The sequence below is a fragment of the Borostomias antarcticus genome (assembly GCF_949987555.1).
Source record: "Borostomias antarcticus genome assembly, chromosome: 17".
Classification (NCBI taxonomy): domain Eukaryota; kingdom Metazoa; phylum Chordata; class Actinopteri; order Stomiiformes; family Stomiidae; genus Borostomias; species Borostomias antarcticus.
The window spans coordinates 18,569,954-18,636,536 of record NC_140250.1 but is presented as its reverse complement, the minus strand read 5'-3'; the positions used below and the strand labels follow the sequence as shown (position 1 = coordinate 18,636,536).

The window sequence follows — 66,583 nt, the reverse complement described above, 5'->3', positions numbered from 1 at the left end:
TCCCTTGAGCGACTAACTACGATGCTCGCGGCAGTGAAGCAACACGGGATGTGGGAGGACCGGAGGACGAGAAGACCCAGCAGCAGCACCATCATGTGACCACTACAGGCCTTGCAACTTGTGACAGCTGGACCCAGCCTAGCATATATCTTTAATATATCTTTATGACACTACTTTCTATTTCCAACCAGTTAGGCGTTGACAAAATTGCAAGTTCGTGGTCTTTTTAGCCCTAGTTCCTGACCTGGCCAATTAGCTAACTAGATAGCTAGCACAGCTAAGTTGGCCAGCTAGCTAGCACTAGCTGGTGGGCCAAAATGTCGACCTTGGTGTGTAGAGGGAGCTCGGCTGCAAACGTTTCAGATGCGTGCTAGTTATGACGTTAGCTCAGCACAATCTAGCTTTACAATTTATTTGAAGACAGGGATGGTAACATAACATACCAATCGCATCAGACCGACCGCCAACAACATCAGCTAGTAGCTAGTCTACACTGTGTAGCTGTGTCTAGACTAGCTACACAGCTACCTAGACCCATAGAAGGAGTCTAGACTAGCTAGATAGCATAGCCAGCGGCAGTCGGCTAATAGCTAGCTAGCTATGTAGCTAGCCTAACATTACCTAGTGCTAATGCTGGCCTGTTGCAGCTGAGGAATATGGAAAAGTAAACACACATTTCATATGGACCTAACGCTAAAATGTATAATTCACCTGTGTGTTTCTCTTCGTTGTCATCACTGTATCAATCACTTTAATAAAACACGCCCGGAGTCAGATCTGTTTGCATGAAACAGGGGCATCGGCAGTACTCACAGACAGAACAAGTAGAGAACAGCTACATCGAACTGTTGTGATCACAAGACAGAGGCAGCATGCATCTATTACCTAATACCACGATCGTGCCCACATCCAGCGCACAGGGGCAAAAAGCGTAGGTAGCCTACTGTAGATAAATCTAAAGTTAGTGTTTTATCACAGACACGTTATGCTTTTATCTAACCCAGCACGTTCAGAAAACGTTCAAACATATATTCCAATTTCTCTATGAATACGTTTTTTTTTTGGACAAGGCTCTTTTTAAGTTTAGTTGTTTCCATTAATTATTTCCTACTTTATCGTCGACACATAGCCTACCTGAATATTCTGCTGCTGCCCAGAACCCATGACCGCACAGAATCCATCATTCTTAGAGACTGATAAATAAATAAATAGTCTCGTGCAACCTCCTCTCAAGATCAATTATTCCATAAGTCACGAGTGTTTTATGAGAGAGGATCATGTGGAAGTGCATCATGATACACGACTCATGAGTTGGGGTTATTGTTTCCTCATGCAGCTCTACTGCCGTGAGTAGCCTAGATGTTTTTTGTGCCCTTGATCGAAAATGTTCTAATTTTGCAACCGATTAATTTCCCCATGATCTTCAACACAGCCGTTAATTAAACGTTTAAAGTTTGGCTTTCAGTCGGTTCGGCAAGATCGTAGCCTCTATAGCCTAAACTATTAGATTATAGCCTACATTGTATTTCTGAATTCCTTACAGGCACACCACTGAGATCATCAAAAGCTGACTGTTTAAAAAAAGGTGATCAAGCTTTTTCTGAGAGCGCCGGGACAGTCTTAGACTAGCCAATTCTTTATTCTCATTTAGATATCTTCTCCTCTTCTTTATAAACTAGGATTGAATTAGGGTCACCATTTTCCGTGTTTTGTAGCCTTTTAAAAAAAATAATATTATTATTATTATTATTATTTTTTTGACTAACTTACTAACTTTTGTAGGCCTATTTTCAGAATCAGAAAACGTTTATTATTAAGTTACTTTGATTTCTGTCTTAATGAACCTCACAGTTGTTATCGTGTGATTTTATCTAAATTGTATAATCTTGTCTACATGTATTTTTGTTGTGTAAACACTTTTACTGAGTTGTTTAAATAAAATAATTATTCTATACTCTGGGCTCCTTAGGGCCCCGCAGTCCCTGGTGCCCTGATGCACCCACTAGCCTCGTGAGACCATCCTGATGTCGCGATAGGTTAGCTAGCCACGGTGATTGGCTACATGTAGTCCAGGGAACGCCTCCGAATTGAAACGGCGGTGTTTTGTTTGCATTTGAAGCTGAAACCAGTGTAACCTACCCGGCTTTCCTGAAACACACTTTAACTGTTAGATGACGGGAAGCATTGTTTGTCACCGATTATTCCGACCCCCGTTTCAAATACTTTAGCTAGGTAACTCATAATGAGTGTGTTGTAATCCGAAATGTACGCAAAAAGCCAGTATTGTTTTATGTACGGTGGTAAGTAGCTAGCTAACGTTAGCTAGCTAAGTTATGTGAGGCTATGTGCCAGACAGCCGATCGTTGCGGTTGGCTAACGTTAGCTTTTAGTTAACGTTATTTATCGTAGCAAGTTGGATATCTAGCAAGGTCATGCATTCACGCAAGTGGGGTTTGTTAGCTAACGTTAGCAATATAGCTATATATATATATATAAAGTGTCTGCCTTAACATAGCTTTCTTGTAGCTTACTACTCAGTCAGTGGTCAGATTAGGCTCATATGTGACATCAGACTGATCTAATTTGACCACGGCCGGAGTCAGACCAGATAATGGTCAAATCAGATTATAGGACACACATGCCATGGGGTGATTTTGCGAGTGATATGCTGATGGTTGTAATGACATTTACAGTTTCTCAGACATGATGCATCCATCCATTGAGGGCATGATACCTGGGAAGAAAAGTATGTCCCTCAAGGCCTCCAAGCAGACCTCAGTAGTGGCATCTAAGATCAAGAATAAGATACTCAGTAAGTACATCATGATGCCTTACAACATGATGCCTTGAAAGTAAAACATTTTTTGTATGACATGCCGATGTGCTTCATGCTATATTTTGTGTTTAATCTCCAGACACATCCTCATTCTTCAAGGTCTCTCTGAAGAACAACAACAAGGCCCTGGCCATGGCCTTGTCGGCTGAGAAGGAGAAAAGCAGGCAGCTTGAAGTGGAGAACGTGAATCTACTGAAGCAGGTTAAAGCTCTTGACTTTGACCTAGCAATTTGGCGACACAAGCACAAGCAACTGGTGGGTGCCTCTCTTTCTCTCTCACTCACGTACAAACCCTTTTTTTTTTACGCTGACCTGAGTCGAGCACTAACAGTAGTTGAGACTTATGCCACTCATGTCTGATGTGTTCTTTTACAGATCCTTATCTTGAAGAATGTCCATAGCAACACTATGGATAGCCTGGAAAGGGCTTTGGACCTTTTCTCTGGCGATAATGTTAGTATTCCCATCAGTTGTTTTCCCAGTCTTACACAGTGCGTTTTTCTGTAGTTTTGGATATCTTTGCATTTAAAAAGGCAGACCTGTAGACCGCCAGACAGACCCCATCCTGCTGCTTTACACACATTACCGGTGATCTCAAACAGGTGGTGGCCTGGTCAAACACAGCGTAGAATCACAAAGATGAGGGGAATTACCATCTAGGACAAAGACATGAAGTCTTAAATCACCGTCTACCTGGAGAATATCTACCTTGGGTTGCAATATACAACATAATGATTACTATTAATGAATATAACCATTATACTGTATATGTGTGTGTGTGTGTGTATGTATAGAAAGTTCTATACAAATGAAGTTTAATATTATTAAATCAGAGCAGAATTCGTTCAAGCTAAGAGATGGCTCACAAATGCTCAAACAGCCGTTTCACAACCGTAGTGTGCAGAAGTACACCTTGTTGAATCCATGCCACAAAGAATTATGTTCTGTTGGAGGCAAAAAGGGGTCCTACCCAGTACTAGATGGCTGTACCTAATAAAGTGGCCAGTGTAAATATACTCGTGTGTGTGTGTGTGTGTATATACTGTATATATATACGTTTTGTCTCAAATAGGATCTCCCTGAACAATCTGATGACCTTAGTAAGGAGTGCCCTGGCAAGGAAGATGACAATATTCAGTTGGAGAGGTAATTCTAAAGTTAGCCCAGTATTTGGGTAAATAATATACTCTTGCTTGATATGGCTTTCAACTAATATCAGAGATCTATACATCTAGCCTACAGTATTGATTATAGCATACGCATTATGTATTTTGTTATTATCACACAAAAAGCTGATCTAGAGGTTAGAAATGAACAGAGTTCACTGTAGCAACATTAAGAGCCCACTCTTCCCTTTATATCTCTGTAGAGAAGCAGCTCAGATTGTTCCCAGACCTCAGTTGGCGTTTCCCTCCAAACGGACCAGCATGCACCAGGAGTTCACTGTCAGGGACAGCACCGTGTTCTCAAACCCCACGAGGACACAACCAAGACCCACAGAGTCAAATGCCAGTAAAGGTAAACTGGAGGGGAATGAATGAATGAATGTTTATTTTTGTGTCTGGTCATACACATGACCATTCCCACATGTGATTATTAAGACACCTTAATTTATACATAACAGAAAATACATTTCCTTCCAGCGCGTTAATAGTATCATTGTATTGTTTTCAACTGACCAATACTTTTGTGCCATGCATGAAAATGTCAGCTGGCTTTAGTGCATTTTGTGTTAATTTAAAGCTTGGTTGGGCCAAAGCACTTTTAACGGGCTATATTGTTCATCTTCTGTTTGTTCCAATAGGAAGAACAGATGATAAGGATAGGCATGTGGACGGTTTGAAATCTACCCAAGGAGGATCGTTGCGTCAGTCCAGTAGCCTAATGGTCGCGGTTGAAAGGTGGTCGCAGATCTACTCTGAGCCCGGCCTGGAGTCTAACCCAGGAGTCCGCCCGGAGATCCACTTGCCCTCGGCTGTATGCACATCCGACAAACCACGGCCTCTTGCCACTGCCGAGACCGTGGTTCCTCTGCATGGGCCTAGCTCAACGGTGGAGACCGGACCACCAGAACCTGATACCGTAGGAGAGAAGACCACCCTTGGCGCAGAAATGGAGATGACTATGATCGACAGCCAGGCTGCGATCATCGCCGTCGAGACCAAGCCCAAAGCGAAAGCAAGCAAAGACGGCAGCTCGAACGGAACGAGGAAGAAGAGGATAAAACGGACGGAGGACCCCGAGGCCGTTCGGGAGGCCGGGATCGGGAGCGACGTTCCGGCGCGCGGAGGAGAGAATCCGGAAGCGGGGGGGCGTTTCAGCTCAGAGCCGGCCCGGACGCGGCACTCACCTCCCGGGGATCCGCAGCCTGCGGACGGCCTCGCAGACGGGGACGTGGACGAGCAGAGCCACGCGCCGACGGCGGCCTCAGCCGATGAGACGCAGCCGGGCACCGCCCGCAGCCAGAATCACTTCACCTCTCGCATCCCCAAGTACTGCCGGCCTGCTCCTGGCGCTCCCAAAACCAAACAGAAGGAGATAAAACCATTCGAACCCAGGAAAACATTTGTAGTCTCGGCCCCAACTGAGTCCCACAGCAATGTCTCACCTGAAGATGATTATTTCATGGACCTTGAGGGTCAGACCTCTGAAATCAAAGATGGGGCAACCTCACTGGATGAAGGAACCACGGATAAAGTCTCAAAAACTAAACGCGGCAAGACTTGCATATTGTCTCAGGCAGACAGACCTTTGAGAAGGGAGACCTTCGTAGTGTCCACGGAGGAGCTGCCCAGAAAAGGCAGGAAGACGGAGAGACAGAACGGGAGAACCAGGAGAACCAAAATCCCGCCTGTTGAAACGGACCGCGCGTGGGAGATGGAGACGGAGATGGGAGACGATGCGTGTTTAGAGCTACTCAAAGCCTCCGTGGATGAAGACGGTCCTCCGGTCGAATCCTCAGACGCGCGCTGCTCTTCCTCTTCCAGGGCCACCAAGCCACAGACGAGCAGACAGAGGAGCAAGACCCCCGCGGACCCCGGCTCCAAGGCTGATCAGAACCACGTAGTCAGACACAGAGGGACATTCTTGATCTCAGTTACTAACGGGTCCATATCAGATACCTGTGCCGATGAGCAGGAGGGTACGTTCAGTACAGGGTACAGCGAATCAGTAACAGTCAGGGATGTGAGTGTAGCGGATCGTCGTCACGCCGGTGCGGACGCCGACCTCGACCGCTCTCAAGACGCGGGGTTTCGTGTCACGTCCGTTGGGAACGGAGAGTCCGCAGACCAAGTGACGCAAGCGTCTGGTAAGCGTCCGTGGAGGGCCACCCAGGAACCGGCAGATGTGAAGCGCGAGCATTGCACCGAGGAGGACGTGTCCCCGTGGGACCTCGGCGGAGCCGGTTCTGACACGGCGGTACAAAAACCCAAGAAGGCCCGGAAAGAGATGACAGGCAAATCGAGGAAGAAGAAGGTTACGGAGAAAGACAACTCCGTGAAGGAGAGGAAGAAGGCGAAGAGAAGTAGCAGCGCTCGGGGATCGGCGTCCCGGCACGCCGGTTACGATCCGCTCAGCGAGACTCTGGATTACCAGGACCGTGCCGAATGTCCAGTCTCCACAGTACCACACATTGACCCAGTCAGCTGTACGCCTGTAGAGGAAGACCCGGACATTTTGCCGGCGCACTCCGGCACCGCCGGTGTGGAGGGCGGAAGAAGAACCGAGGAGCGTTTGTTTTCAGCCGACGCCCAGTCTGGCCCGGGCGCGGAGAGCAGCAGAGCCTGCAGCTTGAAAGCCCAGACCAACCAGAGGCAAACCCTGAGAGACACTTTCATCATCCCCTGCAGAAATAACAACTCCAAAAAGCACAACAGAAACACTTACGTGGCCCCCGTCCGTGGGAGCGAATACAACGGACGGGAGGAGGAGTCAGATGGCGCCGGGGTCGGTGGGGGGGCGGCGCGACAGAGCCTGAGGGAGCTGCTGATGGACGAGCCCCTTCCGTGGGACGCGCTGGACGCCAGCTTCTCCCCCACCCAGCTGGACCGCTGGGTCTCCAGCCCCGCCTCTCGCAGGATCACCGTGTATGAAGAAGAGTCTGAAATCAGAGCAGAACCCTCTCCAGGTACGTTGTGTTCATGTAGATGGGGTAGCTGCGTGCACATTGAATTGAATTTCCCCAAGGGGATTAATAAAGTATCCATCCATCCATCCATCCCTCCCTCCCTCCCGGCTCCGCCTGTCCACATGTCGAAGTGTCCTAGGCAAGGCTCCGAACCGGTTCAAGGAACGGAAACGAAAACCGAAAACGAACGGTATTTTACGAGGAACAGAAACAGGAACGAAAACGAAATGCTTTAATTGATCCAGAACAGAAACGTTAATTTGAAATCTTTAAAACCGGTTAATTACGTTATTTTTTCGTTCTTTGTAGTAGGCCTATATAACTTTAAAAATGTTTTAAAAAAGAAGAAAGCTGAGCCTTTTATGGCCGAATAGGCTAAATTAAATGTATTAAATTTGTAGCCTACATCTTGTCCTGTTTTTGTAATGTAGCCTAGGCCCCTATATCTGTTATTTCACAGTCAGGATATTAAATGCTTGCTTAGCGAAATGAAGAGATTTAGATATTACAACAACATAGTCTAGTTCAGACTCGATGTTTCTCAAACTCTGCAAGCTAAGATGCATGACTATTCTTGATGTTTCCCAACCACTCAGCGGCAGCCAATTAGCACGCGTTGCGCAGGGCTGTCACACTCTCCTTTGTTTGCCAGTGCAAAACAGTAGTTCAGCCTGTCCGTACAGCTTATTACTTAGCAAGGATATCAATGTGATTTATTTTGTTTAATTGAATAGGAGTAGGCTAGCCTATAGCCTGTAATGTTTCAGTAGGCTAAAACTAGATTTCACATAAAGACCGCGGATGTCAGAGTGGGCAATAACGTTCGAAGGCAAATTTATTCCAACATTGGTCCACAAAGAATGATGCAAATAATAAAGTGAAAGAAATAATAGCCTACTGTGCAAATATAATGTTTTATATGGACCTGCGTGTCTGCAATAAAGTTCCTCCAGCGGAAGCCAATCGTTGCGCATCCCGCTCCAAGTATGGTTTGGCTATTTAAAACACGGAGTACTTTGTGACAGTTGCTTGGATGTATACTAGTATCTATACTAGGATGCATAAACCTATGTTTTGCGAATTTAATGGTCTGCCTCCTTCAGAGTTCAACTCGGCAATTAGGCTGTGAAGGCGAGCGCGCCTCTTGGAATCTAGTCATAGCCTATTGTTGCACAGATTTCCGTCACGTCTTGACTTTCACAAACCAAATGATTAGGCTACATTAATTAATATGAGCACACTTTAGTGACAATGTGCCGTGCAACCCTGATCATTGAATAGCATAAGTTAAATTACTATAATATTAAAGACCGCGGATGCCAGGCGATAGGCTACTTACGTATTACGCGTATAGGCGCCAAATCCGGAGCTCCCATACAAAAGGAACGCAGCATAAACAATAGGGATTGCGCAGATGAATGAATGAGGTGACTAATTATTTATAAATAACATAAAACATAAAACAAACAATAGGCCTACAGGCGCAGAATAAAATAGCTTGCAGCAACAGTACAAGAAAATATTTTAAAAAGGATGATGAGCTATGATGATGACTTAAGATAGACCTGTGCATAGTTTACGGTGTGGATTAAGGGCATAGGAATAGGACTAATGTTGCGTATTTCTTGTAAAATAATCAACAAGGCTACACTACAGCACACATCACCAAGGCTAATATTGTTGGCAAGGCCACCACAACCCTAGACTTGTTAATTTGGTTATAGCCTACCTTTCAAGAAATACTGTAGTCCTATAGAGTCTTAATAGGCTAACACCCCCGGAACGGTGAACGGAACGTTATTTTTCGTTCTTAACCGGTTCAGGAACGCTATGTTGGTGGCGGAACACGAGAACGGAAACGTTAAATATGCTGGTTCTGCTCGGAGCGAACCGATTGAAAAATTATTTCGTTTTTAAGCCCTGGTCCTAGGGCAATGACACTGAACCCTTAATTGCACCCAATGAGCAGGCTAGCACCTTGCACGGCAGCTGCTGCCATCGGTGTGTGAATGGCTGAACGAGAGGCCAGGAGTACAGTCCATCCATCCATTTAATGTTTATTATTTTGTAGCAGGGAAGGTCCTGACGTCCCTGAACAGCTCAGACTGGATGGAGGACAACGCTGGAAGGACGAGGCGACGAGGGTCGGCCATTAGCTACAAAGAGCCGTCCATCAACTGGTGAGGCCTCGTCTGAACCACTAATTAAACTCCAGGACAGAATCATGATACCAGACAGGTGACTGGTCTTCAATTGATCTTCCTGTCTTTTCTTTCACAGCAAAATGAGACGCGGAGATAAATTCTCGGATACAAAGTTCTTGAGTTCTCCCATATACAAAGAGCAAAGGAAGAAAATCAGAAGAAAAAAATAACCCATCTTGTATTTAATTAGGGTCACATTTTTCATGCTTCGTATTTGTTTTACTTATCTTTTAGTTCATTGTTATGTAAACACTTTTTACTGAATTGTTTCAATAAAATTATTATTCTTATTATTGCACATAGTCCTCCATGGGAGTAGTGGAAGCAAGCGCCAGGGGAATGCTTGCGCAATGTCCAAGCCATGGCAATGGAAAGATATTCAAATTGCGATACATTTCACAGGAGAGTGAGAGCCTGCAAGAACAACAGCAGCTAGTTCAATACTTGAACGATCAGTGAAATTATGGTCTCTGTTTCATGTTCATGGTAGACAGACCACAAACATACACCAAAATAACACACTACCCCTTTTTTTTGAGTGTGACAATTTTCTGGTTAAACATTAATCAATGGATTGAAACCAAACAATCGCTAGTGTCATTTTTTATTATGGTAAATTCTGACCGCACAAGCTCTGAGGAACAGGAATGCATCTACACTGCCTCAGTCCTACATAACGCGTCTCTCCTACTTCTCAGCTAGTTTGCTTGGTGGTCGTTAGGGTGGTTGACAGGTGGCTTCTGGGTAAATAATTCAGGGGGATAGTACGGCTGCTCACCTGAGAGGAGTGTATCTGGTCCTCTGCCTCCACACACTCAGACCCGTAGGAGAACAGAGGCTATCTGGGTTTGAGCTGTATGTTTGAAATATATCTGGGGTTGTTGTTGTTTGAAGTGCAGGAAGGTACTGTGGTTTCCTGTTCTTGGAGGTGAGCTGCAGCTGATTTCCTAGCGTTGCTCGGTGAGTACAGATAGCTTGATATAACGACGTGTAACAGCCAGCCAGTATAATGCAGCCATTTAAAAGTCTTGCGTGTAAATGGTAGGATTTACATAACGGCTACAATACAATAAGTACTGTGAGTGAGCATTACTCTGAACTGGAGCAACTTTTTATTTAAAAAAATCATGGCTTTACTTGGAAATATTGTCTGTAAAACATTTATACTGGGGACCTTTTCAGGCCTAGGTGATAAAAAGCCCTATAATAGGCTATAGTGTTGAAAAAGTATGTTTCAGCATAGGCTGCTCCTAACTATGTGCAGCACTGTGAGTTTACATAATTGCCTTAGCAGCACAGTTCTGTATATCACATTTCCTGGCCTCGCATTGTGTGGGTTAGGTGTCATGTTCAAGACTGCCCGGTCTCCTTAGTAAACACCCTGGTTTCGGTCAACAATGGTAATGCAACCTTTTGCTGTTACCTCTTACGTTCTTTTTATTTTAAATTGGTTTGACATCCTCTTTCTCTCCAGTTGGTAATCATTCTCATACCAAGTAATGTTGTTGTTGTCGTTGTCGTTGTTGTTGTCGTTGTTGTTGTGTGTACAGGACTAGGAAGAGACTTCTCCGGATGTGTAGCACCTCCTCAGGGAGATGGAGACCAGGCGCCTGAGAAAAGACATTCAAGCTCTTCTGTGAGTGGTTGTGTAGATTAGAGCTAATGTTGTTTTCTGAAGGGTTTGAGTGTTTTCAGAAAGCTCACCAGAACTTCCAAGGTTTTCTGAAGGGTCTGTGTTCTCTCTCCTGAATAGGGGTGAATACGTTGGACAGAGAATCAGAGAGAACGGCTTTGACCCCAAGGGGAAAGGACGCTCCACCCTGCTTGACGACCTGGTAGGAGTTTACCACAACAGGCCTTCAGGGGTTTGAGCTGTCTTCTTTATTTAATTATGTAACCCAAACCATGTTTTGGTGTGCCTTGTTGGTTCGTTTGATGTTTGTGTGTCTGGTTCGTTTAGTTTGGAGAGCAGTTGGAGAATGTTTTTTGAAATGGAATCGAACCACATCCACTTGGGGAGGTGGTCTCGGCGCAATTGGTTTGGATGCTGCTGCTTGTGTGGAGAGTTATTTTACTGCCTGCATGTGCGCGCTTCATCCTCCAGGCTCATTATGACTTGGCCATAAGTGTGGCTCTCTGGTGGCTGGACAGAGAGAAAGGACAGGATCTGCTGGACAGAGACATCATGTGAGTACTGGAATAAACCACAACCGCCCAGAAAGGGGGAACCAGCTGGATTCGATTATTATGGTAAATCGGTATCGGTAAAATTTATCCAAAGCGCTTTACAATGGCCTCTCATTCACACACCAATGGCTGCAGCTGCCATGCAAGGTGCTAACCTGCTCATTGGGAGCAATTTGGGGTTCAGTGTCTCGCCCAAGGACACTTCATTACATTTACATTACATTACAGTCATTTAGCAGACGCTTTTATCCAAAGCGACTAACAATAATTGCATTTAACGTAGGAAGAGCCAATGTACTACTACTTGCCAGAACTCACAAGTGCATTTTCTTTCTAAAACAAACAAGTGACTAAGAGCATAATCTAGTGCTGAAGGCAAAGTGCAAGAATCACAATCTAAAGTACAGTGCAATATAATATAATAAGTGCTTAGGTGGGAGGATTGTTGTAGTACTTCTTGAAGAGATGAGTTTTGAGCCTGCGACGAAAGATGGGCAGCGACTCTGCTGTCCTGACATCAGTGGGCAGCTCATTCCACCACTGCGGGGCCAGGACAGAGAAGAGCCGTGACCGTGTCGATCGACCGCAGGAGCCTCGGAGTGACGGGGCAACCAGTCGCCCTGAGGTAGCAGAGCGTAGTGGTCGGGAGGGGATGTAGGGTTTGACCATGGCCTGGAGGTAGGAGGGGGCTGTTCCTTTCATTGCCCTGTAGGTTAGCGCCAGAGTTTTAAACTGGATGCGAGCCGCTACAGGGAGCCAGTGTAGGGAACGGAGGAGGGAAGTTGTGTGGGAGAATTTGGGGTGGTTGAACACCAGGCGAGCAGCAGCTTTCTGGACAAGTTCCAGAGGTTTAATGGCTGACGCCGGTGCCCCCGCGAGGAGGGAGTTGCAGTATTCCAGGCGGGAGATGACCAGGGCCTGGATGAGTACCTGCGCCGTTTCATTAGTGAGGAAAGGGCGAATCCTCCTGATGTTGTAGAGCATGAATCTGCAGGAACGTGTGACGGATGTGACATGTGAGGAAAATGACAGTTGGTCATCCAGGGTCACACCCAGATTCCTCGCAGTCCGAGTCGGGGTCACCACTGTGTCTTCAATGATGATGGCCAGGTCCCGGTGCGGACAGCACTTCCCCGGGAGGAACAGCAGCTCAGTCTTGTCCAGATTGAGCTTGAGGTGATGTGTCGTCATCCACTCCGAAATGTCAGCCAAGCACCCAGCTATGCGTGTCTCCACTTCTGTATCAGAAGGGGGAAATGACAGAACCAGTTGGGTGTCATCGGCATAGCAGTGATAGGAGAAGCCATGCGAGCGAATGACAGCACCCAGAGATGTAGTGTAGAGGGAAAACAGGAGAGGACCCAGGACAGACCCTTGTGGAACCCCCGTAGTCAGACTACGAGGTTCCGACGTCGACCCTCTCCATGTCACCTGGTAGGAGCGGCCCGTCAGGTAGGATGCAAACAGGGAGTGTGCAGAGCCATCGATGCCTTTCTCCTCGAGGGTGGAGAGGAGGATCTGGTGGTCTACCGTATCAAATGCTGCTGACAGGTCTAGGAGTATCAGGACAGAGGAGAGAGAGTTCGCTCTAGCGGCATGGAGTGACTCTGTTACTGCAAGGAGGGCGGTCTCTGTCGAGTGGCCAGCCTTGAACCCGGATTGGTGGGGATCTAGGAGGTCGTTCTGGTGGAGGTACGAAGACAGTTGGTTAAAGATAGCACGTTCAAGTGTTTTGGATAGAAAGGATAGAAGGGAAACCGGTCTGTAGTTTTTGACATCAGAGGGGTCGAGAGATGGTTTCTTTAGGAGGGGGGTGACTCTGGCAGTCTTGAAAGCAGAGGGAAAACATCCTGAAACAAGAGATGCATTGATGAGGTGGGTTAGGAAGGGAAGGAGTTCGGGTGCAACAGACTGAACTTCGACATGTGGACAGGAGGAGGCGGGATTTGAACCGCCGACCCTACGATCATTGGATGTCCCTGCTCCCCAATTCAATTCTAAGTATTTATTCACACATTAATCCCATTGCAACTATCCCCACCCAACAAGAAGCCTGGGACTAAGCATACTAAGCAATGTATACAGTACTTTATTTTTTATTTTTTTTAAAAGAACTGCATATCAACTAAAGAAATACACCCACATGAAAACCAAAGGAAACAACTGGCCAGACACACACAATTAAAGGTTCCCAACAAAACGTGAATCAAAACAAACCGTTCTTTGTTTATTTTTGAAATTCCTTGATTATATGGTTCCTTGTAGTCTAATAAACATGCTGAATCACTTGAATTTCTTCACAAAATGATATTTAGCTAATGTTTTGAAAACAACAAACTATTATGTGCTCCGTGTATTGACGCAATGACGTAGTACGCGATTTTCAGGGACCACCTTCTCAAATTTGCTCTAGAGCGCATACTACCGACACGGCCCACACTCACATGTACATATATGGGGTTGGGGAGGGTTTCTCAAAGTTTCAACATGAGGGGAGAAACCAGACCACTGTGCAGCCTCACAATCAGAAGGGGGTGGGGGTGGGGGTGGGGGGGTACTATTTCACCATTTACTACTACTACTACTAATAATAACAACAATAAAATAATAAAAACAACAACAATAATAATAATAATCAATTTTATTTGTATAGTACCTTTTATACAAATAAATGCAGCTCAAAGTGCTTCACAACAGAGTGTGCATGCACAGAGTGCTTCACATAAAAATACACATAAAATAAACCAAAAACAGGAAAATACAATGGAAGATAAAACACAATAAAAGATAAGAAATCAAGTAAAATTGAGTGTAAAAATGACAATTTATTAAAATGTTGTACTGTACAACTAACCATTAACTAACTTACACCCAGGTTAGGTTTACCACAGTGGGCTGTGTGTATTAGACTCAGGATAATCGGCCTCATATCCATCTGTATCGTCCTAAGTGAACCATGCCCAGAGCTGCAGGTGGTGTTTGTCTCTCCCTCTAGTGGATCGAGCAGCTCGGGGGGAGAGAGGTACCCCAGCCATCTGGAGAGACAAGCCATGATCCTCTCCTCCTTCGCTGGGATGATCCTGGTAAGCTTGTCGGACACCGAGGCCAAGACCAGGACACAGTGTTTATGACCTCTGTGAAGCGCAGTAAGGCCGACCACACACACACACACACACACACACACACACACACACACTGACCTCTGACCTCTGCTCTCAATCAGAACGGCCTGCCGGTGGAGGACATCGTAGCCATGTACAGCTGCAAACCGTCCGCCTCCCACCCCAACCAGCATTACAAGGTAGAGACTTTCGAGAGAACAACACACACCGTGATGTTCCCCTCACCGTGAGGCAGTGCTTGACTTAGGCAGGAGATCACCAGAGCGGAGAGCTGCCACCTTAAATGCTCTGCCGCTCAAGCTCCTGCACCCAATTGAATATCATCTCAAAAGTATTGAGTTTGTGCACCTGAATGTACAGTAAACAGCGCTGGTGAGTCAAGCACTGTAAGAGGGAACAAACAGTCCACACTTCTCTCATATCCGTCTCCGACGCACGGTTAACCATCGCCTTCAGCGTGAGCGTCCGTCTCCTTCTTTCTCCACAGACCTCCATCGTTCACCCTTTCACCTTGTCCTACCACCCGTTCGCCATGCTGGGCTCCTACAAGGCCGTAGACCACTCCAAGAAACACAGTACGTTTCGGTGTGTGTGTGTGTGTGTGTGTGTGTGTGTGGATGTTTTCCTTCACTCCTACAGCCCATCCCTGTCACCCTCCCTCTCGTCCAGCTCAGAAGCTGAGGCGGTGGCTCTCTGAGAAGGCCAAGGCGGAAGGCCGTTTGGGGAGGAGTGCCTCTGCGCCCTCTTCCTCCTCCTCCTCCACGTCTCACTCCTTTTTAAGTGTGAGTGGCGACACACCCGTGCTCTCATTTTCACCTGGAGGCTTACAACGTCCCTACACATTTGTCAGTACAACTGTGGTTGTGAGGACTCTACTGCCACCTTGTGTTTTGAAGGCAGAGTACCTATTTACATGTCTCTCTCTCTCTCTCTCTCTCTCTCTCTCTCTCCCCCCCCCCCCCTAACAGGACAGTGGTGAGTCCCTGAAGGAGCGAACGGAGCATTATGAAGGATCACAGGAGTCCCTGCAGGACTGAAGACAGCGGTGCACTCCTGGGTTCTAACACCGTTATTACACCGTATAGACATTTATTATTACACCTATATTATACTGGCAGCCCTTAGAGGTCATCATGAACCTGTTATAAGCTGCTGTACTTTCATGGGAATCCGGGGCTTTGTATGTATGTACCTTGGTATCTGTTGAAAATGCTGTAGTATAGTTGGATGTGGTGTACATGGATATGCCAGGTAAATAATAGTCAAAACAGTTCCTCATGTGAGAAATATTGTGCTCAGTGCAGCCTCCAAATAAAAGTATAATATACATATTTCCCCCTTGTTGCTTTGTGATGGCCCCCAACATTCTGTGTGTTAAACATTAATGTCATGTTTGATGGATTAGTGGATGAAGAGGTTGTATCAATCCAGAGGGCAGTGGGGGTCAGTAATGTGCCTGCTAGGAAGGTTGTATCAACCCAAAGGGCAGAGAGGGTCAGCAATGTGCATGCTGGGAGTTTTCTGCTGATGAATCAGGGATTTTACAGCACCTCTATGCCCAGGATCAAGACTTTTGGCAGCTGGGCCTGGGTGGCAAATCCCAGTTCATTAGAATAACAAATAAAATGGGATTTGCCCAACTTTGATTGAGGTTTATATAGTGGGCATTAGGCGTGGTTTGTGAGACCACCACTTCTGCCGAGGACTGGGTCAGGCGCACTCTTCAGGATGAGTAGTAAGGTAAGACCCCGAATAAACGTGGTGTTTCTGCATCTCGGAGGGCTGAAGACTAGATCCTAGATTCCCTCGCAGCCTTCTGCAAGACCTCACCCTCTATTTTAGATTAGCGTTAGCTAAACTACAACACCACTCATGTATCAGGATATCTAGCATTTGAGATTAATGGTGGTTGTGAACATGGTGTTTTTGAGTCAACCCTGATTTAAGATGATGCTAAAGGCAAATGGGTTTGAGGAAGGCCTACACTAATGATATTGGTGCTCAACATCTACTTGCCTGCTTATAGTGGTTGTGGTCAATGGCCACAGATGGTTAATTAATGTGTTTATCGTGTGCTTCTGAGTTAATGCTTTTGCTTGCAGGACAATAAGGGTTTGGGTTAGAGATCCATGCGGATTCACTTGTCGTTTACTTCCATTCCGGGGCTCAGCGAGGCGCTGTCTCCAGTCACTAACAAGCTCCTTCTCCTCCTCCTCCTCCTCCTCCTCCTTCCTCGGGCTGCAGATCATCTTTTACGAGGACAGGAACTTCCAGGGGCGCTCCTATGAGTGCGACACGGACTGTCCCGACATGCACCCCCACTTCAGCCGCTGCAACTCCGCCAGGGTGGAGAGCGGCTGCTGGGTTCTGTACGAGCGGCCCAACTACGCCGGCTACCAGTACGTCCTGACCCGGGGGGAGTATCCAGAGTACCAGCGCTGGATGGGCTACAACGACAGCATCCTCTCCTGCCGTACCTTCAACTACGTGAGCATGCCGCCCGGCCTGTCTCTAACCCCGAATAACACAACCCCTACTGTCCCCTTCCTTCCTCGGACCCTTGAGTAGATCTGTGAGAATTAGACGGGTAGAAGCAATATGGCAGCTAAGCCACTATCAGACTTTCTGGCTTGGTCCAAAACCTATCCAATCCTCTCAGATCTACTCCTTTCCAGGAATGGGATAGTAGAGTAAGTGTTAATGGAGAGTGTTTAACACCGTTGAGTGGCATGACCGTTAAACACCGTGACATCTTGGTTAAGTCGTAAAGTTCTAATTCTACAGACTGACAGCTGTTGGAGGGGTAGGGAGGGGGGTGTTAGGGTGGAGAGGGAGTGTCAAGGGGGGTAGATCCCCCAGAAGACACACTGTAATCTTGTCCGTATTCCCATCTCCCCCCCTACAGACCAGCGGGGGGCCCTACCGCGTGCGCATCTACGAGCGTCCCAACTTCCAGGGCCAGATGCTGGAGTTCACCGACGACTGCGAGTCCGTCCAGGAGCACTGGCGCGGCCGCGACATCTACTCCGCCAACGTCATGGACGGCTACTGGACCTTCTACGAGCACCGCAACTACAGGGGGCGCCAGTACTTCATGAGGCCTGGCGAGTACAGGAAGTTCAGCGACTGGGGCGCCACCTGCGCCGCCACCGGGTCCTTCCGGAGGATCACTGATTTTTAAGAACGCCCCCCTGCTTCCTGAAAGCAACTCTGGTCAGTTGACACTGGCTTGTCAATCAGGAGTGAACTTTTCATATTATACAGTGAAGGACTGAAAGTGTCTGGTCTCACGCTAAATCTAATGTGATTTTCGGTAGACTCTGGGTCTTGAATTGACAATGGTTGAAAGTGGCTCTGAATAAACCCTAACTACTGTAAATGTTTCTTTTGGATTTTAATCAACAATAGTCTGAATCATTAAATCCATTTAATGAATACAGTGAGGTGTACTGAGACTGTGAGTCTATGTATCAGAGGTTGAACAACGCTTGTGTGATATGTAACACTGCCTCCAAATGAAAAGCCCAAATAATCTCCCCATAGTTGAGGGAATTGCTCTTTGGTGCAGTAGATGTTTGGGTTTTCATGTGGAAAGGCAATGGTTCCAAAATCTTTTCAAGTTGGTCTACATGTCAAGCATAATGAAATAACTCCACAGTCACATGACCACCTCCACAGTCACATGACCAACTCCAAAGTCACCTGACCACCACCACAGTCACATGACCACCTCCACAGTCACCTGACCACCACCACAGTCACCTGACCACCACCACAGTCACATGACCACCTCCACAGTCACATGACCACCTCCACAGTCACCTGACCACCACCACAGTCACCTGACCACCATCACAGCAGGCTTTGGACCCCAATGCAGACTTAGGCCCAATCCCAAACCACCCCCTACCCACTCCCACTCCGCCACCGAGTGTCCCTCCAAATTAAGTGTCACTCGCAGCTGTGGAGGGCACTCTCAATCGAGGGGGAGGGTATATAAATGGAAAGCCAAATGTGGGACGGACTCCCCACTCCACCGGAACCGACCGGGACAGGGCCGTCACCATGGCATGTTTAGTTGATTTATGGGAAAATGTTTATGATTTATAATACAAATATAAATCACTATAATTAAATCCATGTATGATGAGAAATGGTCATAAATTTGCTTTTAACATTGTCCCGAGCCAAATACATAAATAAATTAATAACTTACTCCCATGCCTCTTTGGCAGCATTCCTTCTTTTGTGAAGAGGCATTTGCATATCGCAGCCTAATCAGCTGCTTTGTCTGTTCCATTGTCCCTGTAAATAATGGAATATATGATGTACATTTGACGTAGACCTAGTCCTATTTAGATTTATTTTATGTCGGCTATGAATACAGGCTTTTAAGAGTTTGCTACAAGTCAAGTGATCTAGGGATAAAGTGATTGTATCACTTGGTTGTATCTTTTGACACCATATTCTGCGATTTTGTTTGATGCAGTGAAATCGGTGTGAGAAAAACAAATGTTTGAATGCTGTAAAATAATCTAAAATAATTGACAGTGTAGGAAGACGGAACTTTATTTATATGTGGTTTCCTGCGGCATCTCTTTGGCACGTGCACTTCCTGCTTTGGCTATCGGGAGCTTGCACCGATGCAGGCTTGCTTGCTATTTAAAGGGTTGACAGCCCACTCGCACTCCAAGCGCACTCCGCGATAATTGGTTTGGGACGGCCCTTAACATGGCGAAGCTCGGCGTGAACGCGCAAACGGAGGGGGAGTGGATAGGGCGAGGGCTTAGGGGGTGGTTTGAGATTGGGCCACAGAGAGAGGGACTAGAAGTGGACTAGAGAGGGACTAGAAGTGGACTACAGAGGGACTAGAGACTAGATAGGGACTAGAAGGCCTCCAGGGCAGGAGTTAAGGGGATCTAGGGCTAGGGCTGGGAGGAATGGGACTGGGACACAAACATGACACAAGAGCAGACAGAACAGGGGACAATATTAGGGCTAGGGACACAAGAGGAGACTCCCTCCTCGCGGGGGCACCGGCGTCAGCCATTAAACCTCTGGAACTTGTCCAGAAAGCTGCTGCTCGCCTGGTGTTCAACCACCCCAAGTTCTCCCACACAACTTCCCTTCTCCGTTCCCTACACTGGCTCCCTGTAGCGGCTCGCATCCAGTTTAAAACTCTGGCGCTAACCTACAGGGCAATGAAAGGAACAGCCCCCTCCTACCTCCAGGCCATGGTCAAACCCTACATCCCCTCCCGACCACTACGCTCTGCTACCTCAGGGCGACTGGTTGCCCCGTCACTCCGAGGCTCCTGCGGTCGATCGACACGGTCACGGCTCTTCTCTGTCCTGGCCCCGCAGTGGTGGAATGAGCTTCCCACTGATGTCAGGACAGCAGAGTCGCTGCCCATCTTTCGTCGCAGGCTCAAAACTCATCTCTTCAAGAAGTACTACAACAATCCTCCCACCTAAGCACTTATTATATTATATTGCACTGTACTTTAGATTGTGATTCTTGCACTTTGCTTCAGCACTAGATTATGCTCTTAGTCACTTGTTTGTTTTAGAAAGAAGATGCACTTGTGAGTTCTGGCAAGTAGTAGTACATTGGCTCTTCCTACGTTAAATGCAATTATTGTTAGTCGCTTTGGATAAAAGCGTCTGCTAAATGACTGTAATGTAAATGTAAATGTAATGAGACAATATTAGGGCTAGGGAGTCTAGAACAGAGAGCAGGACAGGAAGTGCAGGGTGACAGGTGTGACAGTACAGTATGATTACCATAGATAGATTCAGGTCTTCCGGGTTATTCTCAGAAGTGCTGGTACATCTGTGTTTTTACATCACGAGAGTAGACAACTCAACCAATGCAGCTTCAGAAGCCACCAGTAGGAGGGTACCGATAGCTGATCTATAGCAGATCAGACACACTGATGAAAATGAAAGAATTGGAAGTTTTCCCTAGTCCAGACTAACCGAACCGAACCCTGTCCTCCAGCATGGCAGTCAGATGCTTAACCCACTACACCACCAAGGGGCCTGAAGGTTTGGGACAGCCTGGGCTCTTTGTTCACAGACATTCTCTCCCATCCTTCTGAACCAGGGGAACAGAGAGAAGGAAAAGAGATAACATGGTTAGAAATCCCTGAACGGGACTCGAACCCTGGCCTCCAGTGTGGGAGTCCAGTGCTTAGCCCATTATACCACTGAGGGTTTGGTTAGGCCTTCTATCTCTCTGGAAAAACAAAACATTTACCTGGTAAATACATGCAAAGTATAGCCTAATATAAAATGGGTAATTACTGAGACACCTATACTGTAGGTATATACAGGAGTATTTCAAATGTCCAATTACTGCACATAAATTCAATAACTGACATAGCACCATCAAGTAACCAAATTTTTGCATAGCTTCTATAACATCCAGTGACAAAAAATCTCCCATAGCAGGGTTTTAAACCCCTGACCTTTGGCATGGGAGTCAAGTACTTTATCCACTACACCAGCAAGGATCTGGAAAGTGTATGGTGTCATAGTGTTTTTGTTTTGGTGTTCTGGGACCACTGCCTCTTGTGGTGGCAACATAGAACTGCAGGTCAACAACACGACAACCGGACATTTGCTATCTATGGTGCGTGTCGCCACGCACAAAATGCTCCCAATCAGTACGGGCCACAAACAATTGGTATCTTATTGTGCTGAGGGAATTCTACATGTAACACACTCACACACACACACACACACACACACATACACACACACACACACACACACATACACACACACACACACACACACACACACACACACACACACACACACACACACACACACACACACACACACACACACGTAGTATGTTCCCCATACAAAACACTGCTTCCTCTTCAATATCTAGACCTAACAATGAACAACCCAAATTCCTACAATGTCCCTAAAACCAGTGATTCTTTGTGAATGGAAACTTCCAATTGTTCGCAGCCTGTGATTGTGATGCTGGCTCTAGTGGTGACACGGAGCTTTCCAGAGCCCATGAATGCCGTGGCTTTTGCTAGAAGCTATAATGTTCTCACTATTGCTGTCTAAATGGACAACAAGCGTCGCAAGACTCCTTTGACTCCTGTTGACTTGCTGACTGCACCACGCGTGCTCATTTGCATGACAGTGCCCACCGTGGTGTCCCTTTGTCCAGGGAAGTGTATAAAGATGAAGGCCCATCACCCACCAAAACACAGCAAGAGGACCAGCTAACAGCAAACATGGGCAAGGTTGGTGTTTAAAGCCTTTTTCACATTTTACATTTATCGGTTAACACTTTAATCATTTTTAGCGGACGCTTTTATCCAAAGCTACTTAAAATCTGTGCATTCGTCTGGAGTAAGTGAACTGACTGTAAATTCTACATTTTAAAAGATTGCTAGACTTCACATTTTTAGTTGGTGATATTGACTTGTGTTCTTTCAAGCACTTTGTAACAAAATGTTGGTAAAAACGTAATTTAAGGGCTGTTCAGAACACACATTTTAGTTCTACATTACCTATGCTGCTCTGAATGCTAAACTTGTTGCTCCCTCAACAGATCATCTTCTACGAGGACAGGAACTTTGGTGGCCGTCACCATGAGTGCATGAGTGACTGCGCTGACCTGCACTCCATGTTCCAGCGCTGCCAGTCCATCAGGGTGGAGAGCGGCATGTTCATGATTTTCGACCGCCACAACTACATGGGAAACCAGTTCTTCATGAGGAGGGGAGAGTACCCCGACTACATGCGCATGATGGGCATGAACGACTGTGTCAGGTCCTGCCGTATGATCCCCATGGTAAGGGCCCATCTAGAGAGAAAGGGCCCGTCTAAGGGCCTGTCTAGAGAGAAAGGGCCCATCTAAGGGCCCATCTAGAGAGAAAGGGCCCGTCTAAGGGCCCATCTAGAGAGAAACTCAGAGAGGAAGAGGCTATACTACCAAACTAGGCAAAGCTTTTAGCGGTCTCTCGGTGGTTTGTAGACAACTGTCTGTACATCTTTTACAGTGTATTTAGGTTAACGTTTTACAGCAGATTACGAATAGGCAGGCGTAATATACTGAGGTGGGATAAGAGATATTTGAGCTCATTTATTTGTATGAGCGGTGTTGTACTAATAAAGTTTTATTATTGTTATTATCACATATGATTAAGGAAAGAAACATCCTCTTTCCCTCTCTGTCCCCTTCCAGCACCGTGGTAACTTCAGGATGAGGCTGTACGAGCGCTCGGACATGGCCGGACAGATGATGGAGCTGAGCGACGACTGCCCCAACTTCATGGAGCGCTTCCACACCTCCGACTGCAACTCCTGCAACGTGATGGACGGCCACTGGCTGATGTACGACCAGCCCAACTACAAGGGCAGGATGTTCTACATGAGGCCCGGAGAGTACAGGAGGTTCTCCGACTGGGGAGGCATGACCCCCAGGATCGGCTCCATCAGACGCATCATGGATCTCTAAAGACAGAACGGTCCTTGTGAAATGTCTACTTTTTGCTTTGTTTCACACACTGAATAAAATGTTGTCAGTGCTCAAGTGTTTTCAGTTTTGTTCTTGCTCTCTGCGTCTGCAGGGCACCTTCTCGGGGGTGGAGGTGAGTGGAACTGACTTCCTCTCGCTGCTCAGGGGGATGAATAAAGCTGTGGCACAACTGACACGGACCGGACAGAACTCAAGTGTTGTCTATTACCTGACTGGGTCCTCTGGGCTCCGGACTCTCTCTCTCTCTCTCTCTCTCTCTCTCTCTTTCTCTCTCTCTCTTTCTCTCGCACACAATTCTCTGTTTACAGAACCTCCACACATTGTACAAAAGCAAAAAAAGTGCAGATGACATGCAAAGACAGTTAAACCTAAAACATTTTAAAGCATTTTTTAATCATGATTTTAATCATTTTACATTTTCTATATTGCTAATACAAATTGGGAGGGAGCTGTCAATGAAGAAGTCTATGACCCTGTGTATTTGAAGCCTGCTGTTTGACTCAGTTACATCAATTTCGAAACTTCATTGTTTTAGAAAAAAAAAAAAGATTCAGTCAGCAACACAGAATGTTCTTCTACGGCGTTATTTGGTGTTGTGGGGAAACCCCAACAGCTCCAAGCAGGCTCCGGACACAAGCCAGTACAGAAACTGAACCACAAATACAAACAAACAAGTTTAGAAGTTCAGTCTCTAAACTAAATTTCGATTTGTTGAAATGAGATGATTCATCTCAAGGGGTTTATCCCCATTACAATACATTTCTATATAATAGTCCTCTACTGCTTCTGCATGCAGGCTTTCGAAGAGACTGTTTTCTATTGCTATGGGGGCCCAGGGCTCAGAACTCCCTCTACCACCAGAGGGCAGACTCAGGTCTGTGGGTGAGTACAGCTTAGTCAGTGTAGTCCACAGGGTCTCTGCTCCTGCTCTCTCTCAATCAGCAATGGTGTGTTTGTTTTTACTTTTATAGAAGATTTATACATTGGGAAATACTACAGCAGATTACTTTCAATGGACCTGCTTAATCTAAGAGCAATCTGGAAAGGATGTGTTGATGGTGATGGGAGGGGATACTCAGGATAAGATTTATTACCACCATCAGTTCAATTCAATAAAAAAAAGTAATACATTTGCCAATTCAATTCAATTCAATTAGGCCCGTTTGCAGTAGACAACATGGCTGTATCCCAATTGCATTTGTATACACCCAAAACAAGAACCAAACAGTAATGGTGTGTGATAGCAAATAATTAATATGGCTATTGTGAATACTTTGTTACGATCCTTCCATTAGGTTATATCAGAGGACAATGATTCAAGTGAAAATTCTCTGTTTCAATAATAAAATCAATTTGTGGATTATAGAGACATGATTCATGAGTCACACTTTGAGACATTGATCATCAAAACCCCTGGGCGAATAAAGGAATATATAGAAATAAGTGAAAACCTCATAAGAGTACTCATCACATTATGATAGTGCTAAAATATTAAAAGTATATACATAAAATTATATAAAATAGCTATATATGACTATATAAAAATAATCGTATGAGTAACTGTATGCTATTCTGTTACCTTGCATGTAGCATTATAAATATAGTTATAAATAACATATACATATTTCTACACACTGGTTTGTTAACAACAAATACATCATACAGAAAGTTATGCGACGGTCTAAAGAGGCATCCCAAAAGCATTACAAACATTCTCAGCTCCTCCAACCCACAAAAACGAATTGAGAACTATCTCTTCAGGTTGACACAATGACACAAGTATAAAAAAATAATCACAGGGTATTACAATATGAATGGCACATGCAGAGTCTGCATTTCACATCCTCTATATATGTGACAGGTGTGGTCTTGACAGGGCTGGATGCAGAGCACACGGCCACGGGCTCAACAAGGCACCGGCCAGCTAGAGGACATGGGGAAGGTACAGTACACACAGAGAGGCTAGAGGACATGGGGAAGGTACAGTACACACAGAGAGGCTAGAGGACATGGGGAAGGTACAGTACACACAGAGAGGCTAGAGGACATGGGGAAGGTACAGTACACACAGAGAGGCTAGAGGACATGGGGAAGGTACAGTACACACAGAGAGGCTAGAGGACATGGGGAAGGTACAGTACACACAGAGAGGCCGGCGTAAGAGGATGCATGCAGACACTTCCTGCTTTTCTGAACGCTTATACTTTTGATTTATTGTGCTGGTCACATTTTACATAAACATTAACTGTTTAACCCTCTATACCCTAACACTAACCTAACTATACCCTAATATTAACCTAACCTCTACTCTAGCCCTCTGTACCCTAATACTAACATACCCTAATACTAACCTAACTAACCTCCACTTTAGAGTGGAGGTTAGTTAGGTTAGTGTTCGGGTATAGTTGGGTTAGTATTAGGGTATAGTTAGGTTAGTATTAGGGTACAGATGGTTAATAAGGCAGTAATTACAATTGTAAGAACACATATTCACATCTTGTTGGATGGAAGTGGACATGGGAGTGTCTCAGTTTTGACTTTAATGTGAAGAAAATGCTCTTCTTAGACTTATACAATATTTCAGTTAGAATAACTGTATTGACAGGAGGTTATAAGGCTGACCTCTAGGGGCAAGGAACAAGAACTGACCAAGGGTTAGGCATCAGGACAAGGCAATGGATGATGATAGAAATGAAACATCATGATAACGTGTCTCCATATTTAGATCATCTTCTACGAGGAGAAGAACTTCGGCGGCCGCCATTTTGAGTGCAGCGGTGACAGCAGCGACCTGCTCTCTCACTTCAACTGCTGCAACTCCATCAGGGTGGAGAGTGGCTGCTTCATGGTCTACGAGCGCCCCAACTACTCCTGCCATCAGTACATCCTGAGGAGGGGAGAGTACCCAGACTACCACAGCTGGATGGGCGTGAGCGACGCCGTCAGCTCGTGCCTCGTCATCTGCACGGTGAGCTTTGTTCGCTAGGTTTGTGAGACATCAGTACCAACTACAGTCAATCAACTAATACAGTCCATACCAATGGTCCTATCATGATTGGATATTACAACAATCTTGAGGTGAATGTGACATCTCACAGGAGATGCGAGAGGCCTCGGTCCGACACGAGGAATCATGCCACTGCAGACACAGCATATACTGTACAGCTAATCATATACGATAAACTTTATTATCCCTGAGGGAAAAATGGTCTTGAACGCCACTTGCAGTAGATGTCCCTATGCTGGCTCACTGGCTTGTCACGATCCTTATTTTCTCCTCTCTCACAGGAGCCGGGCTCGTTCAACATGCGCCTCTACGAGAGGATAGAGTTTGGAGGTCAGATGATGGACCTGGTGGACGACTGTCCCAGCGTCATGGACCGTTTCCACGTGAACGACATCTTCTCCTGCAATGTCACCGGCGGGAACTGGCTGTTCTACGAGCGCCCCGACTACACGGGCAGGATGTACCTCATCAGGCCGGGGGAGTACAAGCGGTTCAGCGAGTGGGGGGGCCGGTGTGCCAGAGTGGGCTCCGTGCGGCGCATCGTGGACTAAGCAGGAGTGCATTAGAAGCAGGAGGACTCTGATGCTGAAGATTAATGGTGGGATGATTATTGAATATTATCAGTCACTGTGCTAAGCCTATATAATGGAATGTAGAATGGAATCACACGCTTCAGTCTACAAACCTTGACCTTGACAGAGACCTTGCACCGTAGCAAGACTCTGGCACTGATCCTCATTGCTACAATAAACACATTGTAAAATGGACTCTCGACAGTCTGTGTAGCAGTTACAACCCTTCTGCATGTATCTGTCAGTGGCTGATTGAGAATGATAATTCAGAAATTGACCTGTTAATTGGCTATGCACTGTGACATTTACCTCAAGATACAGTGACATGGTAAAAAGCAGCCATAGATAGACCACTAAGGTAGACTAAGTTCCTTTGGCTAAAACTATTACGATTCTATCTATTCAAGGTTGACTTTGTATTGATATTTGATTGTTTGATACTGACTGATTTGATTGATACTTTTACTATTGTTGAAAAGGCTCAACAAATCATATTGTATTTGTGGTTAATTCCCATGGCCCACGGTGAGTCTAACGTGAGGTGACTACTGTATAACGAGCGTGGCGTTGATAGTGTTGTTTCTGCTGATGTCTGACAGGGGGTCATATCAGTCTGGTAGAGTTTTCGATTTATTCCACCCAGCACACCCCCCCCACACCCGAAACATCATCACTTTGAGAGGGATGTATTTACATGACAATACTTTATGCTGCGCAATCACACCGCTGGCCTTTCTGTGCCTTTTTTTTAATAAATGACAGTGGCTTGGCCGAGAGGCAGCATTGAGCAGTTATTCACCCCGATGCCAACATGACTGTGGGAAAGGTACAGTAGGAGATGAGGCCTACGCTGTCAGCTTTTACCGTTTACACTTTTTACACTTTTTATAGTTTTTACACCTCATTACACATTCAACTACGCTGTGATGCCGAATGTATATCTGTCAGGGTGAACGTTTCACACTGGTCATCGTTAAGGTTCAACAGCCCTTTAGGATGACCCTGGCGGTCATCTGTATGAAATCCTAATGGTGGTACCAGTGAGAATAAGGAGAACGTCTTGTGTCTACAGATCATCTTCTACGAGGACAGGAACTTCCAGGGCCGCTCCCATGAGTGCAGCAGCGACTGCGCCGACCTGCACTCCTTCTTCAGCCGCTGTAACTCCCTCAGGGTGGAGAGCGGCTGTTTCATGGTGTACGAGAGACCCAACTACATGGGAAACCAGTACTTTGTGAGGAGGGGAGAGTACGCTGACATCCAGCGCATGATTGGCATCAACGACTGCATCCGATCCTGCCGTATGATCCCCATGGTGAGTGAACACAACCCTGAACATGAATAGAGGTTAAACGAATGCATGGAAGAGAATGGCTGACATAGAACAGCAGAAGACACATTTCAGTTGTTCTCCTAACAAGTGACAATATAAGCTGATTTGTATTGTACATGAAAAGTACAATACAATACAGTACAATAGGGTCTGTGAACAATCTATGTGGCAAGACATGACAAGTACCAAATTACCCAAGCTCAATGAGATAACTTTTTATTGTTCAATATTCACATTTACTTGCTATTAGTTTATGAATTTGCCTTAGCAAGACCCCAAAACTCATTTTCGTGACATGAGACCCTGTGAATTTATCATTTTAGAATTTCGGTGTACTGGCTAGTACACTAGTGAGAAATCTTGTGGTGGAAACGGAAGTGACGCGTTTTGCGTGTCACAATATCAGGAAGACAAACACAGCGCTCAATGTAATGTATCTACATGCACATAAAAGAAAGAAGACCTGCATTGAAGCCATCCTTGCAGAAAGTCCATTGAAGTAGCTACAATCTTCCAATCCAGTCTGCTCCACGCGCGTTTGTTATCATATTTTTTTCCCCATAATTACAGCGAGTGAGTGGGGGATTGTGGGAAGTGTGGTTCTTAAAACCCTGTGCTGATTTGATCACGACCAGAGGGGGCGCCAATGTGCCGAGTTATCTCAGGTAGCTTTAACGGAGTCTTTGTTCCGGTGTCTCTGTAGCACCGTGGTAACTTCAGGATGAGGCTGTACGAGCGCTCGGACATGGCCGGACAGATGATGGAGCTGAGCGACGACTGCCCCAACTTCATGGAGTGCTTCCACACCTCCGACTGCAACTCCTGCAATGTGATGGACGGCCACTGGCTGATGTACGACCAGCCCAACTACAAGGGCAGGATGTTCTACATGAGGCCCGGAGAGTACCGGAGGTTCTCCGATTGGGGAGGGGCGACCCCCAGGATCGGCTCCATCAGGAGAATCGTCGACTTCAACTAGAGCCAACTGTCATTCTGTCCAAAATAAACCTTGATTATAAACTAAATGTTCACCGTTTGGGCTTGGACTGAATTTATTACCATCAATAGCACTATTACCTTTATACATTAAATCCCCCACAATACTATCAAATACTCACTGGGCCCAAGTTTGCTTGTACAAAAAAAGCCAGGAAATATAACTTCACCATCTTCAGTTCGAGTTTAACAAACTTAGTCCCTGTACACTGCATTGGCCAGTCAAGCAAACAAAGCAAGGATCTCTCTCCTGTTTTGTGCCTCAGTGGGATAAGCCTATGGTATTTAATTTATCCATACCACAACTATAAAAGAGGCAGACAGTCTGTATGCTGCTCACTGTGGTGATTACAGGCTGTATTTAAGGCATGAAGGATGGGGACAGGATGCTATCTATAGTACCACCACAGTATATATATCTACAGTATCCATAGCACTAAATCTATAGTACTACTACGGTATATACATGGTATAGAGTCAATCATAGTGGTTAACTCTAAGCATAACTGCCAAGAAGGTCCACGTACAAACCAAATCCGGATGACTCATCACCATCTGCTCACAACATATGGAGATTTAAGGGCATCAGCCTCTAGATGTTCCCTATTAAAAATGGATTTAGCTTCAATCCAAAACGAGAACATGGTGATTAAGCCTAAATCCAAAATGAGAACAAATGGATTCAGCTTCAATCCAAAAGGAGGCTTTCAACAATTCTTATTCAGAGAGGTTATGGGTCGGACTGACATTGTGTTCCGGTGTTTACCTTAACTGCAGGTCACAAACATGATGTGAACTTCTACTCCTAAACAATAAACCCCTAGAGTCCTGCTGAGACGATCCAACAGCCCTGCAGGCCTATGGAAAGAAAAACGAATGAACTCACACAATGAATGAGTGATAACATCATTCTAGTCTCTAGTATTTGACAAGGACCACACACCCATGGAAATATAGCCCCTAGATCCTACCTTACTGTCACACCACAAGACTAAAGCATTTCTAAGACAGTTATCCACAAGACTTCCTCATCTAATTATTTTCAAGACATACTAATAGTTTGGATTGTTAAGATTGTTTAAGATAACAGTAATATTCAAAGTTCAGGTTTGGTTGTTGTGGATAGAGCCGGGCATTTCTCATGAGCTCCTCACCTGACAGGCAAAACTATTATCAAGAAACACTGATAGCCATCAGCCTTTTCCAGTCAGGTCACATGGTTCTGAAAAACAATTAAAAACCACAGTCCAAACAGCTCCTACGTTCTATGGTTCAATAAAATCGGTAACTTCATAGCAACAATTGTAACTTTAGCAGTCAGAAGATTGTGGATATAAAAATCAGAATCAGAACCCAAAACATCTCAGACTCCATCTGTTAAAAACATCTCCCTGCTGAAATGTAAGTATGAAGGCTACAGAACCGCCAGAATATTCCATTATATGGGCTTAGCCTATGGAGCAGTACAGCCTGTTCAGGAAACACATTCAATATTTCATACCTCAGATATACAGTATAGAGCATAGTATACCTATGAGACTAAAGTAGTCAGAGAGTCGATCGTCCATTTTTGCTAAGGTCTGTTCCAGAAGTGCAGCCAAATACGTGTATATCTGGAGATAAAGGAACTATATAGTTACATAGCTTATTTGACAGGTTCAGATTTCAGTGGTCAAGTGTGGCCATGAAGGAAGCAGGAAGCAGGAAGCTACAAGTCAAGGATGGAGTTCTGGAGCGCTGTTGTTGATCAGCAATGAATGTGGCACTGGCAGAAGCAGAAGTGACGATGGCAGTCGTGGAAATAATTACCATTGTGTGTTCACTGTATGTTGTGATGTACTGTACCCCCACATAGATTCACATACTGTACCATGTAATGATCACGTAAAACTACATGTGTCCACTGCCGCATACCGTTTTCTTTCTGTCTGTCCTTATTTGCATACAGTGGGTTGGTAAGGCAGTCGGGTGGGGAGTGTGAATGGCTAGCTCTTCTGTTACGCAACATATTTAATGCTAAAGGGAAGTTCCATATTGTTCTGTAAGCTATTGTCCTCTGGACGTGTGGATACCATACTAGTCTTTTCCTTTGTCCATGCATGTCAAAACACCAAACCGGTAATTATTTATCCTTTTCTCAAATACAAATCCATATTTCTGACCCAATGCTGTGCCCTAACAAAAAGGTAAACATGTGCCACTAGCCTCAATTATTACTATGTGATCATTTGAATAACAATACCATGTTTGTCAAGAGGTAGTATATAAAGCTCTGAAAACATGTGGAATCTCTCCAACGGAGACCATGGGCAAGGTAGGACTTTTTTTCCCTCTCTGGTAACTGTTAATTCTGAATCCATTCTGTTTCCATAGAAACTCCTGTTTACTTTGTGATTTGTTTAGTTTTTTGGGCCCCCCAATTTCTTATAAAACTGAAACTTAAGTTAAAACTCTTTCTGTTTCACTGCGTAGATTATCTTTTACGAGGACAGGAACTTCCAGGGTCGCAGTTATGAGTGCTGCAACGACTGTACAGACCTACACTCCTACTTCAGCCGCTGTAACTCCATCCGGGTGGAGAGTGGCTGCTTCATGATCTACGAGCGCCCCAGCTACATGGGCCACCAGTACTACATGAAGAGGGGAGAGTACTCTGACTACCAGAGATGGATGGGCTTCAGTAGCTGTATCAGGTCATGCCGTATGATTCCAATGGTGAGCGCTGGTCTTTCTTTAAGTGTCTATGGATGTGCTGACGTCTTAGATTAGACAGCAAAGTAAAATAAACTTTACTCAGTGAATGCCATTATGAAGACTCAGCACTATCCTTGACCTGTGTAGCCTATCTAATGCCCCTGTCTTTTCAGTGTGTACTGTATGCTAGGCCTATACCGGATGCCATTTTGACTGCTCCTCTCTTGTCGTTTCCCAGTACCGGGGCTCTTATAGGATGCGCATCTATGAGAAGGCCGACTTCAGCGGCCACATGATGGAGTTCAGCGACGATTGTCCCTGTGTGTCTGATCGTTTCCACCACCGCCATGTCTACTCCTGTAACGTCATGAACGGCCACTGGATCTTCTATGAGTACCCCAACTTCAGAGGCAGACAGTACTTCCTGAGGGCCGGGGAGTACCGGAGGTACCGCGAGTGGTGCGCCACCTGCGCCATCGTCGGCTCCTTCAGAAGGGTCACAGACTTTTAGCCATCCTGCTCTTACACTTGCTGTAAATACCTGCTATGTAGCTATTAAAGATGTTGAATTTTTAACCCTATGTGTATTCTTTTTTATTTAATTTTGACACGCATTGGTTCACTGTCTAATTTTCTTGCCTATAAATCAAGATTCAATCATATAATGCAATGTATTATTACATTACATTACAGTCATTTAGCAGACGCTTTTATCCAAAGCGACTAACAATAATTGCATTTAACGTAGGAAGAGCCAATGTACTACTACTTGCCAGAACTGCATCTTCTTTCTAAAACAAGTGACTAAGAGCATAATCTAGTGCTGAAGGCAAAGTGCAAGAATCACAATCTAAAGTACAGTGCAATATAATATAATACAATAATATAATACAATAAGTGCTTAGGTGGGAGGATTGTTGTAGTACTTCTTGAAGAGATGAGTTTTGAGCCTGCGACGAAAGATGGGCAGCGACTCTGCTGTCCTGACATCAGTGGGCAGTTCATTCAACCAACCTATTATAAGACTTCAAGGTTCAAGGTGGTTCAAGGTGGCTTATTGTATGTTCAAGATACGGATATTATGTACAATATAATACTTAATGAAGCCACGATAAAGCAAAAAGTGCAGTATTATTATTCACTCAGAGTTCAAATAGTTGGTGACCAACTAAGACTCTTAACTGTAGTGAGGTGGTCATGTGTAGACTACTATGACATCCTTGGACTTATTTATGTCCATATCCTTGGATCATAATGATCTGCCCTGAAGCACTGTTTGTTTAGGCTATTAGGATCTACTTTAGCTCATGTGTACCAATGTTCCAGTAGTCTGACAATAAATAAAAAGCATATAAGATACAAAACAATGTTAAAACATTAGACTAGCTCAATTATGGATAAACAAGCTGATACTATTAGCTGCCCACTTCTAAAGGAGTCTAAAGTTACAAAAGAAACACTGATAAAAACAAAAAACAACAAACAGAAAACAATTAGTAGTTAGATTTTGTTCCAATAAGAAAAGACAGATTGAAAAACAAAAACAGTTGTGTTGCTAATGTAATGTAGATAAAAAGGATGAATAGTTTTTTGGTGTGTTAAAGTTATTGATCTTCATTGACGTGTAATGGTTGTTGAGATAATTCCCCTCAGTGAAATCGTATGGTGGGATGCACTGTTTTTATAGTTAATATTAGCAGGAAAGTGGTTGCATTGATTCCTACCCAACAGTACTTACACATAATCAAATCACACTTCTGAGTAAAGGTCACTCAATGTATATCTTTAATTTAACATACAAGTAAACATACCATGCCACAACTGACTGTATGGAAAGAATCAAATATAACATGGCAGATTTTAGATTAGAATTTTATCTCAAAGAATATGATACAAAGAAATCCCAGAGGATAGCACTTAAAAGCATGACTAAAAACACTTTTCCAAAGTGGTCCTTGATGAAAAAACAACAACACACAATTCATATAAACATAAGATGTAAACAGTTCATCTCATGAACTATAAACATAAGAAGACATGTTAAATACAAGATGAACATACCTACAGGAGTCCCCCTGGCCACTCCACATCCCCCTTGCCACCCACGCCCAAAATAAAATAAAGATGATCTTGATTAACATTTCCTGAAACAGCCACTGTGTTGAAGTATTGTTTATTTGTTGATTTGGAATTCCTTGATATCAGAGAATTCACAAGAGTATCTAAAACAGTTTTACAACAGATTATTGGAATGACCTTAAGGGCTCTCATAGCTACAGTACATCAACCATTTCTTTATTATTAAATGTGTCTTACTGTATTTCAATCAATATTGAAATCCATATTAAAATACTAACATGAATACTGTATGAGTTGTACATTATGTGTTGCACATAATGTGTGTACAGTAGGCCTATGTAGATAACAAAGATAAAATAACATTTTACTTGAAAATCATCACTTATTGTAATCAAAGCCTGAAAAGTTGAACAGATTTAATTGCTGTAACTGTACCATCTAACTTACAGTTGTAGTCAGTTAAATTGTGGTGAATGTACATGGTTGAAAGAAACATAAGATATAAAGAATGAAAATATGAACTAACTATGTATCTAAAGCCTTAACCTCAGTAGCCTCTAAGTGTTCAACAGAGGCATAGGTCTCCCCCACCCTCTGGCTGTGTGACTGCCACACCATATGGGAAGAACATTCTCACTGGTCATAGGACACAATGGTAACGCTTATAATGAAACAGACAATACAGGTTATTGCTGCCAGAAATGTATGGATGAAAACCATTGTTACACTTTGCAGGCCAAGTTCAGCAAAACCCATACTGCTAATTCATCAGCTTTGGACATTTGAATAACAATTACACTTGGCCCCCTGCTTGTGTATAAAATGACCCCTGAGGGAAGCGTTGGAGATACAGCAAGCTGAGCCACCACCAAACCACCACCATGGTCAAGGTAACTGGATCTGCCTTTACACACGATACAACGCCTCGTTATGTTGCCTACTAAATATCATATATTGTACATTATTATATTATACCACTAATACTTACTAATATCTTATACATAATGTATTAAACGTTTTACATGTTACACTATATCAATGCATAAAAGTAGTAGTTTTGCACATTTCTGCAAAAGGCAGAGTGTATTTAAAACATTTTCAAACAATTCTGACAGAGCGTCATTAGTAGTGCACAACATTTAAATGCTGGCTGTTCTTTTTAAACAAGGTTACAGAAGTCCAAGGCAGCTCATGATAAATGTTCACCCTTTACCTCCTGTACAGATTACTTTCTACGAGGAGAGGAACTTCGGCGGTCGCCACTATGAGTGCAGCAGCGACTGTTCCGACATGTCCTCCTACATGTCCCGCTGTCAGTCCTGCAGGGTGGACAACGGTTGCTTCATGGTGTACGAGAGGCCCAACTACATGGGCCAGCAGTACTTCATGAGGAGGGGAGAGTACCCTGACTTCCAGCGCATGAACAGTATGGGCATGATGTTCGATTCCATCAAGTCCTGCAGGATGATCCCTCACGTAAGAGACTTCTCTAACATTTAAATAACTCTCCCATGTTCAAATCTATCCTAAATACAAAACAGAGAATATCAGAAATTTGATATGGCCGGTCTCAATGATGCATACTAATTACCTTACAGTACAGAGGAAACTTTGATATGAAGGTTTAACTATTCTGGGCACCTCTCCCATTTCTACTTTGCAGCACAGAGGATCCTTCAGGATGAGGATCTATGAGAGGGAGAACTTCGGAGGTCAGATGAACGAGATGATGGAGGACTGTGACAACATCATGGATCGTTACCGCATGTCCGACATCCAGTCCTGCAACGTGATGGAGGGCCACTGGCTGATGTACGAGCAGCCTCAATACAGAGGCAAGATGATGTACATGAGGCCTGGAGAGTACAGGAACTTCAGCAGCATGTTTGGAGGCATGGGAAACATGAGGTGGATGAGCATGAGGCGTATCACTGATATGTGTTAGATATCTTACATGAATAAAAGTGATTGATAATCCCTAATAATGATGTGTATTGTATTTAATTCAACAGTTCTCATTGATTCATAGCCTGGAAAATAATGTACAATGCCAAACCTCTGCTTGCAAATGTCTAGTCTGGGCAAACAGTTGTAGGTTTTTGCAGCTCAATCTCGCCCATCTGCGTCCAAAAGAATGTTAAAACATTCTTTTAACAATAAAGACAGAGATTTTTTTTTATTAAAGACAGAGTAAAAATAAATTAACGTCTATTAAAGATGTGCCAGGGTTGAGCTCCGGCTGATGACGTTTGGGAACCTATGTGCTGGGGCTGAGCCCCCGGCCTAATTTAACCCTGGCTACCATTCTTACTGGGTAGAGACTGTTCTTATTAGCTTGGGTTGTGATGTTCTTATTAGCTAGTGTTAGCTAGCTAGCTAGCATTAGCTACTGTTCTTATTAACTAATGTTAGCTAGCTAGCGTTTGCTAGCTAGTTAGCTAGCTTTTGCTAGCTAGTTAGCTGACTACAGTTACAGCTAGAATATGAGGTATTCACGGTGTAAGTACCAACCACGTCAGCACAGGGGTTAGATGTGGACACAGGGATCAGGCTAATTTACAAAATTGAACTCAAGAGTGGAGCTATTTTACGCTTTGCAAAATAGTTAAAATAAATAAATAATAAAATAAAATAAATAAAGCTACACAAGACGTTTGCGATTAGTAAAAAAAATAAAATAAAGAGTGCCCCCCCACCCTTTCTCAGAATGATAATCATCTGTTGCCAGACCCTTCTCCTGTGCTGGAACAGCGTGAAACTAAGGCTCCGTCCACACGTACATGGATATTTATGAAAACAAACTTTTTTCTCTGTGTTTTGGCCTCCCGTTCACACATACACAGAGTTTTTGGTCACTGAAAACTGATCTTTTTGAGGACACCTTCCAAGGCGGAGATCTGTAAAGTGGATTTGTGGAAAAGGGTAAAACAGAGCTTTGTGGATGGTGATATTTTTCAAGAATCTTTTGGTGTGGAAGCAATTTTTTTTTTAACCGGAGGGGGGGGAAATGCGTTTTTAGAAATATCCGTGTTCGTGTGGATGTGGCCTAAGTGTGGGGAAAGGTCTGGCTATGTGAGACTACAGTAGCAAATGTGAAAATACCATCATGGTTAGCATCTGGCCGTTAATGATTTTGCGCAAGTATTGGGGGATCTAGGTTCATGTCCTCGCTTGGCAACAAGTTTCCATCCCTACATTAATGCTTCCAAAATAATTGAATGATGGTCTAGTCCATGTTTTTACTCACTCTTAGGTATTCTGAATGGCATTACAGAATAGTATTAGTAGTATAATAGTAGGATCTGCAAGCTTTAGTAACTTTCACAACTACACAACTACAAAATCGGAAAACAATTGTGCTGAATGGGGAAAAACTTTGAAATAATTTTCACAAATGAAAAAATATGACTTGTTAACTATTTTCTTGAACACCTTGATTAAGTATTCCAGCTGTTTCACGGCTTATACGTACAGTACAGTACTGTATGTAGTAGGATCAGAAAATACAGTGCCCAAATACGCCAAAACTTGCTAGAACAGATTCAAGGCAAGTGTCTTCACGTTTGTTGGCAGTGTTACTCCTCACAGGACCATGGTCGCTGCTAACCTTGGTCCACGCTGACAACCAGAACCCCACCCAGGACACGGCACCAGCATACCAAAGTCGTAATCTGACTGGACAAGGTGAGCTACTTCCTGGTTTTAAACAGTCTTATTCTGTTCTTTATACCTAGGGGTTCTGGTTGTCCCCATATGACAACCACCTGAAAAAAACTATTTGAGAAGCCTTTTAGGTTGCAGGTATACAATTTATTCATACAAAGGTGGGCTCTCCTATGTGCTCGTTCATATTGTGGTCTAATGAGTGCTACATTAGGGATAATGGGAACTGAACTAAGAGTAGGACAAGAGGCAGTGGAAAAGAGGGAGTGGTAAACTTCACTTTATTCCATCTCAACATCAGACAGGCTTGTAAAAGCAGACAAAACATTAAAAGCAATTTGCCTGATGGAGCCAAATCTGGAGTTCAGGGCCCCCCAGGCACCGTACCTCTCACTGTCCAGGCCTCTGGCGTCCCCTGTAGTGGGGCTTCTCGCAGAAGAGCTTGTGATCAAGCATTTAATTGTGTTTTACACAGACTAACACCCAACCTGTGGAGGCCCAGACCAACACCCAGACCCAGACCAAGACCCAGACCCAGTTGCAGACTGACCCAGCTGGTCAAGACCATGACAAACCCAGACCAAACTTCAAGACTGTACATACAGTATTTTCCCACATATAAGCAGCAAAGTAAGATGATTATCAGCAATGTAAATCTTCATTCTATAGCATTCTATACTTCATTATTAAATTATAGCTTTTCTTACTCGGACAGCTTCAATATTAAATACATTATCAGAAAAAAATGGTGCCTTGTCTTGTCAGAGACCAATTAACGTGACTTAGACCCAGACAGGGACACTGGGTGGAAAGACCCAGACTTCATCAGACTTTGTGTGGACAAGTTTGTGTGGACTGCAAGATCAAGACTCGATCTCTGGAAATGAACTTGGAACGTGAGAAGGGGAAGGGATCTGAAACAAGTTCACTCGTGGGAACATAATACGACAGGACCTGACACACTGTGACACAATCGTCGTGTCACAATCATTGAAGCCCAACCAGCAATGGTAGTCTGGATGGTAGTCTGTTTGCAGGATACTCGCCTCTTTACTAATACTCCATGAAGTTGGGTATCTCATAGACCATTCAGCTACCGCTCTCCATGTGGATAGAGCTGCAGCATCTGAAACGGGAGAATGCACACTGCACTCTCACTGCTACACTCATAGGAATATCCCTAGAAGTTACTGCCCTTGTAGAAGATGATCTGAAAATAGAACACAAAGGGATGTGAGAAGGTTCATGGCCTTTGACACTGTCCCATTCAGCTTGTACAGGTCACAAGCTCAGACAACTGCGTCCCCCTCACAGGTGCTATTGTTCATTTGAAAGAATGTGTGGGGCGACACAGGATCCCTCCAGCAAAACAACATGCGTTACCTTTCCCATTGTGTTGCCTAAATATGGTCACACAGCAGCGTGGACAGGCTAGCCTGGACACCCGTTTATATCCTCTAGGAATACAAAACATTGTCATGTTAATCAATTGACTTTGGATGTCAGCCTTTTTTGAAAAGAAAACCTGGCTGCCTAATTACAAAAGACATTTGTTTTCCTTGTCAGCAGACAGAATTGCCATTTTGTCTCTCATATAATAGCTTCAAATGAACTCATGGTATTCAGTACACGTTCGGCAGTGTAAAGCAAAGATCTGGGAATAATATTGAATCAAGTTAAATAGATTTACCTCATATTCATTCATATAATATAATAGAATATATTACCCCTCAGCTTGGTAAAGCATATTCAGAACTTGTAGGCCTACATTTAATGGCATTGTGATGATAGTATTTGGCTGCAAGACAGACTAATAAGTGAATGTAACATTAGCATGACAATTCTTCAGGATTTGAACAATTATTTGGTTCATTTATGTCTGAAATGAACAGTACATTCCTATATTTTAAATATGACTTACAACTTAAATACACAGCAAACAGATTTTTTTTTTAAAGAAGGGAAAAAAAGGAAAGATTTGACTCTTGCCTGGTGGTTTCCATACTGTTTCAGTGGCCAGGGTTTGGAATAAGTCCAGCCAATCTGTGCTTGTGCCAGCTGTAGGCTCAGCTGAACCACAGTGAGGGGCCATTGATTTGCTGCAGTCACTTAGTCATGTGACGCATGGTTGGGGGATCTCTTTTCTGACCCCTTGTGGTCACAGAGAGAATTTATATTAGAATTGATATTAGAATATTTGATTGTTCAGGTGAACAATACTATATGCAATTTCCTCTCAATTTCCCATGAAAAAATATTTAGTAGCCTATAGTTTGTGTATATCATTTATTAGTGTTAGTTGAGATATCACACAGATGTTAATTAATAAGGTCATTTGTTTTAACTCTATTCGGTAACTTGAAAATGTAAGTTCTACTGTAATTAATTCAATACAATTTAGAATGTTATGGTGTTAAGGTAAAATTATATGTTCAAGTTGAACACAATCCAGCTAATAAAACGCCATATTAAATTTTTTGTGAAAGAAACTATTTAATATCACGGCCTTTTGATTTTCCCCGACTCGTGTTTTCTGTGTTCCCTCCTCTTTGGTGCCCCCTGCTGGTTTCCTTGTTGTTTCAGTTAACCCTTCACCGTCTGCCCTCCTGTGTGATTGTCTGCAACTGTGTCTTGATATGTTTAGCCACACCTGCAGCTCATTTCAATCGTTAGCTTTCCTGTATATTCTGCCCCTGATCCTGTATTCCTTGTCTGTTCATTGTGTTTGCCATGCTGAGTGTTCTTGTGTCCTTGTTGTCGTTAGTTGTAGTTATTTATTTGGGATTAAAACCTCACTGAACCTTTGCCTGCTTCTGAGTCTGCATTTGGGCTCTACCCCTGCTGCTGCATGCACCAATCCTGACAATTAAACATCAAACTACATTTTAGATCATTATGCTGGCTATGGAAATTCTAAAACGCAGGGTCATTCAAGCTAGTGTCATTGAACTATTAGACAAAAAGGTTACAGTAAAGCATAATCAAGTATATTATGTTTTTGACTGATAACGCATTAAAAGATCCAAAATCATGAGCCATTCAAAACTGATGATGTTACTATCTCCTGGTATGAATTCCAGTGACTTACTGTATGTCCTACTATGGAGTTTGCCTTGTGAGACCATCCTGATCTCGCGAGCTCGCATTCTGTTGGAAGTGGTTTAGCTATGATGACGACGACAGCGAGAAGCACTGAAGTTACGGTTTGTGAAACAAACTATCTGGCGCGTCAGGTTAGATGTGGCAGAATGTGTAGTATAAGGCCCTGACCTTCACAATCCTCATTAGAGAAGTCAGTTAATCCTAATTATAGTCCCGAGTCACCACAAAACCACCTAAATTAAGTATTGTACTACAATAAAATAAAAATAAAAATAAAAAAGGTCTTTAAACTTCTTCCTTGTGAAGCTTGTAAAGACTAATCGTGATCTCAAATTAAAATGAGACTCAACGTAATAAAAGAAACATTTAAAAAACATTTAACGTCAATTATGTGATTTTATTCAAACTTAGACATTGTTGCTCTAATAACAGGAATCCATGATACGCTTCATGCTCATCCACCTCATGTTTCCCATGCCTCCAAACATGTTGCTGAAGTTCCTGTACTCTCCAGGCCTCATGTACATCATCTTGCCTCTGTATTGAGGCTGCTCGTACATCAGCCAGTGGCCCTCCATCACGTTGCAGGACTGGCAGTCGGACATGCGGTAACGATCCATCATGTTGTCACAGTCCTCCATCATCTCGTTCATCTGACCTCCGAAGTTCTCCCTCTCATAGATCCTCATCCTGAAGGATCCTCTGTGCTGCAAAGTAGAAATGGGAGAGGTGCCCAGAATAGTTAAACCTTCATATCCAAGTGCTGTCATATTACATGTTCATGCATTAGCTTTAAGGTTCCTTCCTACTGTCCAGATAGTTCCCAATGAGGACTAGCTAACCAATCATTGCTGGAGTTTCATCTAAAGCCTGTTGGAGGGAAAAGTAACTGGTGAAATTGGTTTACCATGGGGATCATGCGGCAGGACTTGATGCAGTCACTGAAGCCCCACATACGCTGGTAGTCATTATAGTCTCCCCTCCTCAAAAAGAACTGGTTTCCCATGTAGTTGGTGCGGTCGTACACCATGAAGCAACCGCTCTCCACCCTGCAGGACTGACAGCGGGACATGTAGGAGGACATGTCGGCACAGTCGCTGCTGCACTCATAGTGACGGCCCTGGAAGTTCTTGTCCTCGTAGAAGATGATCTGAAAACACAATCAAGGAACAATTACTCATGATATGCCATTAAAATATTGTGATTCATCGCTCGTTTGTGTTAACCGTTTAACTCATATTAGGCAGAGCAGCTTAGTAGTAGAAATGAATTATTAGAGATCCACACCTTTCCCATCATGACTGCTGGTATGGTTGGTCTCAGTATTGCACAGTTTTCTCTGTCCCCCTGCCTCTTTTATACCTGAGCTGAGTACCCAGAGAATACGCGTCCTCATTGTTGAAACACCTGACAGAGCAACATGACACACAGGCCCCCTTGTACTGTACAATTCAAAGTGGCCTTCAAAAGGATGTTATTTGCATCTGTTGCCGTTCGTGAGGAGGGCCCTGTGCCATCAGTTTTCATTGCATAATAACAGTGTGGACTGTTCATATTTAGACTTTTAATAAAAATCGAAATCCCAGTTTCTGGTTATCAAGATCCCTTTGTGGTGAGGAGAATTGTGGGTATCGCTGTATTTTAAGGTATGCTTTCGGATGGGCTTTGAGATGGCAGCATTTTGCCATTACTACATAATTGTAATATTAGAATCATTAATTCATGATCACTGTAAAGTTTGCACTGAATGACTGAAAGAACCCAAACTGGTCCAACTGGATTCAATTGATAATACTTAATACTTAAAGGATAGATAGTTTATTTCTGTATGTAATGAAATTGTGAGATATATTACATCATACATACAGTAGGTTTAAGTACACTTAGAGAAGTTATTTTATGCAAAATTACACATCCTACCTACCAGGGGGCAGTAGCTGTCCAGAATGACTTTCTATGTGGGTGTAATTCTTCCTGTTAGAAGTTACAGTATAAAATGACAGTGGATAGAAAATGCCTAGGAATGTGGTGAAGTGTTAACTGTGACAATGCAGCTCTGGGAATACTGTATTTTATGGTTTACTAAGTGTTTAATTAGGAGACACAGTGTTTTTATTTATTTATTTAACCTTTTATTCATCCAGGGAGCCCATTGAGATTGGGGTCTCATTTTCAATGTTGCCCTGGTTACAAGCAAATATAAAAACATTATACATTAAAACTAAATAAAACACATAATACAAATACATAGGCTACAAATGGATCAAAACATCATAAACAATATAAAACAATAATACGCAGATGACATATCACATTAATAGATTTTACACAATTAAATACAATGACAACATTATCTAAAGTAGAAAGGGTGCTCAGAGAGCGCAGACCTCCGCCTATGAATGCATTTTGTTGGTGTGAGTTGAAATGGTTGAACTCACTCTTCAGCATTAATATCGCCCACTTGCACCATTGAAGAGTAAGCTTCTCGTGGCATAACTGGCCGGTCTGTGGATGACCCAATGATTAAAAAAAACACAAAACACTATCACTATAACATATAAGAAATAACATGAAACATGATTAAACACAATGGAATAATATTCAACATCTAGTTCATGACACTCACTGTTTCCTCTGCATCAACGCTACACTACACTTACTACATACATTAAGAACTACTCACTCTGCTTGGGCCTCAGTGTCCCCTTTTACATTCTGCTCTCCACTGATAGAAGTACAACATAATATTGGTAGCTAGATCAATATTATTTCGTTTTAGTCGCAGTTGTTGCGATGATGGTGACCTGTTCTATGGGTAAATTTACCTAAATGAGTTGCAGTAGCTTGACATTGTCACATTGCATTGAATAATTTGTTTTTTTCTGGTCAACTCACGTGGCAATACCAACAGTGACCAAATGGCGGTATAAGACTCCTTAGTTTACATAGCCTACTTTAGGCTAGGCTACAGTATTTGTGGATAGCTTGTTCATTGTCTAGAATAGTGTTTGGCTCTTCAATGAATGAACATGAATGAAAAATAAATGAACATTCCACATCCGATATTGACCACCAACAATATGGGTTGCCATTTATCAGTTCTTTGGATGTAAAGGCAACTACTTCACATCTGCTCCTAACCGAAACTTTCAGCAAGCAGACTGCCGGTTCAGGTCTGCGCCCTGTGCGGCTTGCTCCACTCATAGAACTAGGGTTACAATACGTAACCATCGTTCTATTTCGTGGAGCTCCGCCCCACAGGACTAGCTCCTGTTGGCATAAGCGGAGCTATACGACCGCACCATACACTCTTGCTGGACCCATAACAAAACTGGCCAGGACAAAAGCCAGTGCTCCAAGGTGAGACCATACCAAAGTTGGCCCAACCCAAACACTGGCCCCTACCCGCCACAATCAGTTTAACCCAGACTCTTGGGACGCGTAAGTAGCGGGAATAATATTCCTTGTTCCTCTGTTCCAACGGGACCACAGTCACTACTCCTTTTGATAAAGGCTGACAGATCTCTGCTGACAGAGCTGCGGCTTGATCGGGATGCGGTACCACCGCCTCCACAACGCCCATGAAGGGAAGAGGTGGGCAGCGACACTGAATCGAATAACCTTGTGTCAGAACTCGCTTTACCCAGCTGTCCAGGAGGCACTTCTCCTGCCAGACTGCTAAGCGGTTTGAGAGAGGCTGTGCCAGAGATTGTGGCATCACATTGAGGAATCAATCAGCTCAATGACACCAAGAGTGAAATCCTTCTGATCGGCAACTCCACCTCGATCAATCAGATTAGAAATAATCTAGGAATTTTGTCCACCCTTGAAAAATCCCACGTCAGAAACCTTGGGGTCATATTCGACACAGACCTCAAGTTTGACAAGCAAGTGAGATCTGTGGTGCAATCCTGTTTTTTCCAACTGCGCACAGTATCCAAAATCAAGTCCTTCTAATGCTCATCTTCTCGAGACTGGACTATTGTAATGCCCTCTATGCCGGGGTCACCGACAAGACCATCCACAGCATGCAGCTAGTCCAAAATGCCGCTGCCAGGCTGGTGACAGGCACTAAGATGAGGGAACACATTTCTCCTGTCCTCTTCTCCCTTCACTGGCTCCCAGTGAAGCGCAGAGTGAAATTCAAGATCCTCACGTATGTCTTCAAAGCCCTCAATAGTCTCGCCCCAGCTTACATCAAAGATCTGCTGGAGCAACCTACCAGCTTCAGGCCTGGTCGCCGGCTCAGATCCGACAACTAGATGACCCTGAAGGTCCCACGGTCAAAACTTGTCACAAAGGGAGACCGTGCATTTTCAGTGATGGCACCTGGAATAAGCTTCCTCTGAACATCAAGTCCGCCACCACCCTGGACTCTTTTAGAGCACATCTTAAAACTCACCTCTTTGTTGCAGATGATCTATACTTTATGTCCTTGTTTTGTGTCTTAAATGTAGTTCTTAGATTATTTTGTGTCTCTACAGTCCTTTGTTTTTGTTTGTCTCTCTTTGTACCCGGGCTGCGCCCCGGGCTGATGTAACAGTTGGTTGGGGGGCGCATTATAAATAAAAATAACATAACATAACAGGAATCTGCTGTAACCCATCTTGGCCCTGACCGCCACCGGAGACACTCCGGTGTCCTGGTCCAAGGCAGGCCGTCCTTGAAAAGGACATGAAAAATCCCGGCAGGATTTTCCATGCCTCTCTTCTGTGCAAGGGTCAATGGCATTCCTGCCGGGAGACACTTCATTCATAGAATGAGGAAGTGAGTCGGATGCGTCCGCATTACAGACAACCTGCCGTCGATTTGTCCAGTCAGACAAAACGGTGGTGTCTTGTAACACAGGAAATCTTGTCACCTCATTTGCATATCCAGCCGCCACCGGCTCAGTGCTTGACGCCGCTGGTAACTGCAGAATCTCTCAGGTAAACTAGGCGTCGTGGTTGGGGATCACTGAGGAACACCGCTAGCTCCATGGTGAATCGCTGCGTAGATATCTCTTTCTTCTTATTCTCCATGTTACAAACACCTGTGACATTTTACATGCAACCCTTGATTACTTAAGTCATAGTGAGACCATCTATGGCTTCTCACTTGGACTTTGACTTGCCCTTGGTGTAACGTTAGTTCATCCCCAGGGTGATGCAGAATAAAAATGTGAATGCATACTCATTGTGCTGTGTGACATCATTTTAAATATATCTTAAAGTTTTAAATTATGGTCCAGGCAGTTCTGCTGACAGACTCATGTATGTCATTTGCCGTTCTCCTCTTCTACCAAGTACACACTTCCGCATAGTTTCATTTAGATCAGCTATTAGCCTTTATGCACAGTTTGTCCTTAGGGGAGTATCCAAGTTTACTGTTGTATTTTTTAAAATGTGTGAGTTTGTCACCCTCTTAGTTGTAGAAAATGCTTAGTGCAGCTTCAAGCTAGACCAGGCCAACCTGTTCCTAATTTGTAGCAGTTACTGTTACTTCATCTTGTTTGCATCTCATCATCACATACTAATGCCTTGTATTGTTTGGATTTCATACAGATGATTTTAAAGATATTTTTAATTTAAGAAGTTTTAAATAATTAGTCCGGGCAGACCCTTATTTGTTATTTGTCTCCCCCTTCTTCCTCTTCCTCCTCAAAACGCCCAGCCTCAACCCAGTTCTGCGCAGCAGCTAGAATTATGTTGATTGATTGGAATTAATTGGACCACTTTAGACCTGTTAAAATGCCATCCATTGTTGTGTTTGTTTGCTTACCTTACCTTTAATTGTCATACACACTTGCTTTCCCAATCACAATAGCACCTCAGCAACAGTAGTAGCCTCAAAATAAGTGTTTATTGGGGATTCGAGTAGTTTTTATGAAAGGATGTCTGGGGTGTTCAGTCACAGTATTAACACTGTGTAGCATTTAGTGGTGTGCGGCCTTCAATGGAAACTGCTATGTTAACCCAAAAACTACAGGTTTAATTATGCTACAACCACTACCGTAGCCTGACTCAAGTGGTGGTAGTAACAAATTAATATTGATAATTATTGATTTTTTAAATACGGTATTTATAATGTATCTGCAGTATGAATATAGCATGCTTGAAACTTAAAAAACATATTAACAATGTATGACAGGTCACTCTACCATTGGCCTTATGAGCAAAACTAACGTCTTCTTAGTAAAGGTATATGTCCTGAACATTTATTGTGCCCATGAGAAAGATGAACCAATGAAAATAACATAGGAACACTCAAACTTTTGGCATTTTAAATCACATTTTATTTTAAAATTCTGATATCTAACACATATCAGTGATACGCCTCATGCTCATCCACCTCATGTTTCCCATGCCTCCATACATGTTGCTGAAGTTCCTGTACTCTCCAGGATACATGTACATCATCCTGCCTCTGAAGTGGGGCTGCTCGTACATCAGCCAGTGGCCGTCCATCACGTTGCAGGACATGCAGTTGTTCATGCGGTAACGATCCATGATGGAGTCACAGTCATCCATCATCTCGTACATCTGACCTCCGAAGTTCTCTCTCTCGTAGATCTTCATCCTGAAGTTTCCTCTGTACTGTAAGATTGAAATATGGAAACATAATATATTAATTTCCTGAACAAGTTGCACTTGTATTGAAGTCATTGTGATATAATTATTCAAAGACTCACCATGGGGATCATACGGCAAGACCTGATGTACCCGTCGTTCCATCCGAACTGACTCCTGTAGTCAGCGTACTCTCCCCTCCTCATGAAGTGCTGCTGGCCCATGTAGTTGGTGCGGTCGTACACCATGAAGCAACCGCTCTCCACCCTGCAGGACTGACAGCGAGACATGTAGGAGGACATGTCGGCACAGTCGCTGCTGCACTCATAATGACGGCCCTGGAAGTTCCTCTCCTCGTAGAAGATGATCTGAAAAAAAAACAAAAAAAACATTTAGAACATCCCTTCTAAATATGATTCAGTAGCCTAGATGATACAGACGTAGAGATATAAACAGGGGTGTATCTATTGTCTTACCTTTCCCATGTTCATGCCGGTGGTGGTCATACTGAGCTGCTGCTGTTGCTACTGCTGCTACTGCTGCACTGCTGTCCTGTCCGCTTCAACCGTAACTTTTATACCTGACCAAACCTAAAGAATCGGTGGCCCCTCCATTGTGTAAACCCCTGAGCCAGCAACATGGAGGCCTATAGAGAGCTGGAATACCATTGCCATATGTCCACGTGACTGAGTCCCTCGAAGAATTTAGAAATGTTTTTGTTTTCTATTGACCAGGTAAAACAAAGCCTCTTTGAAGCGTGTACAGTGGCACTGACACCTTTGCATACAGTACATGGGTGGTGCATGTTTGGTGTGGTGACAGTACGATTTCAAATTATAGTACATTATTTTGACTTATATGAGACTTCACTTCTACACAACTTTTCAAACTTTCAATGAATGTACTTTATCAGAAATGCGTCAAAGTCTAAATAATTTATTTATTAAGTATAGGTACTGTAGATCTGTATTACAAGCATTTCAATTAAATAGTCTTCCTCTCCATGAGTTCAAACTTAGTTATTTGCAGGGCCTAATCTCATGCTATTCTCAATATCTATTTAGATGTAATTGCTTTCATTAAGTATGTAGCAACTTTGTACATTCTGTATATTGTACTTTGTATTCAGTTGTTTTATATTATGTATTTTTATTTTGCATTTAGAATTACCTTTGTGTATCAATATTTCATTGTACTGTATGTGTTTTCTGTACACAGGGTTCCCTTGCAGATGTATTTTTCACAATGGGACTCCCTGCATAAATAAAAAGTAAAACACTAATTTATTGTGTAATCACAATTTCAGAATATTTAAATCAGATAGTGTCAGTACAGGCATACAGGTTCACATACATGGACTTTCAAACTGCTGTTCAGTTTTTATTTTCCATGTTGCGATGGCTACCTATACCCTATTGAAACAGGGTGTATTGCATTTGAATTGCAATACATTTACATTTTAGTTATTTAGCTGAAGCTTTTATCCAAATCGACTGACAATACAAACTGCTGTGTGCTGCTACAAGTGGCAGTGGCTAGTTGCAAAACTAGAATGGAGAAGTAAGACGCCTCCTTCCCTCCACTAGTCTGGGGGTCCACCTTGGGCAAGTGGTAGTACCCCCTAGCCCCCCTACCTGGGGTTACAGGAAAAAACCCTGATGACATTACACCAAAAAGGAAGAGAGACCCGGCCCGGAGGAAGCCCGGGGCCCTCATCTGGAGCCAGGCCCAGACGGAGGGCCCGCATGCGAGCGCCTGGTGGCCGGGCTTACCACGGAGCCCGGCCGGGCCCAGCCCGAATAAGCAACGTGGAAGCACCATCTCCTCCTCCATCGTTCCGTGGACCCACCACCCGCGGGAGGAATTGTCGGGGTCGGGTGCGCTGCCAACTAGGTGGCGGTGAAGGCGGGGGGCACCGACGGACCGGACCCGGGCGGCAAAGGCTGGCTCTGGGGACATGGAACGTGACCTCGCTGGGGGGGAAGGAGCCGGAGCTTGTGAGGGAGGTGGAGCGATACCAATTACACCTGGTGGGGCTAACCTCCACGCACAGCACCGGCGCCGGAACCAAACTCCTGGATAGGGGTTGGACCCTGTTCTTCTCCGGAGTTGCTCACGGTATGAGGCGTAAGGCAGGTGTGGCTATACTACCTAGCCCCCAGCTGAGCGCCTCTGTGCTGGAGTTCACCCCAGTGGACGAGAGGGTCGCCTCCCTGCGCCTTAGGACTGTGGGGGGGGGGGACTCTGACTGTGGTTTGTGCTTATGCACCGAACAGCAGTTCAGAGTACTCAGCCTTCCTGCAGACCCTGAGTGGAGTCCTTTTGGGGGCTCCCGCAGGGGACTCCAGTGTCCTACTGGGGGACTTCAATGCACACGTAGGCAATGATGGAGAAACTTGGAGGGGCGTGATTGGGAGGCATGGCCACCACGATCTGAACCCGAGTGGTGTTTTGTTGTTGGACTTCTGTGCTAGTCACGGTTTGTCCATAACAAACACCATGTCGAACACAAGGATGCCCACAAGTACACCTGGCATCAGAACACCTTAGGCCGAAGGTCGATGATCGATTTCGTTATCGTATCATCTGATCTGAGGCCATGCGTTTTGGACACTCGGGTAAAGAGAGGGGCAGAGCTGTCCACTGATCACCATCTAGTGGTGAGCTGGTTTCGATGGCGGGGGAAACTTCTGGACAGACCTGGAAAACCCAAGCGTGTAGTGAGGGTGAACTGGGAACGTCTGGAGGAAGAGCCTGTCCGGAGAGATTTCAATTGCCACCTCCGGCAGAGCTTCTCAGGCATCCCTGTGGAGGTTGGGGACATCGAGCATGAGTGGTCGGTGTTCAAAGCCTCCATTGCTGAAGCTGCGGCTGGGAGCTGTGGCCTGAGGGCCATAGGTACCTCAAGGGGCGGTAACCCTCGGACACCGTGGTGGACAGCGGTGGTCAGGGAAGCCGTCCGACTGAAGAAGGAGGCCTTCCGGGATATGTTAGCCCGGGAGACCCCAGAAACAGGTGCAGGGTATCGACTGGCCCGGAGGGCTGCGGCTTCGGCCGTGACCAAGGCAAAGCAGCGGGTGTGGGAGGAGTTCGGAGAAACCATGGAGAAGGACTTTCGGTCGGCTCCAAAGTGTTTCTGGAAGACCATCAGACACCTCAGGAAGGGAAAGCGGGGGACCATCCAAGCTGTATACAGCAAGGAGGGGACACTGCTGACCTCAACTGAGGAGGTTGTTGAGCGTTGGAAGGAGCACTTTGAGGAACTCCTGAACCCGACTAATCCACCCTCTACGAACGAGGCAGAGCCGGAAGATGATGGGGGGTCGTCAATGTCCTTGGAGGAGGTCACTGAGGTAGTCAAACAACTCCACAGTGGCAGAGCCCCAGGGACTGATGAGATCCGTCCAGAAATGCTGAAGGCGCTGGGTGTAGAGGGGCTGTCTTGGTTGACACGCCTCTGTAACATTGCGTGGAAGTCTGGGTCAGTGCCGAAGGAGTGGCAGACTGGGGTGGTGGTCCCCATATTCAAAAAGGGGACCAGAGGGTGTGTGCGAATTATAGAGGCATCACATTACTCAGCCTCCCAGGGAAAGTTTACTAAGGAGGGTCCGGCCGATAGTCGAACCTCAGATCGAAGAGGAACAATGCGGATTTCGTCCTGGTCGTGGAACTACCGACCAGCTCTTCACTCTCGCAAGGATCTTGGAGGGGGCTTGGGAGTTTGCCCAACCTGTCTACATGTGTTTTGTGGACTTGGAGAAGGCTTACGACCGGGTCCCTCGAGAGGTCTTGTGGAGGGTTATGCGGGAGTATGGGGTGAGGGGGTCCCTACTTAGGGCCATCCAATCCCTGTACACCCAGAGCGAGAGCTGTGTCCGGGTCCTCGGCAGTAAGTCGTCTTCCTTTCCGGTGGGTGTTGGCCTCCGCCAGGGCTGCGCTTTGTCACCAATCCTGTTTGGGATTTTCATGGACAGGATATCGAGGCGTAGCCGGGGGGAGGTGGGTTTGCAGTTCGGTGAGCTGGGGATCACGTCACTGCTTTTTGCAGATGATGTGGTCCTGATGGCATCAGCTGCCTGTGACCTCCAGCACTCTCTGGATAGGTTCGCAACTGAGTGTGAAGCGGCTGGGATGAGAATAAGCACTTCTAAATCTGAGGCCATGGTTCTCAGCAGAAACCGGTGGCCTGTCCGCTCCGAGTAGGAAATGAGTCCTTACCCCAAGTGAAGGAGTTCAAGTATCAGGGGGTCTTGTTCACGAGTGAGGGAACCATGGAGAGGGAGTTTGGCCGGAGAATTGGAGCAGCTGGTGCGGTTCTGCAGTCGCTTTACCGCACTGTTGTGACGAAAAGAGAGCTGAGCCAAAAGGCAAAGCTCTCGATCTACCTGTCTATCTTCGTCCCCACCCTCACCTATGGTCATGAAGGATGGGTCATGACCGAAAGAACGAGATCACGGATACAAGCGGCCAAAATGAGTTTTCTCCGGAGGGTGGCTGGGGTCTCCCTGAGAGATCGGGTGAGAAGTTCAGTCATCCGGGAGAGACTCGGAGTAGAGCCGCTGCTCCTTTGCGTCGAAAGGAGCCAGTTGAGGTGGTTCGGGCATCTAGTGAGGATGCCTCCTGGGCACCTCCCTAGGGAGGTGTTCCAGGCGTGTCCGGCTGGGAGGAGGCCGCGGGGTAGACCCAGGACTAGGTGGCGGGACTACATCTCCGCACTGGCCTGTGAGCGGCTAAAGATTCCCCAGGCAGAGCTGGTTGATGCTGCTAGGGAAAGGGATGTCTGTGGCCCCCTGCTGGAGCTGCTGCCTCCGCGACCCGACCCTGGATAAGCGGATGAAGATGATGATGATGATGATGATGACTGACAATACAGATCTGGAGTAAGTGGACTCTACAGTACATCCCAGTCATTATCAGTTAAGACTTCAGAACAAGTGACACCACCAGTCACAGTGGTAAAGAAAACAAAGACCAGAGAACAAAGACCAGTGTAAAGTAAAGTTGTGTATTTCATGTTTTATTAAGTGTTCTTTATTTAATCAAAAACCCCCACTGCAGCTTGATATTTCATATTGATATTTGATTGAAAAAAATATTTATCAAAATGTATCAAAACGGAGATATGATTTTGCAAATGAACTCTTCCTAATAGAGTATGAATGGTTGTTTCTTTTATTATTCTGCTTGTTTGTTTTCTTAATTACTTTCTGCACTTTGAGATGGAAAATGCTTTATAAATATTTTTTATTTATTTATTATTGAGACAATGATCTATTTATCATAATACACCTGTGACAGAAGGGTCTTACCCAAAGCCTTGCATCACCTGAGAAAATAATGCTTTTGCGTTGAAATTCTGTATACAAAAAGGTTTACTAAATAAGTAATTTACAAAATATGAGCATTTTTATACTATTTTTGATTCAAAATATTTTTCTATGATAGTAGTAATATAAGCTATTTGAAGTCATACTGTTGATCAACAACTATTATATCTGGACATGAATGCTGTATTTGGTCTCTGTTGCAGAGATGCTGCATTCTCAGAATGAAGTGGCCTTATCAGGGACCTGTAAGCCCACATATGACCTTGGGTTGGCAAAGACGTCTTATTAATTTTGGTTGGGAAGAGAGAAACCTGGGTTTGATGCCAGGCCATTGTCATCAGTAAAAGTAATCTTAGTGCTCTACCGTGCAGTGCAATAAATTATATTTCTTTATAAAGTACATATCAAGAGGGAGATTAAATGTGGAATGATTTTATTCAATGGTTTATATTACATGGTTGTTATGCAATTCCTAATAATAGGAGTCCATGATACGCCTCATGCTCATCCACCTCATGTTTCCCATGCCTCCATACATGTTGCTGAAGTTCCTGTACTCTCCAGGCCTCATGTACATCATCTTGCCTCTGTATTGAGGCTGCTCGTACATCAGCCAGTGGCCCTCCATCACGTTGCAGGACTGGCAGTTGTTCATGCGGTAACGATCCATGATGTTGTCACAGTCATCCATCATCTCGTTCATCTGACCTCCGAAGTTGTCCTTCTCATAGATCCTCATCCTGAAGTTTCCTCTGTGCTGTTGGAAAAGGTCAACAGATATCACACATATATACTACACTCTGATGGGAGAAATACATTTCAGTTATTAGAAAGCTTATCCCTTAATCTTACCATGGGGATCATACGCCAAGACTTGATGCAATCATTCCATCCCATCATACTCATGCAGTCAGAGTACTCTCCCCTCCTCATGAAGAACTGGTTTCCCATGTAGTTGGGGCGGTCGTACATCATGAAGCAACCACTCTCCACCCTGCAGGAGTGGCAGCGGGACATGTAGGAGGACATGTCGGCACAGTCAGTGCTGCACTCATAGTGACGGCCCTGGAAGTTCCTCTCCTCGTAGAAGATGATCTGAAAAAAAAAAAAAAAAAACATTTAGAACATCCCTTCTTCTCCAGAGCGACCCTGGAAGTTCCTGTCCTCGTAGAAGATGATCTGGAAATGAGCAGGAATGTCATTCAACTAAATAATTTGGTGGTCTGTTGGTCCCTAGAATATGACCTGCTTACCGAAATAAAAACTAGGTTCATGGTATATTTGTTTGTAACAAACAAATATTAAAGCTGTTTGTGTGACATTCAACAGTTACAGTTAATAGTAATTTATAATAATTTCACTTCACTTGTAATTACCTTGCTCATCATGTTCATGCCGGCGGTGGTCATTTTGGCTTTGGATTTTTGGTTTTAGAGCACAACTGCCTTCACACTGGTACCTGGGCTTAACTCTTTCCTTTTATACCTGACCAAACCTAAAGAACCTATGTGACCATTGTGTAAAGTCCTGAGCCAGCAGCATGCTATAGGCCTACGGTAAAGGCCTTTATACAGGTATGACTTTGTTCTTGAACAAAGTCATATACTGTAGTGCATTTTAAACAGTTTACAAAGAATAGTCACCCCCATAAATAGTAATCTCTGTATTTTACATAAGATCATTCTTTAAAGTCTAGTTTGTACACTGCCTTTTCCTCTAATATCCTCACTTTATACTGTGTGGTACAGTACTGGCAAGGCTGACGGGCAAAATGGCATTTTTGTCTTCCACTCATCAATTTTCCATATTTTTAATCATTCTTCTACTATAACATATATACTATGACTATATTAATACAAGAAAAAATGCCCAAACTTAATTAAAGCTGCTATTTTTCAAACATTTTTCTGAAAAACATCTACAGGTGAATTGCCCCCTTTAAAGATATCCTCATACATTTCTACCACTTTAACTTTAATCACTTTAATCTTCACACTAAGAGAAATATTTTTGTGAAGTTTTACTTTTGTTTTGACAGTATACTAAGTACTAAACTTTTTACAGAGTGATAAGACATTGACACCAATACAGTGGGGTAAATACATGACCCTGGGTGAGGGTCCGCGTGACCCACCAGTTGGTCACAACTCAACATTTGGGAACCACTGCTGGATGGTTAATAACCATAAATGTGAAAGCAATTGAAAAGAAATGTGTAAATGTGTTAAATTGTGTACAGAGACACAAGAGATGCAATAGAAATTGAATTATTGCATAACAAACAGTTATATCTGTTATTAACATATGAATTAGTAATACTGATCTTTACCGGCCATTTTTACCTCCGCCCCAGCAACAGCGCAGGTAATGAGGTAATGTTTTCGTTGGCGTGTGTTTTTGGGCTGGGACCAGAGGCCATGACCCTATACTTGGCATTGTTGCATTGTCAGTCCCCAGTTCCCTAGCTCCGTAAATCGTGTATTGCTGGCCAAACACCTGCGTCTCTCTGTTGGCACCACAAGAGGCAGTATTCCCTCCACAGATTACTTCTATGTTGGTGGTCTATTATTACTTTTCTTATGTTATATCGCCATCTTCTGGTACAAGCAGCTATGACGTTATCGTGATGACAGTCACTTGCCTACACCAAACGAACCCTGTCACATCAGGTCCCGCAATTCAACTTGTATGAATGTACTGCAACTACCTTTACGATAATTCCTATAATGTAAGCTGCATATTTGCATTCCTTTGAATAAAATTGGCTTCGAAATGTTTTCTGACATCCGCAGTCTTTATGGTATAGATTGTAGTTCCACCCACATAGACATACTGTAAATGTTACATAGGCTACACATTTAATAAGCTCACTAAATGACCTAAACATTGCTTTGATGTTTTTAGCTTTATTTTAGAACTTTACAGTATTCAACCACATAGTAGTAATGGCATGAGAAAATAATGCCTGGAAAATTTAGATTTTAGGTCAATATGTGTTTGAGAGTCATCCAGTCTTTAATGTTTCTTTCTTTTTTCTTCTGTATAGTATAGTATAGACCTCTTAGGCTATTTAGAATAGTTGGGCAATCATACAGTATGAGGGGCTAAGACATTTGGATCATATATAAAAATGATGCAGCACCCTAGACATGTTAATTTAGCTTCACTTCGTAAGGAGAACACAACAAACATGAGCAAACTGTCTAGGAATTGTTATTATATTTTTTCAGGCAAGAAAGTTATCATGTAGATTCCCAATTTGTGGTCAGTTTCAAAATAACAGCTTTGGAATTCACTGCCAGGGTCTGCCAGTCTGTCCAGTCAAGTGGGCTTGCATCAAACACCATGAATTGAATGGGAACGCAATGAATGTACTGAAACTAAGGTTACAATTATTCATTTAATGTTAGCTGCATCAAAATAGCTATGGAACGTGAATCAACATTGTCACGTTAGCCAACTGCTTTAGCCACAGACACCTACTATTATGTTATGGAAGCGGCTCAGAAGACCTCAAGTGAGCTTGTGAGCTAACTGGCTATCACAGTCTTATTGTGCTGAAGCATTGGAACTGATGTGTTCAGATGGCAAGACCTGCTAATACCAGTTACTTGTGTAACTGTCATTCTATGAGGGAGGTGTAGCCCCTTAGGGAATAGGAGCGACGTCCCTAAGGGGCGTAGCCTCCCGAGAAGTGCTTGCCACTGACAGTTACTGTTATGTTACGGAAGCTGCTGCTACTAACTGGCTAGGGCTAGCTGGTTCTGTCCGATTAACCAGTCCTGAAGAGAAACAAGCCAGAATGAAGATTAGTTCTGTGTTGGTGGTCTATTACTTTTCTTATGTTATACCACCATCTTTTGGTACAAGCAGTAGCAAGAATGGACAAAAGCCCTCGGTTCAAAACAGTTTTATTTGGTGACAGAGGGCAATGTTCAATTATACATGTATAACTTGAAGTTAAATGTTATGTAAGTAGCCTATGGAAATGTATGATAATGGTGTTTTCCTTCCTTTCCTACTAAATGCAACGAATATCCAGAATATCAAAGTACCAAAAAATTGCAGAATGGGAAGAGGGCAGCAGTGTCCCCATTCAGAACCCAAATGGCCTGGTATAATAAGCTCACTAAATGGTCCAAATATTGCTTTGATGTTTTGTAGCGTTATTTTAAAATTTCACAGTAACAAAATAGCTAACATTACAGGAATTATCATTGTAGAGTTAGCTAACTGCTGTAGCCACCAACAGCTACCGTTATGTTATGTGAGCTGCTGCTAGTTGTGACCTTGGTGAGCTCATGAGATAACTGGCTGTGTGAACCATATACATGGCTATTAAACAGATCTTGAATCTTGAATCTATCACGGTCTTATTGTGCTGGATTAACAAACACAGGGGTAGGAAGAGCAGGCTGGACACCTGCAACTAACGTTCCTGTAACAAACACATGGGTACGGTTACGATGATTCCTGCAGCGTTAGCTGTTTTGCTGCTAATGTGAGTTTGAGTTTGCCTCTGTTTATGCCCAAGAAACAGAAGTTGAATCAACAGCAGCAAAATAGCTAAGGTTACAGGAATCATCAGTGTAACTGCTTTAGCCACCGACAGCTACCGTTAATGTTATAGCTGTGAGCTCATGAACTAACTGGCTATCACAGTCTTCTTGTGCTGGATTAGCGTTGGAAGAATTAGAACTGTGTCCAGGTAGACTGGTGTGTCCACAAGACCTTTCTTTAGTAGACGTTGGATTTCATGTCATTTCAGTTCAGCAATTTCAATGGCATAGCTAGCTGGCTCCATCCAGTCCTTAAGAGAAACAAGCCGGCCCAGCCCATAAACCAGACTAGACCTGACCTAGTTTGTTTATTGGTTTATTTGTTACTTCCAGCCCAGCGACAGCTGGGTGAAAGGTAATGTTTTCGGTGGTGTGTTTGTCTGTTTATTTGTTAGCAGGTTTACGAAGCGTATCCGAATCACGGGGCGGGTCCACGAGCCGCCCATTCATTCCATTTTTTGGACTGATTACGCAACAACTTGCAGACTGATTTTTTTATGAAACTCAGTTGAGGGGTGTAGCATGGGCCACTTTAGAACCCATTAAATTTTTGGAGCGGATCTGAATCACGGGGCGGGTCCACAATCATTACAACACAACCTGTTTGACACATTTATCCTAGGATCTCAGATTGTATTGTCATAACCTAAAGTTCAATGATTTTTGTTTTTAACACATTTTCAGTTTTATAAACAAACAACACGGTTACAATGTAAGCACCCACCTACCCTCAAGGAAATAAAAAAAAGAACATGCTCTTACAGAATACAAAATAATGCGATTAGCAAAACTAGAAATGGTGCTCAGAGAGCACAGACCTCTGCCAATGAATGCTTTTTGTAGCTCTGTGCTTGTCAGAATTGAATGGGTTCTAAATTGGCACATGCTTGTCAATATGTTGCTGTCCTTTTTCTGTCAGACAAAGTGTAATACAAAGAAATGTTTCTCTTAAGAAGAATAAATTGGTAGAAATATGAGGATATGAGGAAGGGAACAAATCCTATTCACTTGTGAGAAATTGTTGCTTCACAATGTTTATACTTGCACCTCACCCCATTGCTAAGGGTTAACTTATTAGTGTAGACTATTAAGGAAAGGGAGTTTTTATTTAGTGCATTTCAGAAAAATATAATGCATAGTGATAGCCCTCACAAGGAGTGTCTGACCTATGTTCATACCAGACCATGAGTCTAATCTACTGTATGTCCCTGTATTCCTATTACTGTACTCTACATACTGTACTGTAGGTTACACAGTTATCTGAAGGTTTTGCCTACATCACTATTATGCATTGTGTTAGGCACCATGCTGTTCCCTGCACCCTCCAGGACTTTTTTTTGTAATTATCCCGATTATACCATACCCCAGGAATATCTAGGGACGGTATTGCTGTGTGAAAAAATCCTGCCCAACCCTATAATTTTCCAGTGGATATTATGAGCTCCTGGCAGCTCCATTTGAATATGGCAATGGTAAACACAAGGTAAATTGTGATTAGGAATTATGACTCATTATTATTATTGTTATTATTATAATTATTAGAAGAAGAAGATGAAGAAGACGAATACAAAAGTACTGTAATTGAAAGTGGATTTTTGGAAAACAACATTTTAATCAATTTGTGGGGTTGTCATACATTGTGAATGCAACTTACATGGACATGTTGTCCACGATACGCCTCATGCTCATCCACCTCATGCTACCCATGTTTCCCATGCCTCCCAACATGCTGCTGAAGTTCTTGTACTCTCCAGGCCTCATGTACATCATCCTGCCTCTGTATTGAGGCTGCTCGTACATCAGCCAGTGGCCGTCCATCACGTTGCAGGACATGCAGTTGTTCATGCGGTAACGATCCATGATGTTATCACAGTCATCCATCATCTCGTTCATCTGACCTCCGAAGTTCTCCCTCTCGTAGATCCTCATCCTGAAGTTTCCTCTGTGCTGTTGGAAAAGTTCAACAGATATCACACATATATACTACACTCTGATGGGAGAAATACATTTCAGTTATTAGAAAGCCTATCCCCTAATCTTACCATGGGGATCATACGCCAAGACCTGATGCAATCATTCCATCCCATCATACTCATGTAGTCAGAGTACTCTCCCCTCCTCATGAAGAACTGGTTTCCCATGTAGTTGGTGCGGTCGTACACCATGAAGCAACCACTCTCCACCCTGCAGGAGTGGCAGCGGGACATGTAGGAGGACATGTCGGAACAGTCGGCGCTGGCCTCATAGGAGCGACCCTGGAAGTTCCTGTCCTCGTAGAAGATGATCTGAAAAGTTCCAAACAATGTTTTATTTTTTGGTTTTATACAGTTAGTACTGGAAGAGTTAGATGCGACTGAACTGCCACATTGCTTACCTTGCCCATCATTTTGGCTGTGTTGAGGTGGATGACAGCTGTACTGCTGGTACTGTACACTGGTGTCCTGTCTGTTCCAACCCTTACTTTTATACCTGACCCAACCTAAAGAACCCGTGGCCCCCTCCATTGTGCAAACCCCTGACCCAGCAACATGGTATAGAGGCCTATAGAGTGCTGAAAGGCATTCACCACATTTCCATGGGACTGGATCCCCTACAAGACTTTAGAATGGATTTTTCTATTGAGAAGTCATTACAACACAACCTTTTGAAGTAGTACACAATGGCCTGTTTGACACATTTATCCTAGGATCCCAGGTTGTATTGTCATAACCTAAAGTTCACTTAAATTTGTATTTATTTATTTACAGTACACATTTTCAGTTTTAGTTTTACAAACAAACAACACGATTACAAAGGAAACACCCACCCTCAAGGAAATAAAAAAAGAACATACTCTTACAGAATACAAAACAATGCGATTAGCACAACTAGAAATGGTGTTCATAGAGCACAGACCTCCGTGATTCGGATCCACTCCAGAATTTAATGGGTTCTTAGTTGACCTGTGCTTCCCCCCCTCCACCAAGTTGCATGACGATCTAGTTAGTAGTTTTAGAGTAAACCTGTTCTAAAAAATGAATGGAGGTGAATAGCTGGCCATGTTTGGGCGGCTCATGGACCCGTGCCATGATTCCACTCTGCTCTAAAATTGTATGGGTTCTAATTTCTAAGTTGGCCCATGCTACAGTATTTGCTCTCCCAACTACATAGGGCATTCAGGCAGAACAAATTGAATACCAAAGGAAACTAGAAAGTACATTTCCTGGAGAAAATGTGAGGTGGGCTAGCTGCTGCAGCTGTATGTAACAGCTACTGATAGTCCTACTACGGACCGGGCAATCTCCATGCACCCAACGGCGAAGACCGTGCGTCTCTAGCCCACTCTGACTGAATTGTGGGGTCCGTGGCGTGGACAGTGGCGTGGTAGCGAGACTCCGCCCCCTCAGGTCAGAGCTGGTCGGGGACAGTGTACCCCTCTCCGGGCCACCTACCCGCCCGCACCGGTGAAGACCATGTGTCTCTAGCCCACTCGGGCTGAGTTGTGGGGCCCGTGGCGTGGATAGTGGCGTGGTGGTGAGACTCCACCCCCTCAGATGCGGCACCATACATTTCAATGGGGAGCACAGTTGCCGAACAAATCGTCATACCGTGAAAACTATAAGTCACACAGCTTAGATATTTACATTGTACAAATCAGCAGTTGTGTGAATGTTTTGATGTATAATATGTGTGTGAGCTTTCAAAACTGTAGGAGTGCCAGCAGTTTACAAAATGTGTGAATATTTTCAAAGCAACAGCTGCCACCACTCTAAAAACATAATGATACTGAACATTCTACCAGCAGTTTCAATGGCACAAAAATTACTATTAAAAGTTAAATTACTAAAAAAACTATAAAAAATATCAAAAATCTGAATGGATCCGGGAAACAGCTAAACATCATGAACATTTTAAAGTTTGAATGAAGTTTCTAGCACAAAGTATGAAGACGTAGTTGAGGGCCACAAAAATGGGTAGAATAATAATAAAGAAAGAAATAGTGAGAATATCACAAGTTGGGCTAAGCTAGCCCACCTAATAATAGTAAAGAAAGAAAGAAATAGTGGGAATATCACAAGTTGGGTTAGCTTCTACAAGCTAGCCCACCTAATAAAAACAACTCTGAAAAGTGTTACATGTACTGTACTGTACTTTGAGGCAATGAGTGTACACAAACTGACCAAATCTGACACCCACTCACAACTGCTGGGGCAAAGAACAGTCACACAAACTTGTAGTCATGGATGTACAGTATGCATACACACACACACACACTAGCAAATGCAATACAACCATAACCAATTCAGATAGCTAAATTGGTGGCATAAAACCACACGTACAAGTGAGATATAACGCTGTATTTTCTCAGGCTGCTATAACGTTATAGCCCTGTATCTCAAAATAACACAAAAGCACATCAGGAGAGAAATAAAGAGAAAAGTCTCAATGCTTGACTGAGAATGTACAGTAAGTGCTTTCGTTATTTAGGCTGGAGCTGCACACAAACGAGAGGTAGCCCTACACTTGAGAAGTATACAGTAGCCTAAGCATGTGGAACCTCTGCTCTGTGCTGCACTGCACTGCTGTAACCAGCACCTTCCGCTCTACCAGGGGCGTGTTTGAGGTGATCCCCAACAGCGAGCCTAACCGTATGGTCCGTGGCCTTACTATCCCACTTCTTGACTGCAGCTGTAACACCAAAAGACACACATTTAGTTATATTACACAAAACATGCTTTCTGCAGCTTTCTCATTGCACAGTAGACCAATTTATAGGCAGAGCTTATGGTGTGTGTCAATAAAGTATAGTTCATATACTTGGGGTCCGTATTTATTAAGTGTCTTCTAGTAGGAGTGCTGATCTAGAGTCAGGTTCACACTGTCCATACAGTATCTTAATCTTATTCATTTTCAGCTGTGAGGCATAACTGATCCTATAGTCTCGTGAGACCATCCTGCTCTAGGGAGCTCACATTCCGTTTCTCTCCACTGACCAGTCTGGACTACCAACTTCAATGGGCTGGAATACTTGCCTTGACAGACTAACTCTTCCAGCCAATCAGTTTAACAGGAACTTTTGCCGTCTCGGAAGAATGGCGAAAACGTCTTTTCCTCTGAGAAGCTCAGCTTGTGCATACTTATTCTTGTTAAATTGATATTTCTGCAATAAATTTACTTACAGCTGTGTTTATTGTACTAACGTTAACTACGTTAAATGTGAGCTTGCAAGATCAGGATGGTCTCACAAGAATAAACTGATCCTAGATCAGCACTCTCACTCTGAGACATTTGATAAATGCGGGCCCTGGTCCCACTTGTTTAACAACAGGTTGCGATTTTGCTTTCACAATGTCCAAATTAGCCATACCATTCAAAACGGTGTAGAGGTTGGTTGGTTGAAAAGCATTCTTGGAGCGATGACCCTTCATGTTGAATTTGGACATGAGGTTGTTGGTTAAAATCCTGTAAAAAAGTACAGAAAAGTTAGTGAAAAGATAGGTCTAGGAAGAGACTGGTGGAAAACATGGCAGCGCTTTTGTTTTATGGAGTAGTGTTTCCATTTTTTGGCAAAACTTCTACAGTACAGTACTACTACAAACCTTTAAACCTCCACCGACGCCTATCACAGACAATTAACATACAAATGCAACACCCCACACCACCAAAGTAAACTGATTGTTACTTCAAAGCTGAAACATATTTTGGCATTAATGAAAATCTAATCTGGCATGGTTATTCATATATACAGTACAATATGTAGCATACTGTACCTGTCCATGATCTTATTTGTGTATTTTCCTCCAATTTGGCTTAGCTGTGAAACCTGAGAATGAAACATAATGAAATAATCAAGAATGAACATTTTACCTGATGTTATGCCATTTACCTGCACATCAACAAAAAAACAAACAAGATGCTCCAAAACATACTCCTAGTAGAACTAAAATGGCAAAATTAATCAGTCCCTCACACACACACGTTTTAAAACTATTCTGACTTCTAGCTAAACTAGCTAGCCTCTTTTAATGTTTCAGGGTCTAATGTTAGTTAGTAGAGCTAATGTTAATCTCTCCATAATTTACTCAACAAATACTAATTTTATCCACATTTGGCCAGTGCTCTGCTAGCTACTAAGGTAGCCAGTTAGCTAATAAGCTAAGCTAGCTAAAATCCCCACTTTCAGGATATAGCTAGCAAGCAGCGGGCTTTCAGCTTATTAACTAATATTATTAGGTTTACGCTTGCCAGTTGCTATGCAAATGTGGGTAAATTTAGCAACGTTATCTGTTGAGCAAATTAATTAATAAAGCTCAAGTAGGCAGCAGGACTATAGCACCAAACTCTTTGATAAAGTCAGTTAGCTAGCTATCTTTGAGAAGATGGCAGCAACATTTTACAACCGTCAACTACTAACTTAACTAGCGTTCATTTTACCTCAAGACTTTCTTATGAACGATGTCTAAACAACTGCATTTTCATGTCACCCACATTACTCACCAATCTGTTTTGGTTTTGAGACTAAACATTTGTCTTTGGCTGAGCGTAGGTGTTGACAGTGAGCTTCTTGAGTGTCTTCAAGGTGTCTTCTCGAGTTAGAATCACAAGCCCAACTTGCCCTCGGAATGGCACGAGCTGCACGCTCATCATCAGCTTGCTAGTAAAGTCAATCGTTTTAAAATGCAATTTCCCTGTAGTTTAAAAAAAAAAATATTTTCATTATTTGCATCACCAGAATATCATATATTATAGTTAATGGATCATATTGATCTGATCAGACTAAACATGGTCCAATTTTGAATTACTTTCTTTTAGCCAAATGTGGACCTAATCAGATGGACTAAACGGGTCTAATCTAGAATGACTATTTCTAGAGGAAATTATGACCATGACAGACTGACCCGATTTAGCCAAAACACCTGCCGTGGGTTTGGTATATATAGGAGATAATCAATTTACTTTGAATCCCCATACAAAATGTAGGAGAAAATAATCTAACAACTTAAAAATAAAAGCTTTGGAAGCTTTTGGAAGAGGTAACGGAACCTGGTGAGTGCCACGGCCTATCAAAGGTAGCTAACTCCAGGTTTCATCTTACATGAACAAAACCATGTCGTCCTTGTAAAGTGTGATGCAATGACCAACCTTACTTAAGATTAACAGCGATAGAGGGATGATTTATGATGCCAATAGCAAGGGGCTCCATCATGCCATGTTTGCTTTACCTCACAATCACAATTAAAATGTACCTCCATTCGACCTGGTCGAAACCTTTCTGTGAATCAAGTGATAAAAAACTGAGATTGTTTTTACTTTTGTTGAGTACGGTACATTACATATATCCATTAATCGTCAACATTAAAGTGGGAAAATCTTCCTGGAATAAATCCAGTTTGGTCGTGGTGGATTATTATATATACAACAAGTCTGTTAACAAGTATGTTGCTTCTAATTACAACACACCTTTGAGCAATGCAAAGGTAAAAAACAAAGTGTAGAAAACCCACATTCTGCAATGTTCATTATTGTCTTCCCTTCCATGACTTTTGATGTTCAAGCTTGGAACTATTTCCCTCTAGACTATACTGTATCACTTTATGGTCTTTTGATAAGGTGGCGGGGAAACTACAGATGAGGCTGTTGCATATACAGTACATGACTAATGTGATACTTATACTTCTGAGATATTAGTATCCATGAACTAACAGGCCCCAGTTTTGTCAAACATGCTATACTGTAGGATACTGCTTGACAACCATTTATGAACATACTGTATGGTATTGGCTCATCATATTTCAACAGGTACAATACATTGACAGTAAACTACTCATAAACTACAGATTTGCTAATGTAGCTTGACATGTATTCAACATGACATGTGAATATGTTGTGCCCTTTGCATGTAAGTAATCACATGTACACCTTTGGAAATTTGTTATATAAAGTGCTTTATTGATATCTGTGTAGAATTCAGAAAGGATATCTAACACATGTCAGTGATACGCCTCATGCTCATCCACCTCATGTTTCCCATGCTTCCATACATGTTGCTGAAGTTCCTGTACTCTCCAGGATACATGTACATCATCCTGCCTCTGAAGTTGGGCTGCTCGTACATCAGCCAGTGGCCCTCCATCACGTTACAGGACATGCAGTTGTTCATGCGGTAACGATCCATGATGCTGTCACAGTCCTCCATCATCTCGTTCATCTGACCTCCGAAGTTCTCCCTCTCGTAGATCCTCATCCTGTAGTTTCCTCTGTACTGTAAGATTGAAATATTGAAACATATATTAATGCCCTGAACAATTTGCACTTGTATTAAGCTAATTGTGATATAATTATTCTTAGACGTACCATAGGGATCATACGGCAAGACCTGATGTAGCCGTCGTTCCATCCGAACTGACTCCTGTAGTCAGCGTACTCTCCCCTCCTCATGAAGTACTGCTGGCCCATGTAGTTGGGGTGGTCGTACACCATGAAGCAACCGCTCTCCACCCTGCAGGACTGACAGCGGGACATGTAGGAGGACATGTCGGCACAGTCACTGCTGCACTCATAAGAGCGACCCTGGAAGTTCCTGTCCTCGTAGAAGGTGACCTAAAAGTGAACGTTAAGTCACAATGTGAATTACCCAAGCATAGCACAGAATTCTTGTGAACCCAGTGGCAAAATACTACACCAGTAATGTATTATATTCTATATATATATTCCTATGCTTTAGTTTTCTCACCCTGCCCATTGTGGTTGCTGTGATGGTTCCTCGGATCTCTCAGAGAAATGCAGCTAAACTGATGTCCTTGTTGTCTCAACCTTCTACTTTTATACCCGACCAAACCCAAATGCTGGGTTCCCACCCATTGTTTAAAACCCTGACTCAGCAACATGTGCTAGAAGCCTATAGAGTGTTGAGGTGCTTACTCACAATCTAACGGGACTGGACCCCTGTTGTGAATGGAATTTTCTGGCAACCGGAATGGTTGAAAATAGATCTCCAAAGCTGATTTCCAATTTTTTGAAATTTTGTTGTATTTATTTCAATTTTGGTTTTAAAGCGGTGTTTATTTTATGTATATTTTGTTTGTTTGTTTTCAGGGAGTAAAGAAATAATAGACTGTGTGTCAGTTGGGTCGGCACAAACCATGGTCTATCTCTGCCTCATGACTTGTTCTTTCTCATTACACATTGATAATTACAATTATATTATATATATATATATATATATTATTATATATTAATAATGATTAGGTATGAATGTATAATACAGTATCGATAATTTAGAATTAATGGTCAACAATGTGTCAACAGTAAATTCTTAATTAATTACAAGACAATACACATATATTGACTTGATATTATATTTCCAGATGTTACTCTATATCCAAACCCAACTATGCTCAACATACAATGAAAGATAAATCTTAGTCTCTTTGAGTATAGGGTATTCAAAATCTGTAGAAACTCCTGAGTATCAATGAATGGTGTTTCAACCATTGAACCTTAGGTTATGTGCAGTGTCTGGTATGCAATAATGCAGCTTGCCTGGCCACACTTTTGTATTAATAGGCACCTCTGCTATGAGACTTAAGAGTTGAATTCTGATGTAGCATAAGAGCTGCTATTTCCTCTGCTAAATATAATACATAATAATAATAATAATGCTGTAGTAATATTGTCATCAACACTAAATCCACAAATACAATTGAACAGAAAATATAAATCTGCCTTAATTAC

The 66,583-nt window shown here is 43.6% G+C and overlaps 10 protein-coding genes across 13 annotated transcripts in view; 5 read left to right on the top strand and 5 right to left on the bottom strand.

The window, feature by feature from the left end:
• The window catches only part of pikfyve (phosphoinositide kinase, FYVE finger containing), a 29,428-nt gene extending 29,386 nt beyond the window's left edge, over positions 1 to 42 (bottom strand). For both annotated transcript variants that reach the window (XM_084451852.1, XM_084451853.1), the window contains exon 1: positions 1 to 42. This exon is cut by the window's left edge and continues 64 nt beyond it. The gene's annotated coding sequence lies outside the window, so the exon portion shown is untranslated.
• Positions 43 to 10,764: 10,722 nt separating this feature from the next.
• Positions 10,765 to 15,515, top strand: c9h2orf80 (chromosome 9 C2orf80 homolog; the record flags this gene model as incomplete). Its single annotated transcript, XM_084452048.1, has 8 exons — positions 10,765 to 10,805; positions 10,923 to 11,004; positions 11,274 to 11,356; positions 14,352 to 14,439; positions 14,580 to 14,657; positions 14,966 to 15,053; positions 15,148 to 15,260; positions 15,447 to 15,515. The coding sequence occupies 8 exons, from the start codon at positions 10,765 to 10,767 to the stop codon at positions 15,513 to 15,515; spliced, it is 642 nt and encodes a 213-aa protein (XP_084308174.1).
• Positions 15,516 to 15,716: 201 nt separating this feature from the next.
• LOC311320315 (gamma-crystallin M2-like) lies at positions 15,717 to 17,659 on the top strand (the record flags this gene model as incomplete). Its single annotated transcript, XM_084452047.1, has 3 exons — positions 15,717 to 15,729; positions 16,649 to 16,965; positions 17,384 to 17,659. 3 exons carry the CDS (start codon positions 15,717 to 15,719, stop codon positions 17,657 to 17,659), a joined length of 606 nt encoding a protein of 201 aa, XP_084308173.1.
• Positions 17,660 to 22,062: 4,403 nt separating this feature from the next.
• LOC311320180 (gamma-crystallin 1-like) lies at positions 22,063 to 22,968 on the top strand (the record flags this gene model as incomplete). Its single annotated transcript, XM_084451878.1, has 2 exons — positions 22,063 to 22,302; positions 22,696 to 22,968. The coding sequence occupies exons 1-2, from the start codon at positions 22,108 to 22,110 to the stop codon at positions 22,966 to 22,968; spliced, it is 468 nt and encodes a 155-aa protein (XP_084308004.1). The 5' UTR covers positions 22,063 to 22,107.
• A 1,791-nt stretch (positions 22,969 to 24,759) lies between these two features.
• Positions 24,760 to 26,547, top strand: LOC311320314 (gamma-crystallin M2-like; the record flags this gene model as incomplete). Its single annotated transcript, XM_084452046.1, has 4 exons — positions 24,760 to 24,768; positions 24,866 to 24,931; positions 25,715 to 25,957; positions 26,278 to 26,547. The coding sequence occupies 4 exons, from the start codon at positions 24,760 to 24,762 to the stop codon at positions 26,545 to 26,547; spliced, it is 588 nt and encodes a 195-aa protein (XP_084308172.1).
• Positions 26,548 to 27,379: 832 nt separating this feature from the next.
• LOC311320176 (gamma-crystallin M1-like) lies at positions 27,380 to 35,615 on the top strand (the record flags this gene model as incomplete). Of its 3 annotated transcripts, none has more annotated exons than XM_084451870.1 (3): positions 27,380 to 27,394; positions 31,370 to 31,612; positions 35,334 to 35,615. In XM_084451870.1, 3 exons carry the CDS (start codon positions 27,380 to 27,382, stop codon positions 35,613 to 35,615), a joined length of 540 nt encoding a protein of 179 aa, XP_084307996.1. The 3 variants fall into 3 exon arrangements, with proteins under 3 accessions (XP_084307996.1, XP_084307997.1, XP_084307998.1); XM_084451871.1 differs by lacking the exon at positions 31,370 to 31,612 and adding an exon at positions 27,641 to 27,883; XM_084451872.1 differs by lacking the exon at positions 27,380 to 27,394 and adding an exon at positions 31,203 to 31,211.
• A 5,242-nt stretch (positions 35,616 to 40,857) lies between these two features.
• On the bottom strand, positions 40,858 to 47,489 carry LOC311320174 (gamma-crystallin M3-like; the record flags this gene model as incomplete). Its single annotated transcript, XM_084451868.1, has 3 exons — positions 40,858 to 41,142; positions 41,343 to 41,585; positions 47,460 to 47,489. 3 exons carry the CDS (start codon positions 47,487 to 47,489, stop codon positions 40,858 to 40,860), a joined length of 558 nt encoding a protein of 185 aa, XP_084307994.1.
• Positions 47,490 to 52,782: 5,293 nt separating this feature from the next.
• On the bottom strand, positions 52,783 to 53,719 carry LOC311320173 (gamma-crystallin M2-like; the record flags this gene model as incomplete). The annotated part of the gene is made up of 3 exons (XM_084451867.1): positions 52,783 to 53,067; positions 53,163 to 53,405; positions 53,687 to 53,719. 3 exons carry the CDS (start codon positions 53,717 to 53,719, stop codon positions 52,783 to 52,785), a joined length of 561 nt encoding a protein of 186 aa, XP_084307993.1.
• A 4,800-nt stretch (positions 53,720 to 58,519) lies between these two features.
• On the bottom strand, positions 58,520 to 59,255 carry LOC311320175 (gamma-crystallin M2-like; the record flags this gene model as incomplete). Its single annotated transcript, XM_084451869.1, has 3 exons — positions 58,520 to 58,816; positions 58,912 to 59,154; positions 59,244 to 59,255. 3 exons carry the CDS (start codon positions 59,253 to 59,255, stop codon positions 58,520 to 58,522), a joined length of 552 nt encoding a protein of 183 aa, XP_084307995.1.
• Positions 59,256 to 64,829: 5,574 nt separating this feature from the next.
• Positions 64,830 to 65,591, bottom strand: LOC311320313 (gamma-crystallin M3-like; the record flags this gene model as incomplete). The annotated part of the gene is made up of 3 exons (XM_084452045.1): positions 64,830 to 65,111; positions 65,204 to 65,449; positions 65,583 to 65,591. 3 exons carry the CDS (start codon positions 65,589 to 65,591, stop codon positions 64,830 to 64,832), a joined length of 537 nt encoding a protein of 178 aa, XP_084308171.1.
• Between the last annotated feature and the right edge of the window lie 992 nt (positions 65,592 to 66,583).